Source organism: Pyxicephalus adspersus, chromosome 7 (assembly GCF_032062135.1).
Source record: "Pyxicephalus adspersus chromosome 7, UCB_Pads_2.0, whole genome shotgun sequence".
Lineage (NCBI taxonomy): Eukaryota > Metazoa > Chordata > Amphibia > Anura > Pyxicephalidae > Pyxicephalus > Pyxicephalus adspersus.
In genome coordinates this window covers 24740676-24812541 of record NC_092864.1, presented here as the reverse complement: position 1 = coordinate 24812541, position 71866 = coordinate 24740676, and the positions used below count along the sequence as shown (strand labels likewise).

At 38.5% G+C, this 71866-nt stretch overlaps 4 protein-coding genes across 6 annotated transcripts in view; all 4 read left to right on the top strand.

Moving 5' to 3' along the window:
- Positions 1-11156: 11156 nt before the first annotated feature.
- Positions 11157-20765, top strand: LOC140335305 (CD48 antigen-like). 3 transcript variants are annotated; one of them, XM_072417841.1, is made up of 8 exons: positions 11157-11300; positions 11553-11571; positions 12495-12588; positions 13345-13424; positions 14880-15200; positions 15519-15827; positions 17978-18052; positions 19214-20765. In XM_072417841.1, the coding sequence occupies exons 2-8, from the start codon at positions 11562-11564 to the stop codon at positions 19291-19293; spliced, it is 969 nt and encodes a 322-aa protein (XP_072273942.1). In that variant the 5' UTR covers positions 11157-11300; positions 11553-11561; the 3' UTR covers positions 19294-20765. The 3 variants fall into 3 exon arrangements, with proteins under 3 accessions (XP_072273942.1, XP_072273941.1, XP_072273943.1); XM_072417840.1 differs by lacking the exon at positions 11157-11300 and having other exon boundaries at positions 11346-11571; XM_072417842.1 differs by lacking the exons at positions 11157-11300; positions 13345-13424 and having other exon boundaries at positions 11418-11571.
- Positions 20766-25350: 4585 nt separating this feature from the next.
- On the top strand, positions 25351-44628 carry LOC140335304 (uncharacterized). Its single transcript, XM_072417839.1, has 6 exons — positions 25351-25572; positions 33190-33516; positions 35158-35238; positions 37092-37220; positions 38748-38830; positions 41226-44628. The coding sequence occupies exons 1-5, from the start codon at positions 25512-25514 to the stop codon at positions 38819-38821; spliced, it is 672 nt and encodes a 223-aa protein (XP_072273940.1). The 5' UTR covers positions 25351-25511; the 3' UTR covers positions 38822-38830; positions 41226-44628.
- Positions 44629-52299: 7671 nt separating this feature from the next.
- On the top strand, positions 52300-60313 carry LOC140334522 (uncharacterized). Its single transcript, XM_072416792.1, has 6 exons — positions 52300-52374; positions 53385-53723; positions 54892-55176; positions 56567-56671; positions 57820-57857; positions 59158-60313. Exons 1-6 carry the CDS (start codon positions 52341-52343, stop codon positions 59212-59214), a joined length of 858 nt encoding a protein of 285 aa, XP_072272893.1. The 5' UTR covers positions 52300-52340; the 3' UTR covers positions 59215-60313.
- Positions 60314-71554: 11241 nt separating this feature from the next.
- Positions 71555-71866, top strand: part of LOC140334521 (uncharacterized) — a 12342-nt gene continuing 12030 nt past the window's right edge. The window contains exon 1 of the mRNA XM_072416791.1: positions 71555-71622. Within this exon, the coding sequence (XP_072272892.1) occupies positions 71580-71622 (43 nt within the window). The 5' untranslated portion in view covers positions 71555-71579. The remainder of the gene's footprint in view (positions 71623-71866) is intronic.

Genomic DNA, 71866 nt, shown 5'->3' with positions numbered 1-71866 from the left:
TTGATCGTCCATGGTCTGAGCATGCGTGATGAACGAACGTTCCTGCGGTGCACGTAACTTCCTGTATCGTTCAAACGATCGCATCTATTGTGTGTACAATATCTAGGAACGCAGATATCGTGCAGGATCGTTCGTCGTTCGTTTACCAACGATAATAATTGGAAGTGTGTACGTAGCTTAAGTTGTGTTATGTCAGTAGATTTCTCATCAGTGTCCTCCCTAGCTTCGCTCTTTTGGGACTCCTGTTGTAGTGGAGCCAGTAGGGGCCATAGTCTGTATGATATGATTGTATGATTCTGACTCACTCCATTCTTGATAAGTTTAGGGTGAGGTTTGTGGTACTCCTTTAAATACAGAAACAACCTATTAGCCTTTTTAGCCTTTTGAAAATACCTCCTATATATTTACTGGACATTTTACCATTTGTTAAGTAATTTGGTAAACTGTGGCCTGATGACATTGTGGTTCCAGCTGTGGCTTAACTTTACAGTCCACAGTGGTGGTAATAATGTTCCTGTATTAATGACCTCTTTCCCACTTTTTCTGACATTTGATCTCAAAAGTTGGATTGTAGGTCTTATGGTTGATTTTTTTCTTTGCCCTAACTATCCCAGGGGTTGGTGCTTTGTCAGCCTGGAAAGTCTTCTGCTCCGGAACTGTGCTTGTGTCTCTACTTTGCTAGAGGATGGTAAGAATAGACCTAAGAGGTCCATTACAGGGTCCATTTTGGGGTGTTTTTCCTCTTCCTAGGCCCCATCACTAGTAGTTTTTGCAATATTCTATTTCATAAAGGTTTTTTGGTAGATTCACTTCTGCCACTTCTATGTTTGATCTGCCAGTCATCTAATACAGAGCATGTTTATATTTGCTTGTTCTTCTTGTCCATCCTTATGCTTAGTTTGCTTAGTTAGTTCTAACATTCCACACTACTTGGTACATATTTTGACCTCTTTTGATGCTAGATTTGGATCATGCATGCAGCCTGTGTATAGTGAAATAAATAAAAAAGATCAAAATCTGAATTATTCCCTATTTAATATCCTACAAGAGTGGGCTTTATATCAATGCCAAAAAGTTACAGAAGTTGCATACAGACCAAACAAAGACAAACATGACAGAAAGCCCCCTCCCTCTTCTATCCTAGTCATCTTCTGCACCCAAGGATCAGAGGGGAAATAGGGGGGATTACCACAATCAGCATTCAGTCCCTATGAATATGGTCAATTGTTGAACTTCCAACTTTATACTGAACTGTCTGTCATCTCCCTTCAATCAGATTTGACAGCAGTGTGTATCCTATTTCAGTTTCCGTTAGTACATTTGCGCCAATATTGGGAAGTAATAAAACACTGATGGCTGTTGGTTCTTATCCTATATTTCAGACATATTCCATCATTAGGAGGAACATGGGCATAGTGAAAGGAGAGTAAAAGGATGAGGGTAGTAGTGATGGGGGTAAAAGTAATTGGGTAATAATAATGGGGAGTAGCAGTAGGTAACAAGCAGAACTGGTTTCTGAATCATCACAGAGTGCAAAAGTACAGAAATTTTCCTTGTCTTTACAACCAAAAACACTGAGGATTTTATACAGTAAATGACCCAGCAAGGTTTATTTCGCCATCTCCTTTTTGAGCTAAAGCTATCATTTTGTAGGACGACCCCTCAATGACTACCTGAGTGCTATGCGGCCTAATTGTCAGATTATTCAAGTCACCGATTGCCTGAGCTCAAAGGTTTGATATAACAATACACAAAAGCTAACGGGAATTTGTTGTGACCTAGAAAGCTATTTGTTCTCTGCAAAGACATGAAAATGCCAATCAAGAGGGATAAATCTTTACATTTTAGGTACAGTGACACAAATCGTCATATGAAGTCTATTCTAGCTTGATCTTCTTTCTAACTTCTGAGCCGTAACTGACCCCTTATTTTTCTGTAATACTATAAGCTATAAATTGATAGATTTGCATCTTTTCCATGATCTTGAGACATCGGAAAACAGCTCTGGAAGCACGGAGATAAATCCGAGCAACACCTTTCCCTCCTATTGAATCCAGGGCTGAACAATTTAGCAATCATTTTGTAGTTACTTATGATGCTGGTGTATTGCATATAAGGTTTGTCCAAAATGATTTATTAGTAAAAGTCCTTAAATGTATGTGAAGAACTAACAAGGGCCATTTGGCTTCAGGTGCAGCAGCTTCTCCTATTTTAGGGTGACAACAAAAGCTGGAGGAATGCTGACTACAATGGCAGCCAATAATATTGTCGTTGTGACTCCTCGCACGGCCTCTCTGAATGTTTGCAGTAAGGCAGCAGGCGGCTCTGACAGACACAAATCAAATTTCACCTACAATTAGACCTAATCATTCCATGGTCTGATTTGAACTATCGGCGCGCCTTGATAATAAACATTGTGCTTTTCCGTGAAGCAAATCATAGTTCAGCTGGTGAATGTCTCAGCTGAAAATGAACAGCAAAAGTAATACTCCAGTGAAAGCTTTTCTGTTAGTCACTTTAAATGTATTAATAAAACCCAGACCATAATATCAATCTTTTACTATGTCAGCCTAATTCCTAGATGTGTTATCTCTAGATCATAAGCAGAGAATATAGATGAAGTCAAAACCAAATGTAGATGGGAGAAAATCACACCTTTTAAAAAGGTCACTGAGACAGTCCCGAGACTGAGACAGAGGAGCTGACACTCTAATGTCCCCCCCACAGTCACACACTATTATTATACATTTATATAGATTTGACATATACTTCAGTGCTGTACAGAGAACATTGATCCATTCCTACCAGTCTCTGTACAGAGGAGGTGACACTCTAATGACCCCTAATATTGTACATTTATATAGCTGTGACATATACCAAAGTGCTTTACAGAGAACACTGAGCTAGTCCTATCAGTCTTTGTACAGAAGCCGATACTCTGATGTCCCCACACAGTCACACCCTATTACCATACGTTTATATAGCTGTGACATATACAGCAGTGCTGTACAGAGAACACCAAGCCAGTCCCATCAGTTTCTGCACAGGGGAAGGTGTGAGTTCTGGAGGAAAGATTGAAGTTCCCAGCCCAGGAGAAATGGAGGTGCTGGGGAAGGCTCAGCTGATGGCTCCCATGCTTTGAGCTTGGTTTCAGTGGATCCAAGTGCAGCAGGTGAAGGCCCTCAGGATAAACCACTGATCACCCAATCTGCTTTATCATCAGTTACGTCTTGTTATATTCGTGTTGAAGATGATATTTGTCATGTGGGGGGAGTTTCATGCGAATGAGGACAGGGCATAGAAAATTGTGTTATGTGCTCAGAAAAACCAAAGGCAAATAAAAAGTGACATTCTTCTGGTTGGCAGAGTTGTTTGCTATACACATGATGTCCAGGTGCCAGGACTTTCACTGTGATGACATCTGGATTGTGTTATCAGTATTATTATAAAGCTGATAGGTAAGTCTTCATGTCTGCATTTACAGATATAGAACACTGCTAAGGATTTTTTGTGGAGTAATGATCAATCATATTACACCCTACCTTGGTTCTCTTCTTTAATTCAGCCATTACAGATGGCACGAAAACAGACTCTGCAATAAGATAAAAAAGCTTTTATTGGCCAACAAAAAAAGAATGAATAAATCAACAGATCATTTTAAATATACATTTTTGTGTGTGACTGATACATACTTATGTTAGCAGTTTTATAAAGTGTTAAAGAATATTATGTGAGCATCATCAGCACTAGAATTAAAGTGGAAGGAAAAAAAAAAAAAAAAACTCACTCTCTTTTACTTCTGTAGATCTCTCGATCCCTGCATAGGTTTCCTTGATTGGGTCCCGCATCGTCCAGTTATTCACCTTTGTCGTGGCATGGAGGAAGCGGCAGGCGCTGCCACCTTCTTTATTGTCTTTCGGCTTCTGCCTACATCACCTGATCTATGAGATCGGGTACCTGCTGTAAATGGGAAAAAAGTGCTGACCGTACTGCGCAGGTGTGAGATCGGAATTTTTTTCTTCCCATTAAAGAAAAAGCAGCCAGAGGCCTCCTGGGATGCTTGCGTGGGTATCCCAGGAGGCTCTGCTTTCCCATTACCCCTGTTGTAAAGTACAAATTTTTTGGCATGGTGTGACAGATTTGGTCTCACATGTATCTTTATTTTCGATTACTCCTATAATCCATGTGTGTTTGATGGGCCTGGTTGAGTAAATGATGACTACTGTGGTGGCGAGAACTCTATTGTCAATTTCGTTTTATTATGCTAGGTTGCTTGTTATCCTCCTTTAGAAGATCTTCTTTCCCTCTGACCCTGTTTTCCTGGAAGCCTTTAATTACCTTTTCTTGGCACTTGTATAAGGCAATGTAAGGTTCTGGTTCAGCATTTCAGTAGAAATGCAGTAGTTCAGTACTCACCAGGCACCAATTCCCCATTTTACCTCTTCACCTATAGCAACCCTACGCTCAGCCCTGAGAGGACAGGTGCGCCATACCAGCACATGGTTACCTCAAGGAATTTGGTTTGCAAAGATTGGCATCTGGGGAGAACTAACAGAGGACCTGGGCCCACAAGAGCAGAACAAGGGAAACAGGAAGGTGTTCCACAGATACGGGTACCGGAGAATCCAGCAGAGGCAATGCCAGAGACAGAATCAAGGGTTATACACAAGTAGTCAGTCCACCCAACAAGGTATCCAAGGGATAAGAAGTCCAGCCAGCAAACAATCACAGGTCCAGAAAACAAGGCAAGGTCAGCAACAGGTAGTCAAACAGAATATCACACAACCAGCATATTAGAATAGCTAAACACTACAATGGTTGGCTAGTGCCTGAGAGCTGATGGTTTGACATGTTTGGCATCTCTTTGCTCTGACAGTCATATCTTTTTAAAACTTAAACTATTTCTAAGCTTTATTAAAAAAAGATTTTTGTGTGCAATAAAATTATTTGAACTAATTCATTTAAACGGAGTGTCTTTTTTTCACTGAAACTAAAGGTAAATAATCTGCTATACAAATATTATGAGACATATCAATATTTTCATTTGGAAATTTGTATTTCAAAAATGAAAGACATCACTTCAGGAAAGTTAATGAATACAGAGCCCTATACAATTGTTTTTATATAGCACCCTAGAGTTCAGTTTGAATAAATAAGACAATACACAAGAATGCATTTGTATGCACTTTATTGTTTGATATGTAGCCTATTTCACGTCATGTGTCATAACTGACAAATAGTCCTTTAGTTTAATCATCTGGCCAAAAATGAAAGTCAGTGGAGCAAAATGTCTCCCATTCTGTGCCACACTTTCAGCCAAACGATTACAAGCCTGCCCACCACGACAAGGTGTACTCTTCAGGGGCAGGGCCAACTCTAATCTACACTCCGCTACCCTACTCGATGCTAGTCATCGCTCTTCTTATGTTGTATGTGCGTCTGTATTATACCTTATCTAATAACTAGGTGTGTGTGTATGTATGTATGTAGTTGTGTTTGTGTGTGTATGAGTGTATAGACATGCATGTATGTGTATATATGGCTATATTGTAATGTCATATCACAGTGTGCCATGCAGAGCCAATGGTGTTTGGCTGATCCATGCTGACAGCTTCAGTACTGACCAATGATGGCAAGGATAAGCCATTCCCCACTGGTTTCTACCTGCTAACAGCCCATACTGCTAGAGACAATGAACCTGATTTATTAAAGCTCTCCAAGGCTGGAGAGAATACACTTTCATCAGTGAAGCTGGGTGATCCAGCAAATCTGAATTGGATCTGCTCCAGGATTGAAAACATTTGCTAACGAATAGCAAATGACAAACCTATTCCCGGTTTGCTGGATCACAAAATCACGGATCATGAAAGTCTATATCCTCTCCAGCCTTGGGAGAGCTGTATTAAATCAGGTCCAATGCCTTCTATGGCTATATATTGCACGGTCCGTCATGCAGAGCCATGAATATTGTTCATTGAGATGCAAGCAGAGCCAATCAGGTATCACTGATTGCTGAAATCATTGGTTAATTGTTTTTTACAGAGAATAGCCTTTGCTGCCAACAAATAGTTGTTGATTGTATAGTGCCACCTTGGGATGGCCTTAATATAAGATCACTTACAATGCTAAGGATATTGAGTGGTTTCTGTTGTATTTTTGAGAAGCAATTTTCACCTAATACTAAAATCTTGTATCCTATTAAGACCCCGCTGCTTTGTGTTTTTTCACTTACATTTTTTTATCTACTTTTTTTTATTATTTAGATTTTTTAAAGGCTGCTATTTACCCCCATACACCCTACGTGTTTTGCTCATCGGAGCAGAGGCAGAGACTACTGGGGTTCACGGAAGCTTAACATCAAGTGGAAAGGAACACTAAACTTGCTGACCAATCAGTGCAATGAGAGTGTTTTATAACCACTCACACTGCCCTGATTGGTTACAAGTTTATTGAGTTTTTTCTCTTCCCCTGTCATATGATGACGTTACTCTCCATCACCATCACTGTCTGTTTATAAAAAGTGAGGAGGTCAGCACAGCTCCAGATCTCACACGTGAATGGGGTCATTGGGCTCCACAGAGTGGCAACACAGATTAAGTTAAAGAGGTGCCAACACAGATGAGGGTGAAAACTGGCTCTACGGGATGAGGAGGATGTTGATTATACTGCCCAGGGGTGTGATATTGTGGTGGAGTGTGAGGGTCTAATCTGTGCCTTGTGAAGGGGGCCTGATGTGTAGTAACATCTCTAACATCAGCAGCTTCCAATCACAGAAGACAGCACACTCACTAATTAATTAGGTAGTTGTTGGTGGAGAAGAAAGCCAAGGGTGGATGCTAAGGCAATATGCCACACACAAGATGGCTGCTTCCATACATATAATGAATGTTTTATATTTTATGGATGTAAGCAGACACAGCCTATTGCAGTTATGTGAGAATAGATATCTAATAATAAGTGTTGGAGTTTAAGTCTGCTTGAAGCTAAGTCTACTGTTATGAACGAAGGTGTGGACCCACTGTGCCGCTGGCCAGGTAAACTCTAGAGGGGCGTAACTAAGCAGCCACCCGGTCTTCACTAGAGCCTCTGATGGTGAGGATAGGCTTGGGCTGCAGGGTAGCTACCAGGTGCCACTCCAGAACAATCCCCAGGCCAGTGGCAGCTGACCACAGGAGTCAAGACCAGGGTGCAGACAAGCAGAGTCCAAAAACGTAGTCCGAGATCAGGGTCAGGCAGCAAACAAGCAAGGTCCAAAAGCGTAGTCCGAGATCAGGGTCAGGCAGCAAACAAGCAAGGTCCAAAAGCGTAGTCCGAGGTCAGGGTCAGGCAGCAAACAAGCAAGGTCCAAAAACGTAGCAAGGTCCGGTACACAGGAAAGCAGTCAGATAAATCACTAAACACAGGGTAATGCTGGTAAGCCAGAGATTGCTCAGGCAACTTCCTGTAATAGGAGGTGCCTTTAAATCCCTGCAGGGCATCAGCCATAGGCTGTGGAAAACAGAGAGCGTGTGTGTGTTACCTCAGAGACACACCCACGCCAGCTCACAAACAGAGCAAGTCTCAGCATGGAGGAAACACTGATATGGAACATAGGTAGTGTTACCTGAGAGATAGAACCCGGCGCCCATGCCTGCGATTAGGAGCAGCGGCGCCGGCACGACCTGCAGTGCTAACATCTACATTGTAATATATATGGTATGCAGGCAATGTATGTGGCAGACAAGAGGTAGATTAGGAAATAAAACCCTTAATAAGCCCAAGAATGCCCCCAAAAAACTCATAAATGCTTCAAAACCGCCACAAATGCCTATACAGGTTGTCCCCGAGTTAAGGAGATCCAACATACGGACGCCTCCTAAATACGAATGGCAGATCGGAGGCTTGAAGGGGGGAGAGGGTGATTTGCATGACTTGCAGAAGAAATCTTTTGCTAACACAGCTGAGGTTGTTGTGATCTTAGGGGGGTGAGCTTTCTGCAGCCTCTTGTAACCCTTTAATGACCAAAACAAACTCTCCGAGTGAGGATTTTATACATTAACTGACACCACGCTGCCTAATAATCTGTTGAGACAAACATCTTTCCTAATTGCATTTAATAAAATAATGTACCTGTTCCAACTTACATACAAAATCAACTTGAAAACAAACCTACAGTCCCTATCTCGTATGTAACCCGGGGACTACCTGTAAATGCCCTATTCATTTAAATGTGATAATTTGAATCAATTCTAGGTATTGTCAAGCATTTTTTGGGCATGTCAGAACATATTAACTTTTTCCAAATGCTGCAGAATGTGTTTTCCTTAAAGCTTATCAAATTAAAGCTCTAGTGTCAACTGGCTAATTAGAATAAATGGGAATTTCAAACTTGGCCATTAAACATTGTGTTCAAATGCCGGAGAAATAGTCAGTGTAGTCTAAACATTCTTTTGTTGTTCAATTGGCACATTATCATTATTGTATGTTCTTCTTTCTATGTTTGATTTGGTATTTAGTGATTTGTCTGTATCTATGAAATATAATTTATACAAGACAGCATACATGTAACACAGCCTATCACAAGATTCAGATGACTTGCTTTACCAGACCAGAACATGAAATATTACTAGATAGAGGTTTAGTACGGCACAACCAGGGACCCTAGGACATGAACGTATATGGAATTCCTCCCATAGGATGGTGACTGCATAGTGCCAGGGCCAGCACCACTTAGTAGAGCTAGTTGTATGAAACCAGGCAGGTAACATTCTGTCTAATTTACTAATGTATGGTGGTAAGAACTGGCAACCAAGGCAAATAGCCCGATTATAACAGTGGTTCCCTAAAAAGAGTTTTAAGGCCCTTAGGGGAAAAAATAGAGAAATGTTTGAATAGGATATAAATGATGATTGCTGTGATGGGTTTGGCATTGAATATGGACAAGGAGAAGGTCTTAATACACACCTGGAATGACAAAGCCCCTTTGACATCAACACAGCAAGGTAAGTCTCCCATTCATTCTGTACATTGCATATGCTTATATAAGTTTTCCGGGGCTGAGAAATAACATTAAACTAAGAAGAAACCCCTAAACCTAATACAGGCTCCACACATACACAAGGCCCTGGCTGAATTTGAACCTCTGTTATTACAATGCTTCTAATAAATAAAGGTTATACAGTATGTCTGTTATCAGAGGCAGCTTGTCACCCTATTTCTCTCTAACCTTTCTTTTTTTTCTCATTACAGATTGTACGTGTACGCTATGCAGTTCCTCCATTCAAGGGGCCACATTTATCTGTAAGCGTACATTTGAATGTATTTACTGCTCTTCATTTTATTCATTTGGTTAGTCTTAGTGGTGGGATTTTTTTTGTGCCTATTAGGAGGACAATGTCAGAGGCAGGGGACATGTGAAAAGTGTTGTAACCATTTCCAACATGTCCTTGCAATGACAGGTTGTACATTGTTATCTACCTTATTTAATTAGCTGATAAGTGTTTAGTTAGCTAATAATATTGAAATAGTTCATTGCTGGTCATAGCAATGCAAGTTTTCATTTCAGACATCTGGCCCTTCCTTAATTTTCAAATACTTGTAGAAATGGGTCTGAGCAATGTGACCTTTTTTACAGATATGACCTATGCATGCTATGGATGGTTTCATCTTACTTATAGCAAGTGTCTGCATGATCTGATTTTATCTCTGTGTTTTTGTTTCTACATCTCTCTGATCTTTAAGGAATAGCATTATTTATGAAGCCTAGAAATCATAAAAAGTGTGAGATGTATAAGCTGGACAAATCTCCAAATAAATATTAAAGTGGACTTGTCACTAAATTTTTTACAATATATATATATTTATTTATATAAAAACTGAATGGGAAACCTGCAGCCTGGCATACATATGTCAAATATATCAGGAGGTTGCGGGTCTCTCCTAATCACCTAACTCAATCTAATACTAAATCTTGAATAGATTTAGAAAAGCTTTTCAGATCACATTAAATCAGTTCACATTTGGATCACTCATACACAGCACACAGTCAGATCACATTTGTGTAGTGTGCAGATATCACACAGACATCTTTACTGAAAACTTTGCATGGTATATAAATAAATATGAATGAAAATATAAGGGCCTGTTCAGACGTGCGGTAAAATTTTTAACGCATTTTTAACGCTACAAAACATCTGTAAAAAAAAGATTAGAACGAATGAGTTTGTTCATTGTGCAGGTGGCAGGAGGCGGCAGCGTTATTATGCGGTGGTCCAGACTCTCCTTGTAGCTTCTGTGAGCGGCGAAAGAGGTTACAACTGCTTAAAAATGTCTGTACAGATGTTCTAGAGCAGTTTCCAGACGTTTTTGACGCCTATAAAGTGACAGGGTTTTAAAAAAAAATTCCATGCCCCATTTTTGTGCTTTAGGTAGCCCATTCAAACAAATGCTCCTTCGGCCACACAAATGTGAATCCAGCTTTACACATTCTGTATACACTCTTACTTGTATATGGAAATATAATCATTCCTTTTTATACAGTTGTGCATTAATATGTGACTAAATATTATGCTGTACCCACAACACTCATCTGCTGATTTATTCACATACACTAAATATCTATTATGTACACTATTTGATGTATTAGCTATTCCTACAGTATCTTGAAATGACTGTATAATTTACCATTCATTTATTGTTTAATAGTCTGTAAAATATAGTTGTGTTCCACTTAATTTATCAATATGTATGCTCTCATTTACGCTTGATGTTAACTTTGGAATACATGTTAAGTTATCTCAAATATACAGACCACACAGTCCGTATACAATAATGCACCCATGAAGAAGCCTAATCGTGGCGAAACGCGTTGGGACATATACGAATAATACGCTTACTCTCCTCTCTCTTTTGTTAGAGTATCATTGTATAGTATCTGATATCCCAGTTCTGTGAAATTTAATAAAACTAGGGATGATTCAATTGATGTATACAGATAATTATGTATGAACTGTAAGCACATCAATACATAATTAATTTCAAACAACCTTAAAGCCTCAAAATTCTTTCTTTCTCTATTGTGTTTTAACATACTATTCCTTTAAGAGGTTGGCTCCTACTTAGAAATACCTTAGGCAAGAGAAGACCCATTTATTTATTTATTGAGCAAGAGTTAAGTCAAAGGACGTATATTAGAGCCTCTGGTGCAAAGAGACGCACCTTAGCTAATATCCAAGCAACCATTACAGTACACCTGAAGAGGAAAGAAGCTATTGTTTTGTTTTTCCTACAGCTGCTCATGTTTATTCATCTGTATTTATCTGGTAAATTACTTTTTGTTCGTTTTTACTGCATAGCAGAGTATACCAATGTACAATTATTCAGTTGTCTAGAACTGAAAAGCTTGCTAGCCAAGCCTCATTTTTATCTCTAGCGAAACAAGCCTAGACAAGTTTTCATCTTCTGTTTTTTCACTTTCACTTTTATTCCTTTTGTTTCTGGTGGCATATCCGCATGTTGGTATTCTGTCTGGGATTAACTTTGTTTTTCCCTTCTATATCCGTATTACATCTTAGCCTGACAGTATGTGGACGTGTAAGTACCTTTTGGCACTTTATTTGTCTTTATTTATGCACAGCCACTTTTTTAACAGCCTCATTATTGTTATTTGTTTTTTTTTTTTTTGGGGGGGGGGGGTATAATGTCCAGTTTTTAGCCCTTCTCTGACTGCCTCTCACATTTACACGGAAATTACGCTGATCTGCTGCATTTATGCACCATATTGTACCCTAAACATATCTTCTTCATGAAAGACTGCATTTTATCACATTAACTATAACGCAGTATTTATATAGCACTGACATATAATTAAGCACTGTACAAAGTCTATAGTCATGTCACTAGCTGTCCCTCAGAGAGGCTCACAATCTAATGTCTCTACCTAAATCACATGTCTTTAGTACAAACTAAGGGGAAGCCAATTAACCTAACTGCATGTTTGGGAGGAAACCGGAGTACCCGGAAGAAACCCACACAAACACAGGGAGAATCTGCAAACTCCATGCGGACAGTGTCCTGGCCGAGACTTCAACCTGGGACCTAGTGCTGCAAAGGCAACCATGCAGCCCATTCACTATGCCTAATTTGTCCATACATAGCAACTTATTATGTTTATTATTATTTGTATGTTACATACTGATGATGGGTTGTTATATTACATTTTTAAATAGGTTGTTTATGCTCTTTCTATGAACACCCTTTATTGCAAAATGTGTACAAGATAATTTATAATATCATTGGAACATTTTGTTTGAATTGCTCATTGATGTACAAATGAATTGGTGGTTCATTGTTAAGAGCACATGGATTACTATGTGCTAGCAAATAAAGCTTTTGTTTTTAATGGATTTTATTGGATCATGATATAATAAAATAATTTTTTATATATTTTTTTGGATATGGATTTTCTTTCAAGTACTAATATAGTTCTGATCATTTTTGTATATATTAATTTACAGCTGGTCATGTTTGTTACAAGCTATTTGCTAAAGAACATTATGTGGACTCTGCAAGTGATGACTGTGTTCTTGCTGCTTTTCTACATTGCTTCAGGTGAGTTAAACCTGTGTAAATAATCTTCATATGTCTGTTTTATATGAAATAGAATTTTGGAATTTTCTTCCATTTTAAGAAAATCTAAAGCGCATTTATAGGCAACTAGACTGTGTTCCTTTCTTGAAAATACACCATGATTGTTGATGTTTCATCAAATTCCTATTGTGTGTTTCCTCCCCCACCTACTAGATTGTAAGCTCCTCAGGGCAGGGTCTTCTCCTCCTCCTGGGTCACTGTCTCTATCTGTCTGTCATTTGCAACCACTATTTAATGTACAGCACTGCGTAATATATTAGCGCTATATATTAATAATATTAAAAATTATTACAATTTGTTGACCTAGCTCCCAATTATCCCTGATTTGGAGGAAGTGTCCTCCTTTTTGGAGGGATTTATACTTTTTAATATACTGTTTAACCATTATAAATGTATTTTTTTTCTTTTAAACCGTGTTATTCTTTTGCATTGACTCTTTCAGTCAGCCTCTAAATTATACGTTTTGTTATTTCAGGCTAATTTACTTGTTGGAATACTTGTTGGTTTGGCCAATCATTTTTATTCATTTTTAACGGTCCATAAAATGGGGGCATGGCAGCAGTCATTTGCATATCTTGAGTTAAAAAGAGTCCCTCTTCTATATATCAAAAAGTCAAGTGAGCATTGTTGGTCTACATGTTGTATTACTTTCCATAACTTTTAGAACCCACTCAATTTCCTGCTTTGTATGCTTGATGTCCATTTGTTCTGATAAAGACAGGCATTGAAGGAAGCGAGGAGAGGAGCAGAGGGGAAAGACCTGCATGGCTTGGGGGACAAGGAGCAGCCAGGAAAAGGTATAGGGGTTGTTTTGGGGGGATAGAACAGTCAGGCCTGGGATTGGTAGGTGGGCAGAGGTGGGGGTGTGGTTAAGGTGTTTTAAGGTTCAGGAGGGCAGGGTGTGGCAATTCACTTTTTTGAAATTTTAGAGGAAAAGTTCCCACCCCCCCAAGGTACTTGGTGTGGCAGTTGGGGTCCTTGAGGGGTAGTTACATTTGTTGGTGGTGTTATCAATGGGTTTGAGGAGATTCACCTTTGGTGTGGAGTTTCCAGAATAATGAGAAGAGGAGTTGAGGTGAATTGAAGTTGGAGTTGGGCTGTGAGCAATGCTGATATCATTCCCGAGCTGGGTTTTAAGTCATCTGGGAGCAAAATATCCATGTGACACATGTCCCAAGGGGTAGTGTGGGCCTTCAAGGACTGGCAACCAGAGAAGTGTTACTGGTATTGCTTTGGGCATTATAAAAGGAGTTTATGGTCGGCGGCCTACTAGGGCTGGGAGAAGGACAACGCTGGAGGGGCGCACCAGCCTAAACCGCGGACCACGTCTCCCTAGGACATCTCAGGCTCAGGGCAATGGGCGGGTTGTCTCTGGAAACCACCCACCCTCTCTCCCATGGCAGGTTCTCCTCTCTCCCATGGCAGGCTCAGACCTGCGATGGTAGAGTGAGCTGGTTCTGGTATCATGATGTCACCCTGGGGGAAGTTTCTTCCTCTTTGAGTGACACACGACTCCCTGCACATGCGCGGTCCGGAGTCTGTGCATTGCACAGGTCCCCAGCGTGCAAAACTTACTACACTTTGGTACCATTACTGAACTGCTCAAAGCCCAGAATAATATTGAAACATATACTAACAATTGAAATTCAATGCCTTATTCACATGTATGTGTAATCACAGTAAGTGCAGTTGAGTTGGAGTTTTCAGAACATGGAAGTGAGTCTGCCACTTCCATAGACTTGCAACCATATTAGCAATCATTTAAAACAAGTAGAAAGTGTTCTAAAGACAGAAGATGATCCATAATCCTTTATGACAAGGAACAAAAACACTGCAGCAGCTTACCGAAGCATTTCAGCATATGCTTATGCAGTGCTCAACCCAGAATTTTTTTTATCCCGGGTGGGAAGAAATTGTAGGCGGGTGGCAGCCCCTGTATTGTGACCAAACTCTTTAGTAACCACCCAAAAACAGCCGGGTGGGTGCTGAAAAGTGCCGGGTGGTGTGCCCAGCTAAAAGGGCCTGGGGAGAACCCTGCTTATGAATAAATGTCATTACCTCCTAACTACTTTCAGGGGCAAATGGGTTAAAACTGGGCAACCAGGAGCAGTTAACCACAAGATTGTCAGGTGCCAATGTTTAAGTGATGACTCCTATAGCCTGGTTATTTATATTCCTGAATTTACTGTAAACTGTAAGAAAATTGTTCCATGTTATAATAAAGATGCACAATGTTAATCTTTATTTATTAGGTATTGCAGGTAAACATCAGACACTTACCGGCCTTACGGAACACCACATTGAAATGTCTATTCAACAGAAGTGGTCATTGCCAATGTCAAGCGTTGTTTGGCATTTGAAAACCAACAGGAAAAAAATTAAGATAGTGGAATATGAAAATAATACATTGACTTTTCATCATCCACAATTTAAAAACCGTCTTCAGCTATCCAACAATGCAACACAATTGCATATCAGAAAGCTAAGGATGGAGGACAGTGGTAACTACATGTGCACAGTTACACTGAAGAACCATGAAATGCACGAGACATCTTTTAAACTTGTGGTATATGGTACGTACTCTTATTAGCTTATAGTTTTAAATGTTCATTGTTTTTTAATTCCTACTCCAAACTTAAATAAGGATTTTCATCAGTCAGTACACTGAACAAAAAAAGATTTCTCTATAAAGTGTCATGGAAGCCCCCTGTAATAATGTTTATTTGTTTTAAATAAAATATTATATAATATATATATGTAACTTTAGCTTTTAGTATTAACTTTATGTCTTGGATACTGCACTGCAAGGAAACACCCATAAAATAAACTTTTAATGATTTAAAAATACATAAAATTCTATACATTTCAATTCAATACATCTTTTTTTTCAGATCCTGTTCCTGTCCCAACTCTAATAACTGAATTGAGTAAAGGAACCAGTGACCGGTATTTTGTGACTCTTCGTTGCTCTGTCCCAACCAACCTACCACCGGTGTTGTATATGTGGAAATACGGATACAAAGATTCAGATTATCAGTTATCTTCAAACACTGAAGACACAATCCAGGTATCGCTTCAGCCAGAGTCCGGGGACATGGAGGTCATCTGTATAGTACATAACCCTGCTGACCAGAAAAACAGCTCTGTATATCTGCACCATGATGGCTTGTTTAATGAACATTCCATATCTTTTAAGACAGGTAAGACATATCATAGGGAAGTGGTTCAAGGGCTTCTAACCCTGAAGGAAAAACATTGTGCAAAATACTTACCATTGACAGGCAATATAATTATGTGGGTAAAAAATCCAACATCAGTATAAATATATATGACGTGTAGATTTAGAGCAGTGTTTCCCTAGGGTTCCTCCAGAGGTTGCTTCAGAAATTAACAATTTGTGCCTCTCATGTCATTTTAAGTGGCACCAGTGATCTTTTTTTGTTGTGTGGGTAACATTCTTCCTACTGGCCAGCAAAGTAAGAGGAATGCTTTCTAGTGACCACCATACTGTGTGCTATGAATATAGTAATTATAGAAGGGGTTCCCTGAAGACCTCTAAATTACTTCAAGGGTTCCCCCATGGTTGAGAAAAACTGATTTAGAATGACAGCATGGCTACCAGTGTTGTATTGATGAGGTTAATAATATCAGTTGTTCTTTTTTCTTTTATTTTAAATAGTAGTAGATTATATTTTATTATTTTTATTATAGTAATATTGTCATTTTATATTCCCCATCCCTCAATAAAAGTGGAAATACATTTTGATGTCTGCATGCTTTCTTGAGTCAGATGTAATGTATAATTCTGCCCCTGGGGTGCAGGGTCATTGCCAAATCTCTGCGTGTAGACCACTGCTTCCGCACAGCAAGCAAAGGTCCTTGTTGGACTTAGTAAAAAAAGTGATTTGTATAAAACATAAGGGTAATCTTTGTTGCACAGGCAGTTGTTGGTCCTCTGTGTCACCAGCCCACTTGACTGGGACAGTTACAGGGTGCAGAGTCTAGAGAAGTTATCGCCAACTGGTGGTCTGCGAGAAAATTTTGGTGGTCTGCTGCTCTGACCGGTGCTCCCCCCAGCGCAGTCAGAGGAACCACCCCACTGGGAGGGCGCACTGGCCAGAGCTGCAGACCATGTCTCCCGTACGGATTGCAGGCTCAGGGCAGTGAGCGGCTTGTGTCTCTGGACAGGCTTAGACTTGCGATGAGAGAGTGGGTGGGTTCTAACATCATGACGTCACTATGGGGGAAGTGTCTTCCCCTTTGAGTGACACATGGCCCCCCACGCATGTGCGGGCTGGAGCCCGTAAGTTTAGTCCGTAGGTTTGAAAAGGTTGGCGACCACTGGTCTAGAGCACTAGCCTCCGGTTTCACCAGCATACCCCACAAAGGGTGATGGACATTAGGGAGTGATGCCCAGGTTGTAGCCCCTATATGCACACTGTTAGCTTCTGACTGGGTAGTACCAATGCACAGTACAACAGCAAAATTCAGAAGAGTAGTCAGACAAGCCAAGGTCAGAGCAGGTAGCAATCAAGAGTAGTCAGGTCAGAGCCAGGGTCAGGTTCAGGTAATGCACCCATCTGACTAGCAGGTGATAGACCCCACCAACAGAGGGAGTGCTGAAGCTGATGCAGCTCAGGTGATGTCCTCACTTCTGCCAATAGATTGATCGCATCCGCTGAATATCCTGGTTCTCTGGGATAAAGGAGCAGCTGTCGGGGTATCACATGGTTCCAGCCAGGAAGCAAACAGTGAATGGGCAACATTGCTGCTGGCTGGAGAGGAGTGAAAGGTGGGTGACACAGAGGAGGGCACAGATTCCATGGTTCTGCAGCCATCTGTAACACTTTGTCTCATGAAATCAGCCATCAAAGGCTCGCTGAGCAGTGCTAAAGATTGATCCTCCATGAGTGGATGCCTGAAGATTTTTAACACAAAGGTCAGTTTGGCCATCTGGTAGTATTTCCTGCCCAAACCTGTTTAGTTTTTCTGCAGTCCCCCTGGAGGGTGCAGAGATCCATGATAACAATCCCAAGCCTGGGAAAATCATGGACTTCACAAATGATGGATCAGCAATGTAATTTGCTCTGGGCAAAGTTTAAAGATTGAAAACCCTGGCTTGTGTGGTTGTGAGAGGATGAATGTTTGTGTGATAGTGCTAGACCCCTTTCTTTTCCTTCCCCTTACTATGTCTCCTTTACTATCTTTCCCTTTTTGTATATAAAACATATATATATCCTAACCCTAATAGATTGATCCATTGGTCCTTAAATATATATTAGTAGTAAATATTTTACAATACTAATTAAATAATATTGCTTTCTCCTAATATATTTTCTTTTTTCTTCAGACATGCTTCTGTATATATATATTTCGATTACAAGCATTGGCTTCATGGTGCTAATTGTAATATGCAGATTAAGAGGTAACTATTTATCTCACTTGCAAATAAATGTATTTAGTTGTGTCTGACAATAATACAACCAGAAAATGACTAAGGCAGAATGGGTACCTAGGCCTCCACCATTTTGGAGGCCACCATGGCCACCTTATTAGACACAAGCTACATACAGGCAGGTGCACATCTTTGACCAGTTGCATTTTCCACCCAGTTTACTGCAAGAGCCTAAAGAATATAGCTGTGCCCCTTGGGGATCCTCTGGACTACAGTCTACAGCCTAGGTTTTGTTGATGAACTGGTTCTGCAAACATTTCTTGCAGTATTCTGCCATAATGCTTTTTAGGTTTGAGCATTTACATTATAAAACAAAGATTAAAGAGTACAAATAAGTATAGAGCTGCTCAGTTTGGTCCAGTTCTCATGTGCTAAATACTTCCTTAGACTCAAGACCAGATTTCCCTATAGGCCTAGGCTGGTTCACAATTGGCCACACATTGTGCTACTGGAAGTCAGTAATACAAGTTCCCAACTTATTGCTTTTGCCCACAGTTTGCCCACAACTTTATTATTGCCTCCTCCACATCAGGGGTGTCCATCTCCAGTCCTCAGGGGTTGCACATGAGAGAATTTTCATAACCAAAGTCAGTTATTGAGTCCTCTACCTTATCATACTAAAAATGTGTGGGGATCCTGGGTCTTGAGAACTGGAGATGAACACTTCTCCCCTACATCACATTAGACTGTCTTATGTTTTTTATATATCAGAAAAGTTTAATGAAAGAAAAAACATAAAGAATACAGTTACAAGTAAAAGTTACAAGTTGTTCAGTCCTTAAAGAGACGAGAAAGGGGATAAGAAAGGTGCAAAATGTTTATTAAATATTATATGATGTAAGTATTCTGTGTTTTATTGAGATATCTCTATACGTTAGCATAGCTTTCAGAATAGATCTGGTTTCTAAGCAATACCTGAGTATAATTCTGTACAGTTCAGTTTGAAAGCCCCAACTTAAGCCAAACGCAATCTAACACTGAAGATATACAGCTATAAGGCTGCCCATCCTTCCATTAATTAAGACCAGGGGTGGATGAGAGAGGCTTTTTAACATCACGGGTAATTGGCACACTTACTGTTTCTTGGTCTTCAACTAATCCATGTATACTGAATTGTTTTTTCACACACAGCACTGACTCAAGTGGTGCAGAACATTAAGAACTTTTCCCAAAAAGAAAAAAAGAGGAAACAGTCAGACACAGTGGTTTAAGAAGTGGAGAAGACAGAATTGGGAATGATTTTATATTGTGTAGCTGCAACTTTCTACACTTAATTATGGTGAATTTCTCTTCATCATTTGACTCTATCAAATCTCCTGTAAGTCACAGAAAAAACAAATTACCACTTTGCCAGCCCACAATGAGCAGCAGCTATGTTGATCAACTAAAATATGCAGAATGTTGAAACAGATTTTAGTTGTTTCTGTTAAGTTTAACTGCAACCACAGAAGACCACATAAGACCACATAAGAGTTACAGAGGCCCAGTCATAATAAAGAGATGCTCGTGTAAAAAGAAAAAAAAACTATGGCTGCAAACAAACTAAAATAGGTTCAAAAAGAACCAATATTGGGTAGGTTTTCCATTTGCTCTCAAAACAGCCATAATTCTTCATGGCCTGGATTCTTCTTTCCACTAACATTTTATATGGATATGACTACATAACAAAATTATTCAATTTTTTCAGCTGTACATTAATGCTGTTAATCTACCACAACCCAAAGATGTTCTATTGGGTTTAGATCCACTGACTGGCCCACTATCAATGCACATCTGCAGAAATCAACAAGCATCAGACCAGACTACATTTATCCAGGACATCCAAGAGGATTCTCCTCTCAAAGATCCTATAAGTGTGCCAATAAATGTAAAAACGATATAATAATGAACTTAGGCAAAAAAAACTGAGCAGAGGATAAAAAGAACCCCACTAATGATGCATCAAGATTTGTCTTGTTGATCATAAAGCTATGGAACCTCCCAAAGTCCTTCTGCAAAAGGCTTCAGACAAAGAAAATCCCAAGATAACTATGTACATACACTTTATACACGTAGGCTGTCTGTACCTCTAATTGTAGGATTGGTTGTCCTCATTTCTATAGTTTAAAAAAAATAGGAGTATGTACAACCTAGGGGCTTATTCAATGTATTGAACCTCTTATGGGAAGACACTTTAATTTGACCATATGGCAACAATGTTTTTATTCCAATGATCTGTTCTATCTAAATGTTTTTCCCTGTTGCGTTATTTTATATTTAACTTCATAAATATGTACTTTTTGTACAATTCAAAATGTTGGTATTCCATATTATCTTACTGGGTGTCTTTTTGAATATATGTGTATATATAGCACATGTCTATTTTTACTTATTTTGATATAAAATACGTTTTTATAAATGTGAGACCATAAAATATGCTTGATGGACATAAAAATATTTAGAATTGAAAAAAACTAGTAGTGCCTTTTTTTTTGGAGATCAACGTGAACCCAAGTTGAATTGTCATACATAATATAGACCCTAATATAAACCATTCTCTGGGTGTCTCAGACAACTTGAGCTCTTTTCTAAAGCTTTTATATCTCTTCACTCTCCTGAGGTCACCTGTGTAGAGTTTAGAATTTGACATCTGACCATTAAGAGGCACCACCTATTTGGAGATAAATAAAAGTCATATTACCATTTTTGTTATAAAGATTCATAAATTTTGATATAATTTTTATATACTATAGTATACATACATATATAGTATATATATATATAGTATAAGTGTTTTGACACCTACTTTTTTTATTTCCATTTTTGTGAGATCATCAAACTAGATAAGGCTAACCAAGAGATCAAGAGTAACAAAGGGTACGCAGAGTTTGGATTCCTCTTTTGGTCAGTTATTGTGTTTATGTTAACCCCTTCACAGGGATAAAAGTAGAACCCCTGAAGTTGCCATATGGCAAAAAGCAATGAATTACAAATTTATTTAATATATATTTAGTTATAGTAAATTAAATGAAATGTCAAAGTGTATCTATTTTAAATAAAGTAGTAGTCAGTAATAGTCAGACAGTTTAAAAAGTCCTTGCCCCCGTTTTTCTAGGTGACTATTGTGTTCTCTAACAATTTCCTGCACACGTGGACGTACGAGTTCAGGGGCACAATAAAACACATGTGGTGGTCATGTCCAAAAGAGCAAAGCTTCTGGTCGTAAATATTTAAAATGATTTCCACAGTACTGCAGATTGACATACCCGAGTTCACCTGAGGGGGCTTTGTTTAGTAAATTAGATCTAGTCCTACCCAAACCAGCCCAGAAAATGTCTAACCTTATCCTATTGTCCGCTCGTATAACACCTGCCAAGACATGGAAATCGAATGTAATCTTCCTAGATCCACTTTTTGCAAAACTGGATTGGGTTATGGTGAACAACAGGTTAACGCATACTCAACAACACCCTAGATAAATTTGACTGAATCTGTGAACCTGGATGACTTATAGGTCCTCATGGGTGGAAAACTCATCTCATTACCGACAACTTGTGGTGTGAATTTCCTCCCCTCCATTCTGTGTCCCTTAGTCCTATCCTAATATTAATGACACTAGGCCTGTAGGGTCCAAACACTTACTGCATAGCAATCTGTGGTGATTTCCGATATGGCCCCAGAAGTTTGAAACAGGATATAACTGTCATTTAATGGAGTTTGTATGGTCAATGTTTTACAAAATGTCAACTATCTTTTTGTTCTTTTCCATTGAAAAGAAGATTGTAAGCCAAATGAGGTCTGGTTATATGACAAACAATTGTACTGTGAAATGTTTCTTATGTTAAAAACGTTTGAAACACATAATAAATGTTGGAATGCAAATCCAAAGCTAATTTTAAAGGCCATGTCTCATTGGTCACTTGATTTTTGATGACACCTTGCCAAATTTAGAATGATCAACCTCAGTGTTGCAGAACTTTGATAATTGGCAAAGAAGCAACAACAGATCACCAATCTGCTCAACACAAGAACTTCATAGGAGCAGGTAAAAAATAATATTAACTTGCTGGTCTGACATGGGCGTAAGTGCTTAAATGGGTACCCCATGTGACCAGGTGAATTGTTTCCCAAAACACATTCATTTTAGTTATTCTGCTGATTACATGGGAATCATTATGGCAACTGCCATTCAAACCATTCAAATTATCCTTCTCATAGGATCAATTGGGATCTTTTACAACACACACAAATATAGGACAAAAATTGATTAAAACTACAATTTTTTTTTGTATACATAATATGACAATGATGTCATAAACATACATACAGATTGACAATCAAAAATCCAGCTATCAATAAACCAGTTTTCAGGCATAAATTTCCTATCGCATTTTCAATACAGGGACTGCAGGACACTGTTTGGCAACTAATGTTTTTATGGCGCTGTTCTGCAGAAACAGCTGTTAGGTCTTGCTTGCTAAACTAAATACACGTTGAGACGTCCCTGCTGCCTGCTGCCTGGAACTGTGCCAGATGTCTGCGGTGCTGCGAGAGGAAGGCTGGCCTGTGTGCGGAGGTAAGTATAACTTTCAAAAAAATCCAGACTTTTTAAAAATCTGGCACTCCTGATGTCCGGAGGTTGCTGGATTTTTGATTGTCAAATTGTAATACAATTTTGAACATATAACACATGTATGTATCATATCAAACTCTCCCTCAGGCTATGGGTAATTATTTAGTATTAACTCCTTATAACACAAATTGTATCCACTCTTTTTCTTTTCCCAAAGCCTGAAAAGATATTTATTCGATGCAATTCACAGTATCAAAAGACTGTTTTTTCAAGGAAGTATAGCAGCAACCAGCATTTCTTTATCAAAAAGATACATTAAATGAGACATAAAAAAAATAATAAAAAATATTTTATCTTACTATAATGTATCAAGGCTTATGCAATATGGTCTACTTACAAATAACTTTTTTAATAATGTGCCAATAACAATGTACAGCCATCATAATGTTGTAATTAAATTGAAGCATTTTATACTCGCTTTGTTAGGGAAAAATTTTTGCTTGCACTTGGGGATCTTCCTATGGGACATTTTGTAGAGCAGTGGTTGGTCAAACTATGACCTTTATATAAAATAAAAAAATCAATCAATCAAAGGTGATCATTTCAAATATTGTCTTAATTTAAACTCAGTTGTGTGCCTGCCAAAAGAAATAATTCATTCTCTCATGTAGATGACACTTTATCAATGAACTGAGTATATTATTAAACCATTTCTATGGGTATTCGCAACATTACCAACTCCTTCCATCACCTACAATCAAACTTAATTTAACAATTTGAATGGTATTAAATTAGATATTGGGATTGGAAACACTATTTAAATGATGATAGGTACAACTATTTATTGGAATCTGCAAATTTCAGCAAAGGTTTACTAGGAACTACCCGGTAACTCATCGAGTGCAATCGATGCAAGGAGTGCACACCGGCCGGGGGAGGAAAGAAGACGGGCATCGCAGAGAAGGACGCCGGCGGATCAGGTAAGTCTCGATTTACTAAGGTTTTCCATAGGTTTAGCTACCCCGAGTGTGGGAGGTTACAGCTTCCAGCATCTTTTTCTACCCTGAGTCACACTCGGGGTTACTGCTCAGGGGGTTGAAGAAGCAGTCAGGGCATGTTTTATTTCCAATGTTTGAATTATAGTAGCTTTGTAACTGTTTTTTACTGTTCCGTAGCAAGATAGCTCTCCAATATAATCTCCATAGTTTTTTATTTTAATCACCATGGAGTTTTGAAGTGTCACATTTACCTCTTCCTCGCTAAAGTGCAGGCGCCTCCCTCCTGCGCATATGGGCAGTTTTTGCTCTTCCATGTTTTATCAGTTTCGCCTGCACGCTGGTCAATCACGAAATAGCCTCTTAATCATCCCTTACTATTTAGCTAGCTCAGTAACTGCACTCTGCGTTTGTCCAACGTGTCTCCACTAGTCTGTCTGTGGTGTCCCCGGACTCCCTGGTGTCTATTTCCTGGATCCCTGGTATTTGACTCCTGGCTTGTGGCCTGACCTCTCTTGCTTGCTGCCTACCCTGTCCCTGGCCTTCCACCTAGTGATTGGGTACTGTGCATCATCCTGCCCACCCTGTTGTGCCCAAGGACCACAATCTAGCCGTAACCAGCAGTGTAACATCCTCACCACTAGAAGCTCTGGAGAAGACCTGGTTGCTGCTTAGATTCTGAGCCTTGGCCCTTTTAATAACTCACACCACTTTTGTGCAAGTTGTAGAGTCTCCCTAGAGTCTCCATTTCCCTAGGCGTAAGATGAAGCATTACAGTCTTCGAGAATGATGGCATTCCAAAACAATTGTCATTGAATGGGTGACTGTATTCTTTTAAATTAGGTGCAGATTAGATAAAGCTGCTGGGTAAAATTCTAAAGGAAATCTTTCCATAGGAAATATAAAGCCTGCAATTGCTAGACTCAAAACTTGATCAAACTGAAAACAGAAGGAGCCCTTTCATCAATAGGGAAAAAAACTCTTAAAGATCAGCAAGTTTACTCCCAATCTATGTCACCCGATCCCATGCCTGCACAGTGCCAGATCAGGTGATGTAGGAAAAAGAACAGGGAATAAGAGAGGAGAACATTCCGGCACCTGACGCTCCCTCTGAGCCGACCAGAAAGCGTATATTGGGACGGCGCGGGACCTGATCGAAGAAACCTACCGACGGACAGACTGATCTGTAGGATTGAAGGTAAGTGTGATATTTTTTGTTTTGGGTTACTACTGCTTTAAGTTTCTTTTGTATGTCTATTAAGCAAAATATAAATAGGAAACTAATGACTATTAAAGTGGGGCATGAGAGATTATAGCCTGGATATCCATTGTTTAAGGTCATCAATGACTCTAGATTCCTGAAGCTTCACTGTTTAATTGACCTTTTAATTACTTTTCTGTACCACCTACTTTACTTTCTATAAATAACACCATCTTTTCTGAATAAATCAGAACAGCAACTGTATAGATCAAATGGTGTCTGTTCTCTTACAACCGTAATATTAACAGCTGATGTTTCTTTAAGAAATAGATAACTTTTTTCCTTAACAGTCTATTACACAATACCTTTAAAGAACACCGCAGCCTAGACCTGCACTCACTTCATTACATCACATTCTGTGACGGAGGATAACCCAGCCTAAACCTTACTGTACAAGGTGTGGCTTGGCTGGTGACTATAAAGGGTGTTTCCGTTCCCATGATTAAGAGCTGACACCCCTGCCATCTCCTGGCTCTGATTGGTGCACCAAGGCACCTGAGTCCATTCACAGAATCTGGTTGGTGAACATGGACAGTAGGTTGTTGGGTCCCAGTGTACAGCTTGGCTGCCAACTTTTGGTGGGAATAAAGGACCTGCTAATTTTTGTGGAATTCAGACAATATGAGAAAACTTGTCCGATCCTGGGTTGTTGCATTCATTTTGTTTTTGGGCATTGCTGGAGGTGAGCGTTTTACTTTCTACTCGTATAACATTTGTGTAGTTTAAGCCATGATGTCCTCAGAAATCACGCGCAGGAACTTGGAATACTGCCTGTGCTGTAGCATAAACAAATCAGGTCAGATTGCATATCAGGGTCAGACTGTGGGAGGATTTTCCTGTTCCTCTTCTTATGCTTAGTTATTTCACTTCTCAACATGTTTTGTTTATGTGAGAGCATGTAGACCTAAAGGCATGATAGCGTAGTAGCTAAATATCGATAATGATCCTCAAAAAACAGATATCAACCATCGTTAGGGATTGAATGTAGTGTGGACTGGTTTATAGCTCTTTAATGTCCTAATATTTGCTATTGTTGTATAGTATCTCAGCAGTTTATTCATATGTCTTCATTTGCCAATACAGTGGGCATGATTGAATAAAGCTCTCCAAGGCTGGAGAGGATATACTTTCATCGGTGAAGCTGGGTGATCCAGCAAACCTGGAATGGATCTAGTCCAGGCTTCAAAACATTTGACTTCAAATGACTTTGAAGAAATCCATTCCAGGTTTGCTGGATCACTCAGTGTTGCAAGTGTAGAAAAAAAATAACCCTCATGTACCTAATATCCAGCTACATATAATATTATATAGTATTTATATAGCACCAACATATTATGCAGCACTTTACAAAGTCCATAGTCATGTCACTAGCTGTCCCTGAAAGCGGCTCACAATCTAATGATATTGTTTAGCTCTGACAACCCAATGTTTGCCACACTGAAATCCCAAGTAGTGTTTTCCAGAAATCCAGTGAGCTTCAAATATCATTTTTAGCTCTTACAGAACGCTGCTTCTTCTACTATGAAAACCCAAGCAATGTTGGCAACCCTTTCTAATCGTCTTTTTTTGGACGATGGCACTGATTGGTATTTGAGTTGAATTGTCAGCTCACACAGGAAGTTAGGAGGCCACTGGAGTGAGCATAACTGAGATGTACAATTTCCCATGCTTTCTTGTTTTAAAAAGGCTACAAATACAGAAAACACTTGTTATTCCAAAATCCAGTCCCCACCTAAAGACCTGTTTTAGCTAAAAAAAATCTGCTTATGCTGCACTAAAACCTCAAACAGTGTTGTCAGTCATACCTGATCTGTCTCCTGCTTGACTACAGACCACCTTCCTTGTATGGAGAGATGAAACTGAGATGTTCTGTAGTCTTTCAGAGGACAACTCGGGTAGGTCTGACAACAGTGCTTGGGATTTCAGAGCAGCAGAGGCATTGTATGCTCAAACTGGTGGTTACGTGACTTCCAATGGATTAACAAGTGTTTTCTTGTAGCACTTTTTAAAGAAAGAAAGCATGGGGAATTTTGTGTGGTTATGTTCACTCCAGTGATCTAGCTGTATGAGCTGACAATTCTGCTATATTCAGAGCTCACTGCATTTCTGAGAACAGTTAATTGAATATAATTGATGTGCTACTGAAATGCGGATCATTTTTGCACCCACATGGGCCTTTCTGGATTCTTGACATACAGACAGTCTTTTGATCTGCTCTTATTGAAATCCACAAATGCCATATATTTGCTGTTCAGGGTATTTTTTTTAGAACCTGATGCCTTCCTGGATTTTCGTAATGACTAGAGGTACCCATTTTTTGAAACTTGCCTACCCATGTTCCTCTGTTTATTGCAATCATGACTACTTCCCACCACTACATATTTACCCTCCTATTGTGTGTTAATTCCCCCACCTACTAAATTGTAAGCTTATTGGGGCAGGGTCCTCTCCTCCTGTGTCAGTCAGTATTCCTTGGTCAGTTGCAATCCCTATTTATTTATTGTACAGCGCTGCGTAATATGTTGGTGCTATATAAATCCTGTTTATTATTATTATTATTAATAATAATAATAATAATAATAATATTATTAATAATATCATAAATCTTAGTTTAGCTTCATTTTGGATTCAAGTATTTATTGAGGTGTTGATATGGCATGAACAATCACTGCAGCAGTTTAGGGTCATTTAGACTTTCCAGCTACATCTTGTATTTATATATCTCTAATGTATTACACAGTGCATGTCACTGTCTCTCACAGGGGCTCACATCCAATGTCCTGACCATAGTCATTTGTCATTGACACAGTTCAAGGTCAGTTTTATTAGAGGGGCTAATGCCAGCTACCCCAACTGCATGTTTTTGTTATGTGGGAGGAAACCTGTGCAGAAAATACAAACTCCATGCATATGGTGTACTAGCTGGGACCCTAGTACTGCAAAAGCAGAAATTCTAGCCATACACTAAACACTTATTTTGTATGCCAGGCGCAGTAAGGATTGAAAAAGAAACCTGCAGCTTCCTGGAATATTTACGTCCCATACCCCCGGAGGTTACTCTTTCTGTGCATGCCTGAAATTGGGCACCAGGGAGTTATCAGGGACTTTCCTCAAAGGTAAAAGCACTCAATTTCAAACACTCACAGAATTATTTTATTATTATTAAACAGGATTTATATAGCGCCAACATATTACGCAGAGCTGTACATAAGTTAGGGGCAGAAAATGACAGACAGTTACAGACAGTGACACAGGCGGAGAAGAGGACCCTGCCCCGAGCTTACAATCTAGGTGGTGGGGGAAGTCTCACTCAATAGGAGGGGAGATATGGAGTGATGGGTAGTGGTTAGTGTTTTAAGAGACAGAAGAAGACAGATAGACAAGTCTGAAAAAGTGTGTTTTGAGTGCTCTTTTAAATGAGTGGAACATAGGAGCAAGCTGAATGGGACGAGGAAGACCATTCCAGAGAGTTGGGACCGCTCTGGAAAAGTCTTGGAGCCTTGCGTGTGATGAGGTTATGTGAGGGAATGTCATTAGTAGGTCATTGGAGGAGCGAAGAGAGCAGCTAGGGGAGTATTTTTCTATCAGGTCCAGAAAGGTAGGTTGGACACGAGCTGTGTAGGGATTTGAAGGCAAAGCACAGGAGCTTGAATTTTTTTTATGGATGAAATGGAAGCCAATGAAGGGAACTACAAAGAGATGCAACAGAAGAGGAGCGGAGGGAAGGATGGATGAGTCTGGCTGTAGCATTCATAATAGATTGTAGAGGAGAGAGTCAGGTTAGTGGAATACAAGAGAGGAGGAGGTTACAGTAGTCCAGACGAGCGATGATAAGAGCCTGTACAAGGAGTTTGGTGGTCTCTGGGGACAGGTTGGGGCAGATTTTGGAGATGTTGCGCAGGTGAAAGTAACAGGACCTGGAAATGTTCTGAATATGGGGGGTAAATGGGAGGGCAGACTCAAAGGTGACACCAAGACAACGTGTCTGGGACGAATACCAGTGTTGTTAACTGTTAGGAATATGTCAGGGGGAGATTTAGAATTGGGGGGGTGATGATGATGAGTTATGTTTTATCCAGATTGAGTTTCAGAAATGTATCAGACATCATGATGAGATGGCTGGCAGGCAGCATGAGACCTTTTCCAGGACTGGGGGAGACAGGTCAGGGGTGGATAGATAAATTTGAGTGTCATCAGCATACAGATGGTACTGTAAGCCAAAGGAGGATATGAGACTACCGAGAGAGGAGGTGTACAGAGAAAAGAGAACCGGTCCAAGGACTGACCCTTGGGGAACACCAACAGGGAGGAGAGTGGTAGAGAAAGAATTACCATTGAAAGAAACTTGAAAGGAGCGTTGAGATAGATAGGAAGCAAACCAAGAGAGAGCAGTGTCACAGATACCAATGGAGCGCATGATTTGTATTAGAAGGGAGTGATCAACAGTGTCAAAAGCAGAGGAAAGATTAAGGAGAAGAAGCAGGGAAAAGTTGCTTTGAGACTTAGCTCTGATGAGGTCATTGGCCACTTTAGTAAAAGCTGTGTCGGTGCAATAGGCAGCTCGGAAATCAGACTGGAGGGGGTCAAGGAGAGAGTTGGTGCTCAGGTAATGGGTGAGTCTTTTGTAGACAAGGCGCTCAAGATGTTTGGAAACAAATGGGAGAAGTGAGATGAGGCAGTAGCTCGAAGGTAACGAGGGGTCTAGTGAGGGTTTCTTCAGGATAGGAGAATTATGGCATGTTTAAAAGCAGAGGGGTATTTACCTGTAGAAAGGGAGAGGTAGAATAGTTCGGTTAAGGCGGGGGCCAGGGTGGAGGAGAGGGCACAGAGAAGATCAGAGGGAATTGGGTCAAGTGGACAGGTAGTAGATAGAGATGATGAGAGAAGAGTTAAGCCTTTGTCCATGGTAACAGGGCTAAGGGAGGCCAGTGATGATTTACAGGTGGAAGGGGTGGATATGGTTGGGGTGGCCCGGTGAGCAGAGACATCATGTCTGATTTTGTCAATCTTATCTCTAAAGTAAGTGGCAATGTCTTAGGCAGTGAAGGTTGTTGTGGGGGGAGCAGGTGTGGGGTTTAGGAGGGAGTTAATTGTTGAGAAGGGGCTGCATGGGTTAGAAGCTTGGGAGGAAATGACAGCAGAGAAATAATTTTGCTTGGTGACAGTTAGCTCAGTGTTAAAGTGATATAGTCTGGCTTTGTAGTCCATGAAGTCAGCGCTGAGGCCAGATTTCCTCCACTGGCGCTCAGCTGCACGAACAGCCTTTGTATCTGTTTTGCGTTACTGTTGTGCCAGGGATGGGGGTTGTCAGGGCGGGGGTAGCGGAAGGTAGCAGGGGCAAATTTATCCAGAGCCAAGGAGAAAGAGTGGTTTAACTGGGTGGCAGCTTCGTCTGGGGAGGTGATTTTGGAGAGAGTAGGGGAGAGGGACATAAGGCAGTCGGAGAAGAGGTTGTGGTCAAGGTTGCAGATATCTGTCTGCCATTGACCAGGTCTGGGCTGTGGTGGAGGGGGGCAGGAGTTAGATAGGTTGAAGGTGATAAGGTTATGATCAGTAAGGGGGAAATGGTGAGTTGTCAAGGTGGAAAAGATTGCAGAGTATGGAAAATACCAGGTCTAAACTGTGTCCAGCAATATGTATGGGGCCGTTGATGTTCTGAGTGAGTCCGAAGGAGGAGGTAATGGAGAGCAGTTTGGCTGAGGAAGGATGATTGGGGTCATCCATTGCAACATTAAAGTCACCAAGGATTAGGGTGGGCAGGTCATGGGAAAAAATATGTGGGAGCCAAAGTTGTCCAGAAATCGTGAGACTTGGCCAGGGGGGCAGTGGACAAGAGCAACAATGAGGGGCAGGGGGCAGAAAAGACGGACAGAATGGGCTTCAAAAGAGGTGAAAATGAAGGAGGGCGGGGTGGGGGAGACCCACACCACCACCAACTCTGTTGCCAGGTCTGGGGGTATGTGTAAAGTGCAGGCCTCCATAGGAGAGAGCAGCAGCAGATGCAGAATCAGTGAAAGCCAGGAAATTTAGAAATTTAGAGAGGAGAAGGTTGTGTATGGAGGTTAATATATTGCCCACAGATCTGGCATTCCAAAGACTACCGGAGAGAGGGGGTGAGAATTTATAGGTAGTGGGGACAGTAATGAGGTTAGGAGTTGGTGAGAGAGTAGGGAAGAGAAAGGCTGCAAGGGGGACCAGGGTGTGGTGACCACAATATTTCTACTTCATGCATTCAGAGATTCGTCTTACACTTTTAAAAACATGCAGAACATAAACATGTACAGAAAAATTAAGACCAAACAATAGTAACAGTACAAAAAAGACACAACAGTAACACATACTCAAGTCAAGGTTGGTTTGCCTTGGCCCAGGTTGCTTGTTACTAAGTCCAGTTGTCATTAAGAGTCACTGGTCTGTCTTCAGCATTCCATCAGTCATCTTTAACAACTGGAATGTTCTGTGTGAGACTCTATCTGATAGGCTGCCATGGAGTTTTCTAGGCCATTACACAGAGGTTAGCCCGATTAGACCATCCATCATGATAGAAAGGTGTAGGAGGCAGAGAGGGTATGTTCATGTAGGTTGTAAAGCTCTGTAGTGTCTCCTCTCTTATTTCTGCAGGTTAAAGTTATCTGAATTGTCAACCGGCAGCGTAGTCAGACAGACAAGTCCACACTAGGCATGTCTGGGACTTGTGGTTCAACAGGTAACTGTGATGTTCTGGACTTTCTTAGGCTTAGAAGAATGATTTCTGGTCCCGTAACGATTCTTACTTGGTTTTATTCCTGCAATCCACCACTTTGTAATAAAAATATAAAAAGATCTTGTAATATGTGCCTGTAGGGTACAGCTGAGAGGTCATGTGTCACTTCAGTTTACTTATCTGCCATTTTTTATAGTTTCAGGACTCCTGGGGACTCAGAGTTCCCATTTTTACACACCACTGCCATAAAGTAGTTCATCTGGAAAGACTTTCTGGTGTATTATCTGATAAAGGAAAAGGAAATTTCTGATAATACAGATACTATATATCTATTATAGATACAAAAAACATATTCTGGTTTATATAAGATATGTAACCTGTATGGGTATGTGTATATAATATATATTTTATATCTCCATAGCCTATGTTCTTTATATTGGCTATTCATACCTGCCATCCAGCAATTACCTAATTATACATTTTTGTATTTATAACTATTGAGACTGCTCTGTTTTGATTATTATTAATACACAGTATTTATATAGCGCCAAGATATTATGTAGATATTATGTCCATAGTCATGTCACTAGCTGTCCCTCAAAAAGGCTCACAATCCAATGTCTCTACCATAGCTATGTCATTAATACAGTTAAGGTAAATTTTTTTGGGGAAGCTACCGTAATTGACCTAATTGCATGTTTTTAGAATGTGGGAGGAAACCGGAGTACCCAAAGGAAACCCACACAAACACGGAGAGAACCTCCAAACTCCATGCAGATAGTGTTCAGATTTGAACCTGGGACCCAGCGCAGCAAAGTCCAGAGTGCTAACCTCTGAGTCATTGTGCTGCCCATGTTTTTATGTATTTATTATCTATATACTGTTGTCAACCATTGGAGGCAATCCCAAAGCAGCAGAAGATCCATTCCAACTAGGAAATGTCTTAATTTGTCTCCTCTGCATATGTATACTGTCATTGTTACTTGATCTTAGAATATTTGTCACTCGTGTGCAGAAAATGTTTTCCTATGAGTGACTTTTTATGTAATTATGTGCAAGTTATGCAAATGATTATTTGTCTTTGCCTATGTACGGATTCATTGCTCCTTCTTTTTAGATAATTTGTGTACCCGTGTGCAGAATATGTCTTTTCTATGAATGTGTCAGTGTGCAAGTATTGCATAAACTTATAATTTCATTTTTTATATTAATTTTTTTTGTAAATAAAGGTATTTGCATTTTTACCTATTTTTAGTTCTATATATTGTTTTTTTGGAATTGATGCCATTGAAAATCACTTCCTTTATGAACCAGTTTCCTGTTCAGTTTACAAATTTATCCTGATAATGAAGAATTATGCTCATGTGTCCATACTTTTGGAAAAAGGCCTTAATAAGAAGCTCTATCATCTATTGTTGTATCTCTAAGGAGCAATATGACATTAGTACTATCGCCATTGTCACGTGATAGTTATGCTCCTGATTCAAATTCATTATAAAAGCCGCATTACCTGCTTTTCAAAAATGAAAAAAAACTTCAAAGCCATGGTAACATCAGGGTGATTCTCTGCTTTTAACCTGTTCTGTTTTCCTAAAGGTGGAATTTATTCCCACGAAAAGCATGGATTTGTTGGGGAGGATATTGTTTTGGAAATCCAGCAAAGCCTCCCACATCCTGTTAAAGAAGTAATCTGGAAAATTGGTAATGGAGGTCAAACTTTCAAAACTTTCAAAATAGCAGAGTATAAAGAAAAGAAGCTAAAGATTCATTATCCCCAATTTCAAAACCGTCTGAAAACGTCCAATGGTGGAAAACAATTAAAAATTACAAATGGTACAATTAAGGACAGTGGTAATTATTTAGCCAAGATAACCCTTGAAAACAATGAAGTACTCGACGAGTCTATCAGAGTCACTGTTTTTAGTAAGTGTTCAAATTTTAATTTTGCTATGAAGAACGTTTATTTTGAAAAACCTAACCCTGGTGTTGAAACCTGTTGTAGACCAGCCAAGTATAACAGGGGCTGAAGAGGGCTGACTTTTTTTAACTTCTGAACAGAGGGTAAAGTAACAGGATATTTGTTAATTGCAAAAATATGGTTCCTGTTTATCCTCACAACCATTGTGAAGCAATGAAATGTAGTAACTGGTGTATGTAGAATCTAAATATATCAACAAATCAAACATCAAACTTTAAAGGCAGACAGAATCACCAAAAATATAGTAAAACAAATCATATAATTTATTATAATCTAAAACAAAAATTAATTGATTAAAAAACTCCTATAACACTCTAGTAAATGTACATATCTCAAGTCTTTCTCGACGCGTTTCACAGACAAAAGCTGCTTCCTCAGGAGATTGATTGAGATATGTTACAGATCAATATTATATCTTAACAGACTCCTGCAAGGTCCTGGTTAGCACCATTTCTCACCAGACACCAGTCCCCCAATCTAACACCGCAGTCTTCACCTATAGCAGCCCCCGCTCAGCCTCGGGAGACTGGTTGTGTCACCAAGCACTCGGTTGTCTTGGAATGGGCTAGCAGCAAGCCAGGAGCCCACAGATAATGCAGTACCAAGATTCCAACAGAGCAAAGCCCAGAATACAGAGCAGAGGTCATACACAGAATATCTGTCCACCAAACAAAGTAGACAAGTCTGGGTCACAGGCAAAGGTCAGTCCAGGCAGCATAAACTCGCAGGGTCAGCAACAGTAAATCAGATGAAAACACTCTCCAGCACAGATTAGCCCAGCTATACGCTACAACAGGCAATAGAATCCCCTTCAGCTGTGTACAGCCTAACAATGGATGCTGGAGATGTCATGAAATACATCAGGCTGCATGACTAAAGGGAAGCAGGGGCTGCTGCTATCTTAGTTCTCCTGACTGCAGCAAATGAAATCGCTGGACAGAATAAACAGTGTTTTATACTGCAATGGAGCAAAGCACAGAGTCGCCAGACAGATGAGCATCTCTTAACACCTTAAAACTTCCTGGAGTTGACCTAAAAACGGGCCAATGAAAGCAGACTTCCAGATCCACCAGAATTAATTACTATAAATACTTGCAATTCATACTCATATATACAACGCATCTTGGGGTTTAATCTTACTTTTTATCAATAAATAAACCTCATCCAAAATACAAGCCAGATGTACTTTTCTAGTAGTTGCAATACTCCTGCTTCCATGTGCAGGAAAGGTCATTTCCCTGTGTGCCTTTAAAGGCCCAGTTTGATGTTGTTTGGTTTGTTGGTGTGTTAATTAGGGATGTGGCAGTACATTTTGCGTTGGACATTCAATATTTTGTAGAAACTAAATATAGTTATCACCTTGTACATATATAAATAAAAACTATTGGTAAAATTAGCTGGTCTATTGCATGTATAATTAAGAATGCAAAATTGCAATACATTGTCCTTAGGATTGAAATTTTTTTTTTTCTTTATTGAGCTCAATGGCTGTGCTTCTTTGGCTAGTAATGGGAGTTTACCAGATAACTTGACTTTGTTTTCTCTTTCTAAAATTGCTGCTTAACAGTTATCTATCTCAACTACAGAGAAAGAAGATATGGAGAAAGACTTTACCGGATCTAATGTTACTCATCCAGGTGATGCAGGACGGCTGAATTCCAAGACAGGTCTGAACCTACCGTAACTGTATTTTAAAATGAATTGTCCAAATAGCAGGACATTACAATATAATTTAGGCTCCCAGGGAGTATGTTGCTCCCCTTCGAGCTGTATCATTCTGCCACTTGGAAGGTCTGGCAATGCCCCCTGGTGACCATGCCACCCTAGGCCTGGATGGCCTTTTCAGAAATGCAGTCCTGGTAAAAAAACAGAATTACATATGAGTTGCCATTTCATAACAGGAAGTTCCTGAAAAAGGACCTTTATGATAAGATCACCAGGTATGCCTAAAAACAACTTTTAATATTACAATAAAATGCATGTCAATTCCACCTTTATTTTAAAATAAACATCAAAAGAAAATTGGGACTTTTAAGGCAGTACCAACAATTGGCATTATGAGTATATATTCAAAATATATTCATTTATTTATTTAAAGTCAGATCAAACATTAAAACAATAACATTTAATAATTTCATCTCTAAAAATCACATAAAATCTTCACCAAAAATGGTGTACAGTTTCAGATAGAAATATTTTATATGGAATTAATAAATGTTTGTTTTGTATGTTTATCTGAAATGGATTATTAAGTGGCAATTGTAAAGGTATTAACCAGGGGGAAGACCAAATGTTCTTATTTTAAAATAGTAGGTTTTACCTTCCCCATTCTATCAGGTTGTTTTTGCTGTCTGTGTCCCACTGAGTGAATTTCCTTGTCACTCTACTTTATGTCCTGGAGACTAAACTGGAAAGAGATTTTTGTTTGTCACCATGACAAATAAAGAAATCATTTTTCCAGTAGGGACACGGACAGCAAAAATCCCCTGACAAATGGACTAACCATTCCCAACTTCATCAAAAGATAAAAAAAAAAAGCCTGTGCCATGTCATAGTTTATAGCAGTTTATAGTAATTAGATTTTTTAGAACAATTGACTACACATAACTGCATATATACATCTTGTATTGCTTGTTATGAGGGTTTGGTATCAAATAATTTTTTTTTTGGATATGCAGGTACGGGAACCTTGCAAGAACTAGGGCGGGTGTGAAGGACATCTTCCTATATTTGTTATTTCATCGTACAACAGCTTTCTCATAGTGAAGTTAAAGGACTTTTAAGGAACCAAATACAATCACCTCTAAGACCTTTTATTAAAATATTAAAGCCAAAGTACAGTGGATACAATATTTGGACATATTTTACATGTATAAATAATCATATATTTGCTAGAAGACCGTCTGAGTTGGATGCTGATGCTTGGGTCAGTTTTTCTGTTCTCTTTTTGGGCTTACCAGCAAATGCATAAATTTGTATGAAATGGTTTTACAGATTGGCAGTGGATATAGTCTGTATACAAAGAAACATTAATTCATTTATAATTGTTTGGGTTGCACTGATGAGTTATTTTGTTGTTTTAGAACTATGGAATATTCTGTCCTGAAATTTCCTGAGGAAGCAGAATGAATTCTGTGAAATGTATCGAATGAGAAGGAAGCATATAAATATTTATACATGCCAAATTTGTTAAAAAGATTGCATCCACTGTACTTTGGATTCAATATTTTAAAAAAAGTGTATTAGAGGATCACAAGTTGATTGTATTATTGCCTTTAAGATCCTTTAACTTCAATAAAGCTGCGGTGATATGATTTATGGTATGTGGCACATGGAGATTGTAACTCTGACAGTGCTGTAAAGAGAGATTTATTATATACCATTCTACTGTGATCCTACTGTAATATGTACATACTAATTGTGGAGATAGATTTTGCATTTTGCAATGTCAGTAACCTGCAGTGCTAAATATTCTTTATTTAATATTACAAATGACCGTTTTTCTCTTTGTTCTTCACAGGACCTTACAGGAATCGCTGGCTAATAGTCATCTCACTAGTGCTTGTTGTATCACTGGCATTTGGCATTATAATATGTTATAAGAAGGAGGAACTCAAACAAAGTATTCCAGAAACAATACCTTTGAGTTGTAAGTACATCTTGCCCTAATATGCCAATTTTATGTAACTAGAAACCTAAAACGTTCAGTTTTCTTAAAACCAAAGAATTCATTTATGGCTGTCTTAACTACGCACTTGACTGCTATGTGTTTTGGAGTCTAAGGCTGCATACATATGTCTGACGTGTTAAACGGTCTCCCAATATTTATTAATCCATCGCTGTGGATCAATGAATGACCGATCGGAAATGACCACAGTGCATTGCAATGGAGGAAAACAAAGCAGGATGTCGCTCACTTGTCCTCCCCCCTCCCCTCCTCATTGAATAGAGTCGTGCTGTGTCTACTTTCCAGTCTCCTTCCTAATCTTAACTAAACTTTGAAAAATTCAACAGACACTTTGGGCCTGATTTTCTTAATGTTCTCCAAGATTAGAGAAGATAGACTATCATGAGAGAACATGAGTGATCCAGTAAATCTGGAATGGATCTGGTCCAAGATTGAAAATATTTGCTAATCGCAAACAATTTTTAAGCAATCTATTCCAGATTTGCTGTATCACCCAGGTTCACCCATGATAGTCTCTGGTCTTTGAGAGCTTTTATAAATCATACCTTTTGCCTTTGGAGTTGCTAGGACCTCAATGCTCCACTGTCACTAGCCAGGTAGATATTTGAATCATATGTGCAAAGTTTAATAATGTAACCCATTTCTACAATCCAGGGCCAACGTCCTTACCCCTACTTCAGTATATAGTGAACACTGAATATGATTCAAAGCAGCGGTTCCCAAGTATTTTTGAGCAGTTGATTTCCAGACCACATTCCTAATGCAGCCATAAATCCACATACAAATATTGTCATACAGGCAAACTTTAGAAGTAGATGTTTATTAGTCCCCCCATGTCTTCTTTTATGAAAACAGTTTGGACTTTTTGGATCAAAAAAGCTTTAACATTAGTGTTATTTAAGTGCTCCCTTCTTTCTGATGTTTGTGCAGTATTTACCCACTAACCCTTAATTTCTCCCTCACCCCCAAGGGAGTGGTACCACCTACTTTGGGTACACTGATCTAGAGAGCAAGATAATGCCAGACACAGTACCTGGACCAGTTCTCAGTTCATCAGAAGACATAATCCTGCCCATGTACAAAGCATTGGTCAGACCACATCTGCAATATGCAGTCCAGTTTTGGGCACCAGTTCACATAGGACATTGCGGAATTGAAGAGAGTGCAGAGAAGGGCAACTAAACTAATAAAAGGAATGGAGGAGCTCAGCTATGAGGAGAGATTAGCTGAACTGAACCTATTCTCCCTTGAGAAGAGACGTATAAGGGGGATATGATCACCATATTATATCAATCTACTTTTCTAGTTCTTAGATCTATTAGTTCCCAGTTTCCCAGTTTTTTTTGCTCATACCTCGTTTTTCCCAACCACGACCATGCTGGCTAACATGATGCTTTCTGTAAATGTTGTATAAAATCTGAGCTTTTGTAAAGTTTGTATGTAACTCTGAAATTATTAAAAAAGTGTTAATCTTTTTTATATACTTAGACCCAACAGAAGAGGAGCTATTTTATGTCTCTGAGAAAGCTATAAAATATCCTGAATTTATCTCAATTCATTAAGGAAATCCGGTAAGTGGGTATAGCTCTAATAACTGTAAAAATGACAGTAATATATAAAGTCAGATTTTGTGCAAGTTGTTTTTGTTTGTACTGTAAGCTGCAGAAGGGGAAATTGGTCATAACAGGATTTAGTGAACATGCAAATGTCCATTTTTGTGGTGAACTAATTTAAATGTGTATAAATGCTGGATGGATCAACATTCACCTTGCATGGATTTTTCCATTGTTGCACAGTGTGTCACCCGACTATGCTTCTCCATGTTCCAACACAACTCTGCTTTTTATTGGTAATCCTTTCCTTTCTTTCCATCTCATAAATTGTTCTGATTGTGCATTGTCACAATATCTACAGACTTTAAGAAAAAGTATATAAACAATCATTTAAAACTTTGTACTCATTTTTCCCTTATCCCTTTTCTCTATATTTTTTGGTTTTGTGTTACATTGACTTCTATTGAAACAACACATAAGGGCATAGGGGTTGGGTCCCCAGTACAGTCCCCCAAACTAACCAGCAAAAACCCCCCCAAAAATAACAAATCAGAATAAACTACTTGGTTATACTTGGGTATATAGGTATCCCCCTATATATACTCTTTGCATTATAGGCCCTCTTTACAGATCCGTTCAAAAAAAGTAAGTGTAAGTAGGCAAAAAAGCAAGAATAGGGTTTTTTTTATTTATCCCGAAGCTCTGTAAAAGAATAGGATATTGATGTCACAGGTGGAAAAAGACTTTCCCTCTCCAAGGCCCTGACATAGACAGTAAAAGTCTACAGGGCTCAACCTCTGTTGGGTACATTTCTATTTAATATGATATATGTCTTACCAAAATACATATATGCCTTGCTAACATACATTTTAAGTCGAAAATTGCAGTTTCTGAGCTAAAACTTGGAACTAAATTGTACTGCAGCTGCTCTCCCTGATGGCTACTGTACAATGTGCAATTAGGAAAAAAATTGACAACTCGCTTTCTGCTGTAAAAAAGTGGAGGAGTGGAGGATGCAGATTCTTCCTGTTAAGGTGAAGTCAAGGAGAATGGATGGCCCCTAACCCTGGAGAGATGGATCACCCATTGACGGACATGACACATTGCTGAACCTTAGAAAAGTAAATGTTAGTTAAAAAAGAAAAAGAACAATAAACTACTTTATCCTAAGGTGTGGAAAATGAATACTATGTACCCCTGTATTTATTCCCCAGGGTGTGGGGGCAGATATCTGGAGGCCCCATTACCAAAAGGGGCTTTCAGTTACCAAAAAAGTTCCCCACCCACAGACCCCCCACGACAAGGGGCAGCGTTGTGGGAAAAAGGCTCTCTTCCCCAAGGGTGGCCCATGTTACCTTTGGGACTGGTGTTTACAAAAGTGAAGTGGGGCTACACACTTTTGCCCCTTACTATTTAAGAAGACCAGATTCTAGGGGACCCTTTTATTTAGAAAAGGTCACATACACGCTGGCTGCCCCTTTAGGAAACTCCTCTCCTTTTCAGACATTAGACTGGGAAGATCTCTCACACAACCACTCTGGTAAAGGGATCCAGGCAATGCAGCCGAGCAGAGGAACAATTTTCCCATGCTTTGCTTCTGCTCTATGACAATGCAGTGCAGGTGCAAGTAAGACATCTGCATGTGCAGGATGACAGTTCTGTCAATGCATCCTACCTGTCTAGATGTCCTGCTTATTGCTGTGCTCCTGTGTAAAGGGTTTTTAAGAGTCATGTACACACCAGGGGATTCTTGGACTAGACAGGCAGCAAGGTGCATGGTTCACCAAGCAAGCAACAAAGGCAGCCAGGTCCACAAGGATAGGATATAACATGCACCTGGCTACCTCTGACCCTTGTTGGGTGGACAGTGTACCTAGCTCCCTGGCTGGACTAGCTACGTATCTGGTGGCTGCCTTGCTGAGAAAACTGTCTACCTGGGTGCCTTGATGGGCATAGCATTCACCTAGCTGCATTGATGAACATATTGTCCACCTATGTTTATGATGGATATAGTGTCTTATTAGAAATAATGTCTACCTGGCTGTAAGATGGATGTAGTGTCTGCTTAGCTGTCTTTATGGACAAAGCATCAACCTGGCTGTTTTGTATGGACATAATGTCCACCTGGCTGCCTTGATGGACTGTAACTGGGGAACTGGGGGTCTGTCAGTGATAATCTGGTAGGTGGGGTCGGCCTGAGGGTCTGCACTGTGGTCATAAATTTTGGTTGTTAGGGTTTAGTTTTACTTTAATACAAAAAAGGGGATAGTGACAGTACAAACTTATGCAATTCAATTAGGGTCAAAATTATAGATAAAACCAGTAAACCAGACAAAGTAAGAATCAAGATGAAGATGATAAACTAGTACTTACAGATGGTGATGTTAATCCTATAAAATTTTTATTCCCATAGGTTGTTTCTAATTAAAGTAGAAGAAAGTGGTGGCTCTTCTGGATGTCACTATGACCTGTGGTGGATTTTGATTATCATCTTCTACTAGACACTCTTGAGAGTAAACTACTGTATATGCATCACAGCTATGCTGATCCAATGAAAAATATTGGATTGTTGGATATGCATCTATAGCCCCACAAAACTATGCGATTATTTGCCGTTCCAATTCCACCAGAAGAAGTTTTATTTATGGAGGCTTCACATTGGAACAATTCATTTACACAGTTATGGAACTGCTAATTGTTTCTCAGGGGCTGGAGGGTGGATTGCAGTTATATTGTAAAACTTCTGTAAATTGTAAGTAAAATGTATATACTGTGAATGTGTAGATTTAAGTATGCTTTGCTATTCTAAAACAAGTCTATCCCTTCAACAGCTAAAGTTCTGCCTCCAGAGTACACAGGTCCCACCATACTCTGGACCTGAGGGAACTGCCTAATAGCCACATTTTGTTAAGTTGAGCGGGACAAACTGGACATCTAAAAGTAGCAAAATAGATACAAACTTTATATGAAGCTGCTGTAGCCTAAGCGATTCCCGTCTTGGTCCAAAGTAATGTGAGCCACCAATACTTTGTTTAATGAGCATGCATCTCTATTAGAAAATTATCTTTTACACCCCCATGTTACAATACTCCTGATGAAACAGACCGGTTCTGTGAAATGCGTTGAGTTTGCGCCCTAGTGCCCAATACAATCTTGTAACCTTGGTATTGGAGTTTACATAAGAATTACCATCACTAATTATACATTGATAGTAGAGATACTCGACATAGTATCTTAAATCATGTGCATTGATGTTTTTATTTGTGTTGAATTTTATTATTTGTTAAATAAATGACATTTTAACCTCCCTAGAGGTAACCCTGAGTGTGACTCGGGGTAGAAAAAACTTGCTAAAAGTGGTAACCCCAAGTTACACTTGGGGTAGGTAATCCTATGGGAGATAATAGTTAACAGAGCCTTACCTGATTTACCGGCGTCCCGCGTCGTCCATCGCTGCAATCTCCGTCTTCTTCTGGCCGGCTTCTGCATCCGATGACTCACTGGGGGAGTTCCCGGTGAGATCGGTGCGTGTGTACGTTGCCGGCGGGGTGGGAAATTCAAAATCCATTTGTATTGCAATAATTGTATTGAATGCAATACAATTGATTTATGTGTAAAAGCAGTACATTGTTTTCAAGAATTTTACATTTATTTTACAGTATATATTTTATTATGAGTATAATATTCAATTAAAAAAATAAAATAAATAAATATTATTATTTTTTTTTAAATATATAGATTTTTTAATTCATGCAATTTTTTATTTTTACATTATTTTGTGTTTCAAACTTTATTATACTCATACTAATATAATATACTGTAAAATAAATTTTCATGAAAAACAATGTACTGCTTTTAGACATAAAAAACCGTAAAGAAATGAACCGCTAGGGAGGTTAATATATATCATCTTTACAGTAATTTGTAGTAGTACCTTAAATGTCCTGCTATCTCCATACATCACTCCATCTTGGAGTTGAAACTTTTTTGTTCATTTGAATTTTGGGATGTGGTACATACAGTATTTGCTGTTTTTGTAAATATGGCTGATTCAAAATTAGAAAATGGACTTTCACAGTTTTTGCAAAAGATTTAGGATTTATTCACTACTATTACTGTGTCTCCTGTGAGACTTGCTATAATAGAGCATTATCCTTCAAAATTCTGTCTAAATGAATGAAGTCCTAATGTTTAATGTGTCTCAGTGTTCAAGATGATAATCATGTAGCTTGGTCACTGATTAACTTGTTAAAATAGAACTGTAGTGGGAAGAAGATTTGAACATAAAGATATTCTATTGTACTTTGGTTATAAGGCAGCGATCAGTAATAAATATGAGGAAATAATTTATAAGCTACTGACCCGATGGTACAGAACACCGATTAAGCTTGCAACAGTTTATCCTCACCTTGATAACAAATGCTGGAGATGTAAATCAGCTCTGGGGATATATAACTTTTATATATATATATCTATCTATAAATCTTTTGGGACTGCCTTAAGCTGTCAAATTTTTGGGCAAATGTGGCAGATATTACTCGCAAACTCACGTGTACAAATATTTCTGGTAGCCGAACTAGGGCTACTCCATGTTTCTAGCATGTGTAAGAAAGGTTATAAACACTCTCTCCTACTCCATTTGCTTAATGCTGCGAAAGCATGCATACCGGCATGCTGGAAGCAAGACAGCCCTTCAACCACTGGACAATGGTTGCCAAGAGTAAAAGATATTGATGACCATGGGAACTGCGAAAGCTGAAAAATTTACCCAAATTTGGTTCCCCTGGATCCAATACTGCACTACAACACATTTTTTACACATTGCTACCTCAATCTCAAGCTAATGTTCTACACTAATGGAGGTTATTGGTTGGATACTTTGCAGATGTTGTTAAAGCACATGGTTTGTGTGACATTGTGTTACTGATGAACTGCCTTACCCACCTATCACCTCCTACCCCCCATCTCTTCTCGCTTTTTTTTTATATTTCTTCCATTTATTTTCTTAATCTGTTATTTTTTGTTTGGTTTTCTAAGAATTAAATTGGGAACTGAGTTGCTCAGGTTATGGAACATACAATGATCTGTATTTGCCCAATATGTATGTACTGAATACTTGTTTTGTTTGTTCAATATGGTTATTGCAATTATTGTTTTGTTTTTCATGACAGCCGGGGATCACTAATGATGATTGCTGAGAGGTGAGCACACAGGATGCTTTTTCAAAAAATGTGTAGGATTATTTAAAAAGGGGCACTAGAAGTTTTACCCAGATGGTTGAACAATTTATTCTGATGCTTTGTAAGGTCACTTGTGATGGACAAATTCAAAGTGGGTAATAGGTTTTGGCTACAAACAAATTGTATTTGTCATTCTCCTTAGGTAGGCAAGAATGAAAATTTCTCCTGGTAATGAAAAAAGCCTCACTTTGCCTATTTCTCTCTTTAAGAAAGACAGAGTAAAACAAAAAGATGGTGGTGTATGTGAGAGGTAATCTGAGAGTGAATGTGAAAGAATGGGATGCTCTTGATGAGTTTGAGACATTGGGCCACCATCATAGGTGTATTTCTGCTAGCTGCCACTAGATGGTGCCATTAACCACATAATGTGTTCATTAATTAATAAATAAACCATGCTGACCTCAGCACTTCTCATTTTATTCACCTGGTGGTCCTTGTGTATAGACCAATGATCCATCCATCCAGCAATGTATGAACCAGTATGTTCACTGTTCAATGTGGGCGTGTATACACATTGCTGGATTATGCAAAAGTATTAAAAAAATAAAATAAATAAATATTTATTTTCTTTTCATACATAGTGTGATATTATTTCTAGGCCTGTTTTACCCCTTTTTGAATACCCTGTACTCATTCCCCATGTTGTAGGGGCAGATATCTGGAGTTCCCCTTATTAAAGGGGCTTCCAGATTAAAAAAGGCTGCATACCAAACAACATAGGAGGCCTGTTGTATAAGAATCCATTTCTTCCAACAATCGGACTTGCCACCATTAGTGGCAGGTAGGTTTTTTTTCCTGGGGTTTTTTTTTTGAATGAGCACAACAACTTTGCTACCCAATTTCCTATTCAGGTAGGTCCAATCCTATTGAAAGGACTGTTTTTTGATGCAGTGTTTTTGCCTGAAATCACTCCGGGTGCCTAGTTATGGACAGTAGGTGCTCAGGAGCAATAGATGCCATTTTTTTTTTAGCACTCGTCCAGTGGTTTAAGCTCTGTTTATATAACATAGGATCTGACATTCCCTTAAACATGCCCTGGTGGGAATCAGTTACTGCCATTGAAACACAAGGACCAGGAAGATTCCCACCAGGGAATGTGTAAGGGAATGTCCCATTCAATGTTTTATAAATAGAGCCCTAGGCATTATTGTAGTTCCCTGAATGGACTCTGTGTTTTTGCTTTACTTAATGATGTACACTTTTGTTACTAACTTTCTTGCTAAGAAAACTTCTGTAGATTTTGGTAGTTTGATGAGCCTATTCAAAGAATCAAGAGACGGGGGAATGGCTGATGGGATACAGAAAAGCCAAGATTAAATCAGAACAAAAGACAGGAATAAAGGGGATGTTAAACCTAAACTGAAAAATACAAAATGAAAACATTACTATGTGTTTCAATGGCAGTATTTGTATCCCATGCGGGAATATTTGTGGGAATGTGATATTGCCTGTTTTATACATAGAGTCCCTAGAGATTTTTTCTTTTACAATATTAACCCTCAAAATGACCCTGCTTTGGCTTGTTGGGGTTTTCCATGTGTTGCTTTAGACATATACGGCTGAACAGACATAAAAAGCCTAAATAGGGTTAAAACCACTCTCCATTTTACAGAAAACAAAAAAACAATATAGTCTTTGGATAAACTTTGCGATGACCATTCAGAATTAAAATATTACAAACATGAATAAGTGGACCCATTAAAAAAAAAAAGATCTTGTGGTTTTTAAAATAAAGATTTTTATAGTTATGTATATTGCAAAATGTGTTTAGCTATAGAACTGCAGGGTAACTTCTACCCATCATCATAACAGGAAATAACATTACTGACCACAACACTTGCAAGCAAACACACAGCTATTACCTACCCTATAAAATGTACTGTACTTTTAGTTTGAATTGAAATGTGTTTAATTTTACCTTTATAGAAAACTTTTTTTTTAGTGTAGTTTTTTATTGAAGAATTTTAATATACTAAAAGAGAATAAAGTACAAAAAAATATAAATAAGATTTACTACCCTTACAATGTAATGAACCATACATTTAGCAGGTCTATATATTTTTTTGAAAAGCTGTAAAGCTGTAAAACTGAACACTAGTCCCAAAGAAGACAGTATATAATATTATGATAAAAGTAAAAGATTGTATGATATCTCATAAAGAAGAATACACATATGTAGAAGGAAAATATTGCAATATAAAATGTTCCCTATGATATAATTGATACAATAAGGTTGTAAAAAAAGCTTTTTTGTGAGGAAGATGTGGGTAAGACCTCCTGATGGACAGTGACTGTCTTTGTAAGAATGTTAACGCTTTTAAAAATGTGCCTACGTCTAAAAATAATGTGTTTTTTTATATCAGTAAGGATAAGTTCACAATAGTGGTAAAAAGAAATTAGACATTAGGAATTTTTTTTGCGAAAATTTGAAACGCCTAGCAAAGTTCTTTTTTTTTTTGTTTGTTTAAATTGAAACTCCTGTAAAAAAAACCTTTCATATGCCTAAAAACATTTGCCAGTTTAGTCAGTCCATGCAGTACTATTGTAAGCATGCCCTAAAGCTTTTCAAAGCAAATTTTTACAGGTACTTGGAGGTTTTAAAAACCCAAATTCTTGTTCAAGCCTGAAAATTACATTAGTTGGGAATTTGTATTGGGCTACAAGTCTGGACAGTGTTATTGGAGGTGGTTACTCAGTACTGTACTCAGTGGATAGGAGTTCACCATTCACCAGGCTCACGCCATAACTTTGGCTTTATATTGGCCTCTGCACAGTTGATGTTGATATATCCAAACAGAGGCAAATTCAAGCAACACTATGAATGAATTTGTGTGTGTGTATATATATATATATTTTTTTGTATTATGCAAATTACATTTATTTCATCTTGCTACAATATATATAAATATACAAATATATATCATAATTGGGGCAAAGCTTTAGTCATAGGGAATTCCTTGAGAACAAAATGGGCTCTTCACGGCCACCCAAATGTCAATAAAGCTATGTGATTTAGAAAACTTGAAGGTGAAATCCAAAGAGACATGAGACCAGGCCTTTCTAAAGTTGGAAGAGTGCCAGCTGAAGGGTCTTGTTTAATGCACACAGTGGGCAAGATTTAATTTATGCTCTGGCTTGTCTGGAAAGGAAAGGCAAGCAAACCAATCAGCAGAAGGATTTTCTTCTCACCTGGGTTTCTGGCATTGTGGAGCCATGTAACTGCTGGAATACCTCTAATAAGTGTCATGGAGTTTGCCAGGCAAGCAATCAGACTGATGAGAACACAACTGGGTCAATGTGGTCAAGAGAAGCTGATGTATGGGGAGGACAGCAACCACAAAGAAAGATGTGCGGGCAAGATAGGGTCCACAACATGGTCAGGACAGGACTAGGCCTCAAAAAATATTTAATCATACTGCTGGCATTGGTGTTTCTGGAGCCCAGGTTATAGGTAATAAGGAAATTAAATCAGGAAAAAAACAAGCCCCACCAAGCCTAACATAAGTGAAGATAATTAGCCCACTCAATGTGCTCAAAGGTATTATGGTTACCATTGTAGGGTGCAACATCCTCTACAACCAGTGTTTTCATTCTTCTAATGCCAACTTGATGCCCAAAAGTTTCTGGTTACCAATATCATAGTAGTGTTTTGCATAGGAAAACTTTAGAGAAAAGAATGCACCCAAACACTTGGGTATGCTAGAATGCTAAGAACTGCCTCCACGCCAAGATCAGTATTCACTTCCAAAAAGAAAGGTCGTTGAACATCTGAATGCACCAGAAACAGAAGGAAAAAGCCAGTAAGTAAGAATAAACTCATTCAGAGGGGACACAATGGAGGAGAAGTTTCTGATAAACCTTTATAAAAGTTGATGAAATCCAGAAGGCTCAGTAATTCCTTTAGTGGGTTGGGGCTAGTTTAATAATGTGGAAACCTTGGCTGGATTAATTGAATGTGATGGATCCCAAAAATGAATATGTTCAACCTCAAATTCACACTTTTCTACCTTGGTATAGAGTGCCTGTAACACCAATCTTGTAAGCGAGAACAGCCGAATTCACTGCGTGATCGAGTTTTAAAAACTCGCTCGCTCATCCCTATTTGTAAACAAAGTTGCAGCTTCATTGTCTTCTTTTTAAGGCTCTTTTTACATGTTTTTATCCCAACAAGACTACTTTAACATTACTATATTTCTTTTTTTTTAAATAAGCCTAAGCCACTAGTTAGGGGGATAGCACTTTGATAAAAAGAATAAAAATGGGCCAATACTTTCCTACATCCCTAAGAATCCTCAAGTTGAAGCGGAAATGATGTAGGGTACAGGAGGTTTGTATTAGCTATTAGCAGAAAATGCCCCCCTTCATATTTAGAAGTCCTACACCCCACATTGTACAATATTACTCGACTTAGCAGTTTGGTGAATAGGGTCTTTATGCCAACCAGGGAGGAAATCAAACAAAAAAAAGTAGGAACCACCCCAATACACTAAGTATGTCCCACCATGTACTCCAAAAAGAACACTATACCATATACAATAAAGCTTTACATAAAAACAGATACATAGCTTTTTAGGTATCTATCATCCTAAACATATTAAATATAAAATGCCAGGGAAACTTTATTAGTTTTCAATATACAGTACATAGAATTATTAATAGAAACACAGACTAAAAACTACCTCACATCATGAAATCAGTATGACAACACTCTACGACCTCAATTAACATCAATGGACAGGAGATTTTCCAGAAGTCACCCCTAGCCAGATTTTACTAAATTTCCGCAGAGCTTGGCAAACTATTACTTCCTCAATGTACAGGGAGATGATGGTAAAACTTTTCCACTTTGCATATATTTCACCACTACGTTACCATCAGATGGGACTAGGCTCTTCCTTACAATGTTTGGAATGTGGAAACCCTGAGGCAGATCTATACCATTTGTTGTGGAATTACCCCAAAATTAAGTATTTTTGGAGGATGGCGGTAATGTGTTCACTTGGAAGTTTGATGAACTATCTACCATTAACTCCCGAATGGGCTATATTTGGGGAAGTACACCTTAAAGGTTTCAGCAAACATCTCTTAATACATTCAATGGTTGCTAAAAAAGACCCATCTGTATAATTGGATTCTATCGAACCCACCCTCACTCAAATTATTTCTTGAAAAGTTATGGTTTGTATTCCAAATGGAATGGATAGAGGCATCCTTATCTAAGGAATCTCGGGTTGGGGGTTTCTTTGAAGTCTGGGAATCATATATAGTTACCCTACCAAATGACATACGAAGAGTTCTTTCTACTTTTGAAATGGCTGCCTGGTACGCCTATGGCCTTTTGAGCAACGCTCCCCCAATCCTTTGTTAGTATCATATTGTTCCATGGCCAATTTGAGCCAATAAGAGTCCACTGTGATACACAGTTTAGAAGATTTATGTTTATTGAATCACCACATTTTCTACAGTAAAAGTGATTTCTTTTTGTTTCTTACTCTGGACTGGAGGGGGGAGGATTGCTGTTGAACACATTCTGTAACTGTACTATACTATGTTGTACTATACTGGGCGCATTGCGTTATTCATTTTGATCCCAATGATTCTCTGTTATTTTGAATACTGTTATTTTCTTTATTACCGCTATTTTGTGTCCAATTCATTATTTTCTGTTACAATGTTGTTACAAGAATTTTTCCTTTGAAGAACTAATACAAATATTTAAAAAAATAAATAAATAAATAAAAAACAGAATTCCAGTAAAGCAATGAAAAAATAGCTAACCTTGTGGCCATCAAATAATTCTAAATTTTGACTGTGGCTAGACAATGACTGGAAACTCATTTTACTAATAAACAACATCCTGTTAAATGTTTCATCATGGTATTAGTTGAAATTGTAAACATGCTTAAGATGGAAACTGCTTCGCATAAGGTTTGTCACCTGATTTATAACCCCAACCTCATCCTGGTGACAGGGCACACACTACAAATAAAGATCGAACTAAAAGGTCAAGTTTCATGGTCAGATCAAACTTTTTTTCAGTTTGTAAAACTGATTATTTTTTTTTATTTAAAACTTTGAATTTTTATCAATGTAAATTGAGTAAAATTGGTTACTGTGTAAGTTTCAGCTTGAGGTATTGAACTCTGTGCACAGATGGCTCATTTTTAGACAAGCAGTTAAGCATAAGAAAACTAAAGGTAACCCCAGAGCTGTGCCATCTAGTGGGAAATAAGTATAATAAATTTTATATGTAATTTTATAGAATATATATTGGATCAAAACAAATAGAAGAAAGAGGAAAGAAGGCTCTTTTTGAGGTACCTAGGTAAAGGACTACCATTTTATTGTATCACAAACATTAAAAAACTATATCAATAATAGGGGGGATCCAATTGCAACTTAAAAAAATAAATCCCAAAAATTAATAAAAATAAACATTTACAGATTTAAGGCATTCAAACCACACTATGTTAATGATTTGTGAATTAACTTGTCATATTTACCCTTACTATACAGTATATTAGAATTTTCAATTTGACATTTGTACATTTTTGAAATTGTTGAATTCAGGAAATTGCAAAATCAACCTAAATATAGGACATTTAGCTAATTCAGATAATTCATCTGAATGATCTGGTTTTTCGATAGCTTGGGTTAGTTTGCCCTCAGTATACAGCAGGTGTTTTCTGGCCTTGTCCTTCATTGCAATGTTTTTTGGAGCTGTCTGTGTATCCACTATAGATGACATGCAAAAGACAATGGTTAAAAGTCTCCAGGAAGATAAACAACTGTTGGACTCCTGCAAGCATCCACTGCATCCCTACAGTTCACTTACTAAAATTACCTAGAAATGTGGAGGTGAATATGGAAAAAAGGAAAATGTGTCCCCACTTAAGCAGATTTTGAGGTTTCATGCTGTTCTCTCAAACTGTGCCACAACTTTTTTTCCCAAATACAGTCCTGCAAAGAGAACCTGGAAGACTCAAGTTTGGATGTCGGGGTCTAGCAAAAAAAAAAAACTCCTTTTGTACTAATTTAGCCTGAAGTGATTAGATGTCATAAAGGAAAGATTCTAAAGAAAATAGGAAATGGTATTAGTCACCTCTACCAACAAGAACCCTACCCTCCTACAGGAACACTCATACCTCCCCTAGCCCTAGATACCCTCCTTCAGCCTGGGGCAGAAGCGCGCACAACCCAGCTGACTTGTCACAAGGCTATCTTGACCTCATCTGATCCTAATTATTTTGGACCCCTGATTGGCCACTACCTGTATGAATGTGGCATCTTAGCCACATGGACCGTACTAGCTTAATGTTGTACCAACTATCATGATGTTTTTTTGATTCTGAAAATCCTTTGCCAACCTTGCTACTGTTTGACCATCCCTTGCATAATCTCTGACTCCTTGGATCATCCACCTAGCTGACTGATCTCCTATGCATGACCTCTGGCTTTGCCATAACTTTTTGTAACAGTAGTTTGTTTTAATTCAGAAGTAATTTTTTTTTTTTTTAAATTGTTACCTAATGAGCCTGAGGGCCAACAATACAAAACCCCTGCTTTACAATTAGCTGCAGTGTTGTCAGTTTATCATGAAAACTCTTTCAGTGGGCTGTTGCGCTACCTATCCAAAAGAATCCAATAAGCTGCCTAATGGTCAACAGAAGAAGTGAAGTGGCAGACTTACAACCCTACTGTTTAATGTGAGGACGTTGGTTAGCTTTGTCAATGTGCAACACTCACCTCTGTGACCCTTTTGTTCCCCCATCCCATCCCAGAACCCCCTACTCTGCCCTTTATCTGTATTTTTTCACCTTTATTATCATAGGATGTTTTGATTTTGTATTTCTTTATTTTTTTTTAGAAATTGTTGTTTATACAGGTCTTCTAACATTCTACTAAAGTTCAAAAGCTTTGTGTATGTCAATACCGTACGGACCAGAGAAGAAATGGGGGTAGAACCCACATACGCTTGCCCTCCAATTGTAATTGTTGGTGCAAATAAGCAGTAGTAGTTATTAGTAATAGTAGTATAGTAGTACTTTAGTATACAAATCACACATTTGTAAAACCTTGTATAAAACAAGTTCTTTAATAGTAAAAAAATGTTTTTAGCATGGCACTGCAATAGTTTACTGAGCTTCAAGTAAGAACGGAATGTTTTCAGCAGTGTATGTAATAAAAAAGGAGGGGTGTAACAGAAGGTGGACTTTCCGAGAAATAAGTATTATTGTAACAGAACAAACCAAAGATCAGTATACAACTACCATCACTGGCAAATAACAATGAAACTTTTCCATTTACTCCTAATTTCTGAAGGTAAGAAAACTATTTTCTCAGAACAGGGTTTTTTTATATGACAATGTAAATATAAAATAGAACCAGTTTCATTTTAAAGAAGAACATAATTAACTTGCTAGGAGAATAATCAACAGGCTTGATTTTGGAATTTGATTGCAACCATGCCCAGCAAAGTAGAGCAAATCTGGTAAATTGCAGTGAACCTGCAAAACTTTAGACAGTGGAAAAGGAAAGGCTTTATTACAAGGACTTATGCTTTTTTGCTGTCATCATGTCTAATAACAAAAAGAGCATCTGTCCTCAAAAGTCAATTTTTATTATGTAAATGGTGAAAAATTGGTTACAAATTGATAAGTGTAAAAAAGGGAACAAAATATACATGCTTTAACACATGATGAAAAACAAACCTAAAAAGTCGTATTTGAAATCTACCAAAAAAGATGAAATGACAGCTATTGGACCCTTTAAAAGACCTCTCTGTGGGGTCAAAATACTAAGTTATTTCAACTAAAGAATTGTTTTACTTTATATAGGTATATATTTTTTCATCTAATAATTTATTTCACTTTAAATCACTTATTTCTCAATAAACACCCCACAGATCTTCACGATTATCTCCAATCAGAATCCAGAGATATTTTTTGTAATGATAACTGTGCTATTCTCAGTTAGTTGGTAACTTGGTTTAGAATATATATATATATATATATAAAAAAATTGCTATTTAAGATGGTAAACTTGGTGAATATTTGTCTTTTTTATTTAACTGTCACCTGTGCCTTTTCTCCTCCAATGAACAATATCGTGATGATAAAATACTGAAAAGTTGGCAGATTTAAATTGTAAAAGATAGCGATAAAAGTGGCATGTTACCTTTCAGTTTCTGAAAACTACTTTGGCATAGTGTTAGCACCAGAAATGTGGATACAAATTGAAATGTGGATAAATTGCCAACCCAGAGAGAGAGAGAGAGAGAGAGAGCGAGGGAGAGGTATTTTATAATAATTACTGAATGATCTTCTTTACAGCGATCGCTGCCCGGATGGTTCTGTATCAGCCCCAGGATTTTGTATCAGTTGATGTTGGGGCCACTGCAGTCCTCAGTTGCATGTCTAATGAAGCTATGGAAATTGGAGATATGATGTTCTGGTTCAGAAAGGATTATAAACCTGCAGAAAGTCCTATACGGGTTAAGGCCTGTAATAACAAGACTGATGTACATAAATATGGATGTACTGGAAACTCTAAAAATATGATAAACCTGGAGATTTATAATATACAGATAAGCGATTCTGGAATTTATTACTGTTCAATGCATTATGTGAATCAGCAAAAATATAGCAATGGGACAATGTTAATTGTAAGAGGTAAGTTATTTGTTTTCAATACATTTTATTGTTTTTTTTTTAACAAACATATCCAAATACAAATAACAGGTACAGTATAGTGGGAAAAAAAGGGGGAAGGACACCATTAACAAACAATCATAGAACATAAAAGCCTGGCACATAACCATATTATTAATTAAACAACAACATTGAGGTAATTAGTAGCTACACTTCACCTGTTTAGGATAACCAAGGAAATAAGTTATTATATTTGTAGTAAGGTAACCGTTTCTTAAGTGTCTGGTAAACTAAATTATGTCACAGTTATGTATATTTACTCCAATATTTCATCCACTTACTATGGTTGCTATCAGGACTAATGGCTGGCACATTATGATATTGTTATTATTATTTTTTATTTATAAAATGGCAACATATTATGCAGCGCTGTACAATAAATAAGGGTTGCAGAAGAGCAAACCTGCACCAATAACAATATATACATGGAGAAGCAGACCCCGTTAAGCTTATGTGATTGGCTGACCACACATATCCATCCCTGTCACAGTAAAGAATGCTGTAGCTGACAAGGTCAACTGTGGCCCAGTTTGACAAAGTTAGGTCCCGATATTGATCCTTGGCCCAGTGATTGGGGACACCTTCTCTAGTTCATATACTAATTACTATTTACACCTCATACTATGCATTCTCTGGTACCTTACTGTATATTTTGTACCTCTATACCACTTCTGCCATCTCTGCTTACAAAACCAAATATTATCCATAATAACATATTCAAGTGAATATAGAGTTACATGTAGGGGTATTCATGTTTCAAGCAGGATTACTGTGACATGCCCATAACATAAGTCAAAATTACTATGACAAATATTTTGGTGCTGAAAGTTAATGTATCATGAAGGTTGACAGTTCAGGTCTAAAGGTCACTACAAATTTAGGTGTCACATATTTCACCATAGTAATTTAGTTACTACATCTACTACAGAGGAACCTGCACATAGATGGACTTTCCTGAACCCAATCTTGCACAGCCAGTACATTAGGTTTACTTTCTGGAAGAGTATAAGTAATAAGTATACTTAAATTTAATTTTAAAGACAGACTGTTATTATACATGTTGTTGTGTTTAGCCTATTATTAGACTCATTATAGTGTATGTATATATATATTTATTTTTTATCTTCAGACAATTCCACACTGAACAGCTCCATCTATCTCCTGACTACTCTGAATGCTACTAATCAACTGGCATGTGTAGTTAATACTCCTTTACATACAGTTTACATGCTCTTGGCTGTCACTGGAACACAGCACAAGAGTAGAATGATATCTAGCAAAATATTTGGAGGTAACTGGTTTTTTCAAGACCTCCTTCTTCCAAGAAACCTCGAAGACTATGGAAATCACGTGACCTGTGAAGTCTGGCTCTGTTCCTCTACTGTCCACATACACTGGACAAAAAAAGAAATAGGTAATATTATATTGCTGTAGGGTATGCTTTTAAAATTATATATAAAAATTACATTAAGCATAATTTACAAATTTTAACAACAGTATAAAAATTCAAATACATTTATAAGCATTATGTTTATTATATGACCAGGTGATGTCTAACCAATTATGACAGCTTTCAGAATAATAACTTCTATACTTTAATATTGTGTAGTAGTTTTTTAAAAACATTTTGCTGTTTCTTTTCATGATAATACAGCAAACTGATGAAGTGACAGACATGAATTATAAGTAAATCTAGGTAGTATAATGCAGCAGTTGCCAACTGAGGGAAAATTTTTGGTGGTCTGCGCACTGGCCAGAGTCTCCCATACGAATTCTAGGTTCAGAGCAGCGGGTGAGCTATGTCTCTGGACCCAAGCTGGCATCATGACGTCACTTTGGGGAAGTTTCTTTCCTTTTGAGTGACACAAGGCTCCCCAAGCATGCACGGTCTGGAGTCCCTGCAATTAGTGGTCCGTAGGTCTAAAAAGGTTGGTGACCACTGGTATAGTGAACCAAGTCTTCCTATCAGATCTTATATCTTTTTGTGACTCCAGGGCAAAGTTTTCTGTGGAAAACTCCTTGCTCTTTTTATATCTATCTGGCAGTTTTGAATTTTTCTAACCACTGTGTGGTGTCCCTAATTCTTGCATTTCATGCACCAAAGTAGAATGTTAGTAATCCATCATGGGGATGTTTTTTTTTTGGCAGACCTGGAAATTATTGCTTAGCAATTTCCACCACTGATATCTCCAGGAGATGTGAGTCAATATTAGGTGGGTATACTTTTAACATCACCCAAAATCTACATTTTTATTTCAGCTCCAAAATTGGCTAGGTACCCCCCTCTTAAAAAAAAGTAAAAACAATTGAGTAATTGAACTGTTTCTATTTCCAGACTTGTAACACAACCAGTGATTTATTGGTTTCCCAAAACAGTTAAATTCAAGGCATGACTCAAGGTTAGTGTGCTTATGTCAGCATGCAACAAAACTTTCAAGCTTTCAAATGGTTGGTGTCACCACCACACATGCAGACTAATGGCAAGTGCAAATTTTTACAGACAGCCCAATCCTTATCCATAAAGAATGTGATGGTTTAATTTATCTTTAAGTACACAGTTTAGTATGTTGCCAACAACCCAAACAGGATTTGCTTTCATAGAAATTCATGCAATCTGTTCTGCTGCTTTGGATTTGCATTACTATGGTATGTGCACCAGGAAGAAAAGTGATAGGAAAAAAAAACATCCAAAATCTAAAAAGGTTGGGAAAACACCTTTGCATGTAAATGTTAAATTATAAAAACCTATGCAATCCTTTATAATTATATTTTGTTTTACACATTATTTTGTTTTTATCCTATAGATACGTCCAAAGACTTTACCATGGCATGTAAAATCTTCCTTGGATTTGTTTTCCTTCTGCCCTTTGGTTTGGTAGGTCATCTCATTTGGACATACAAGCAAAGAGGTAATTGTTTACATTGATTCAAAGACTTCTAACTTAAGAGTGTTTTAATTTTAGATTAGTGACTAAAAATAAGAATCTTTATGCAGTTTCATTGCTATTTGCTGGCTGGAGTGATTTAAAACCTATAATAATATGAAATGTAAAACTGTACAGTTATTGCTTGATATAGTATTTTAGAGGGAATTGGCCATCTGCAAAGTCAAAATCAACCCTGACTAAAACCAACTACCCATAATAAAACATGCTGCACATGAGTCCGTTTTAACAGCCATAGCAGATCTGTATTGGAAATAAGCCATTATAAAGAATATTTAAATAATATTTAAACAACAGGTCACATGTTTAGAAAAAATCATTACAATAATACATTTGCTCACAGATGGTTAAAAGTACCAGAAAATAAACCAAGCACTCTATCTGTGGTCTAAAATCTGCACTTAAAAAGGCCCGCAGCAGCAGCATAGCTCCCTGGGAACAGAAAACCCATCACAGAACAGGGGACACCACAACTGGATCAGTCATTACTATACTTTTAATGTTTATTTTAACTACTTTCTGATACACTTAAAGCTTGCAAAACCCTGAACTTGAGATGCTTATTGAGTTGCAAAAAGAAAAAAAAGGACAGTTGTGTGCAAAAAACACTGATCTAAAATTGCATTGATTATACTTTGTAGCTCTGTAGCTGTAACCCATTTTCAGTGGAACGTGAATGGTAGAAAGCTGTTTTTTAGCAATAATCACATGTATTAGTATATAACAAGTTCATACAATTCACTTTGCATAGGTAAATAAAAAGAATGGTGTAAAGGATCATCCCCATGAAGCATTCATGAGGAAAATGACCGATTATCTATACAAAGGTTGATCTGACAGGTCACCCTTATTAAGTATTTATGGGGAAAGTGACTATTTTCCTATACAGAAATGATCCCTAAGTCAATTTTAAATAGCAAAAACGGTCATATAGCATAACGGTCGTATACAGTCATTTTCCCCTACGCAAAGGTTACATTTAAATTCCTGCTGCTGCAATTGCTTGTAAATTATAGTATTTTTCACATTTATTATTTAGGTTTATTAAAAACAAAAATATCAGAGATCCTATTTTTTTATAAATCTACATACACATGATTTTTTTATTTCAGATAAACAAACTCAAGATGCCAATTGCCAGGACACTTCGGTAAGATTTTAATTTCATGTAAATACACCTACAAATATTTGTACAGTTGTTGAACATAATATTATAAAATAAAACGCCGGTAATAAACATGGCTCCCAGACACCAGGAAAATTTGGTACAGGGGGAAGGAAATGAGTCAAAAGCCAGTCTGTTGTTGAAAATGTCTCTCCAATATTGCTTTATACACAATCAGACACATATTTTAGACTTGACATAATCTTATATTAAAGCAAACCTGTCATATGTACCCAACCTTCCACCGTGTGCGAAGTGAAAACTTATCTTTAGCCCAATACAAGTTATTGCCAATTGAAGACTCCTTGCTATATGCATGGCATGGTAACCAAATAATCCCTAGGAAGCCTCAAGCATTGCATTGTTATTGGGCAGGAAGAGTGGATATACCTTCTCCTATACCTGGAGGACTTTGGCAAAGGGAAGGTATGCGGAGAGGGGTGGTTTGACTTAGGTCTGTAGAAGGTGTCTATCATAGTGTTGGTTTGAATTTTATTTGATATTTGAAGTTTGGTTTCCATTAATTCAATCTTACATTTGTTGCTAAAGGATTGGAAAATGATTTTTATCAAAACAGGATAATAGCAAGTATTTTGTTTTCAATGTAAGTGGGTGGCAATGCCCCTAACAATCACCAAATAAAGGAGGTGCTGCCCACGCTGCCTTCTAAATGGTTGCAGCAGAAATCCCATGGCGAGAGGTAACATCTCTAACAACCACAATATAATGGGAATACTGACTACTCCGCACATATTAGGTAGTATTAACATAGGCTGGTTGTTAGGAAGAGTAAGACCAGCAAGCGTTAATGTTGCCCACTACATACAATAGCAACTTGGATTGTATGAGTTACCAACTATATGGTGGGCAGCATTCAGATTGCATTGCAGCAAATGTATTTGCATGAAAACAATGTTTTTTATCCTTGCTAAGTTCACTCATTGCTACACAAATTTTTCTAGTCTAAAACATTCATAATCTATGACCCTGTTAGGAAACTTTCCCTTCACTTTCTTTAGAATCATCAAAAGAAGTGAGCAGAATGTTTCCAAATAGGGCACAAACAAAAATAAAAGCAAAGTTGTTTAGCAGAGCTGAGAAAAGGTTTTTTTTTTTGCTGTTTTTTGGTTTGTTTTTCATCTTCTCGCTTTGTATCAGGCAGATTTCCTTTAAGCTGTGTGTGGTTCCCAATATGGGAAATGTGGGACAGCAACACAACAAAAATGCAAAAAACACAACTTACCCACTGAACATCAACTAAATGTATTTTTTATATTTTTTTTAGGATGGGATTGTTTATGCACATCTGAATATGAACCAGCTCAACCAAAGGAGAATGTAGCTGAGTTATGAAGATTCTGCAATTATTATTATTATTATTAATAATAATAAACAGGATTTATATAGCGCCAACATATTACGCAGCGCTGTATATTAAATAAGGATTGCAAATGACAGACTAATACAGACAGTGATACAGGAGGAGAGAACCCTGCCCCGAAGAGCTTACAATCTAGAAGATGGGGGAATTTCAATATAAAAAGAACTTATATTACATTACTAAGGGTTATATATATAAAGCAGGGAATCAGACATTCTCCCAAACATTCCCTGATGGTAGAATCTTCCAGGTCTATGTGCTTTAATGGCAGTAATTGATCCTCCACTAGGGAATGTCTGATTCCCTTTATAAATAGATCTCCAAGCTTTCTTCAGTTTGAATCAGCTAAATACATTCCAGTAGCATCAACACTCAAGGTGTACAATTTACTGTTGGTGTAGGCATTCACATCCGGAATAAAAAAAGACATCACAATGAAACCCTTACTCTCTGCGTGGAAGTATGATCTATCTGCTGAGGTCCAATATTCACCCACTTGCAGAATTCTAGCCCTGAGTTGGTGTGTTTGTCAGTCTTTCCTTTCCAGGCCATGGCTGCTTTCTAAAGAAGGGTAAATGTAAGACTTTTCTTTTGATGTAACTGGAATTTATACAGGGCTTCCAAAGTTATCTGTGTTGGTACTTTGCATCACTGTATTTTACTCTGCTTTGTTGAATTTTTATGTATTTTACTGTATTTTTCGCCGTATAAGACACAAAACTTGGGGGGGAAAGTGGGTGCGTCTTATACGGCAAAGGCCGTTTAAAAAAATAATTAAAACAACATACTCACCTGATCCTGCGTACGTCTCCTCTTCTCTCCTCTCCTCGATGCTGGCTGCAGCGCGTGTCTCCTCCTTCCTGCAGAGCACAGCGAGAAGAAGCTGGCACACGCGCCCCCGCAAAGCACGGAACCCGTAAGCAAGCTGATCCCTGCCCTAACAGAGTTCGTTGGCGGAGAAAAAGGTAAGTAATCAGAAGGCACAGGGTGATCAGAAGGAGAATTTAAATTGGCACAGGGTGATCAGAAGGCGAATTTAAATTGGCACAGGGTGATCAGAAGGGGAGAAAACACATGGAGACATTTCAGCCAAACTTGCTATACATATGACTGAGACTCATGTGAGTGCACCAGTCATCTTTGTACAGCGCTGTGCTATATGTCAGAGCTATATTTGGATGTATGTAAGTGTGTATGTCATCACTGCAAAACGCATCGACACATTTCAACCAAACTTGCTGGACATATGACTCAGATTTAGTGAGACCCGAGTACAGGAAATGAGAGAAAGAGCAGATGGTCATTCATCCCATGGCTCACAAGAAAGCACTCGAGGCCCTGACAACCTGATGGGAGGACCTCCGGTACTCCTCTGTAAAGACTTTCGTCAAACTCTGCCCGTCATCCCAAAGTCAATAGCGGCTGATGAGATCCACGCATGTTTAAAACATTCATCTTTTTGGGGACATATGGAACAGATAACTTTAAAGCAAAACATGAGAGTACATCTGGGGGATGAAAGTGCTCTCATTTTCTCTAAAAAACAACTCGAAATCATAGAAAGTAGGTTACCGGTTGAGTTTTCTGGCAAGATAAAATTCCTGTTCGATTTCTGTAATCTGGTGTTGTCCATTGCAGAGCTAATACATGCAGTCTATCCAGCAGTTTTACAAAATTATCACAATTTTAACTGGTTGTGAGAGAGGGCCATTTTTGCTGCAAAAAATGTCCATGAAATAATCAATCAAATACTTGCCATGTTACCAGGCATAGTCACTGAATACAAGTCTATCATTACCGTTGTAGATGCCGATTAGGTCATCAGTTTCCCAACAGAATTCCTAAACTCACTTGACTTGGCTGGATTACCACCACATCTTATTTTACTTAAAGCTGGCTCTCCAAATATTTTACTACGCAACCTTGACCCACCAAAACTTTGCAACGTCACAAGGCTTTGTGTTAAGTAGCTGCTGGCCAATGTAATTGAAGCCACTATCTTCTAGTTTTTATCCCAGGGATACCACTCATTCCTACGAATCTCCCTTTTCAATTTAAGAGATTACAAATTCCAGTAAGACTTGTGTTCTCTATCACAATCAACAAGTCACTGGGGCAGACTATTATGTACTGTGGAGTGGATTTGAGATCGCCCTGTTTCTCCCATGGACAACTTTATGTTGCTCAAGGGTGGGTTCGCCCAAGAATTTATTTATTCTTGTTCCTGGAGGTGAAACTAAAAATGTTGTTTATAATCAAGTTTTGTGTTAAATTTTTGTGTAATATTATCCAAGAATTTATTTATTCTTGTTCCTGGAGGTGAAACTAAAAATGTTGTTTATAATCAAGTTTTGTGTTAAATTTTTGTGTAATATTATATTATAGTAATATTATATTATTATATTATGTGTAATTTTTGTGTAATATTATAGTCAATTTGTCAAAGATTTTATATTATAACTTGTGTATTGTACTTATACTTTTAAAACCTATAAAAAAAAACATTTCTTAGTGTTAAAACATCTGTTTTAACACTATACCTTTATTTGATTCCTTTTTCTGTATAATATAAGATTGCAATAAATAAATACCCAGGCAACGCCGGGTAATCAGCAAGGTAATTATAAATGTGAACATGATCTTTAGAAAACGAGACTAAAGATATTCAACACAAAGCCGGAAGATTCTGGAATCTATTACTGCACATATTCTCATACATACAGTTGACCTTCTAAATTCCGGCAACCTCTGGACCTGAGGTGTGCCGGATTTTCAAAAATTCCAGATTTTTGGATAAGTTATACTTACCTCCACACACAGGCCAGCCTTCCTCTTGCAGCACCGCAGACATCTAGCACAGTTCCAGGGTGCAGGCAGCAGGGACGTCTCAACGTGTATTAGTATAGCAAGCAAGACCCAACAGCTGTTTCTGCAGAACAGCGCCATCAAAACATCAGTGGACAAACAGTGTGTTACAGTCCCTGTATTGAAAATGCAATCCGAAATTCATGCCAGAAAACTGGAATTATCCAGTTTTACCAGATTATCGGTGGCCGGATTTTTGATTGTCAATCGTATTTATATTTGCTATATTGTTGTTGTATTAATTATGTTTTTAAGAGCTTTTCTTTGTTCTTTATATTCTGTACAATACACAGCTCTTGGTTGTTTTTTAATTAAAATATAGTAAAAATAACATCTTGTCAGACTAATACTAATCAGAAATGTTCCCAGTGTTAGCGATCGCAGAAAGGGATAGGCAGATGAGTATTGTAAAATATGCACATTGCTAGAACATTAACACTGAATGACCTTCAGTATAATAATTGACTTGTTTATTGCCAATGATTTAAGTATTTAAGCATTATTACAATTTTTTTTTAAAAAATATTTTTTTATTGAGACACAACAAGTTTCATACAATGATACATAACAGCTCATATTAGCACAATGTAAATTTTAAATAACAAAGGGTACATATGTTTACAGTGCAAAATAACAAAAGCAATAAGCAAGGCAAAAAAAACCCAGCATCTCTGTTTTTTTTACAAATATTACAAAAGGGGGTAATGAATAATTAGGAAAGGAGAGAGGGAAGGGGGAAGGGGGGGGGACCAAAATTAACGGACTGGTCCTACCATAATACACAAATCGGTCCTTAATTCTTATTACAGCTATTAAACCTTGCAAGGGTATGCATGCAGGGTCAGATTAAAATTGTTCAACCACCCTAGAATATTCGATAGAGGTGGTGAATTGCATCCAGTGGAACCATGTTTGTGTAAATTTGGCTGTAGTTTTGGAGTCAGTAGTAATCATGTCTTCCATACGATGCTGGGATCCATACGATCCAACAAGCTGGGATGCATGCTATGGCCGCATTATGTCGCAGAAGGGAGCGTTTATACACCTTTCTCCATAAATCAGACACATGGCATAGAGCCAAGGCTTACCTCTAATATCAACATCCGTAAAGTTCAGGGTAATGTCTGCCACTGCGGACCAAAATGATTGTAATCTAGGGCATTCCCAGAAGATGTGTAGGAGTGTGCCTCGTGCCTCCCCGCACCTCCAACAGGAATTAGCTATATCAGGGAAAAATCTGGTGAGTTTAGAGGGCGTCCTATACCAGAGGGTAGACAATTTGTAGTTGGTTTCCTGGTAATTATTGCATATGGAGTCCTTATGACTGCAACATCACCTTCTGCTCTTCAGTGTATTTCATATGCAAATCTGCTTCCCACCTGGCTACAAAATTAGGCGATTGTGGACTATATATATATATATATATATATATATATATATACTCAGGATTGTTTGGTAGGTGTAAGACAATGTACCTCTCAATGACTGATTGGAGACACAAAGTGATTCTAGTGGCAGCAGGGTATGACTGAAATTGGAGGGCTGTGGTAGTGATCTGAACACATAGGAAAGCTGGATGGAGCGCCATGGGGATAGTGAAGGAAATTCCCTATCAGACTGCAAAGTGGGCAAGGGGATCCATTCTACATTCTGAAGGAAGTGTATTGCTCTGTGTATACCTTGTTTACGCCAGAGATGGAAAACCGGATCTGAAAGCCCAGAGGGAAACTCCAGATTTCCCAGAATAGGCAATAGAAGCGACTAGTAAGTAGTTACTTTCGGATGGTTGAAAATTTTGGAAACTACTTTTAGGGTCGCACCAGTCAGTAGATATCTCAGTAGTGGGGCTTTAATCACATCTGGGGCCCCTAAAGAATCGATTGGGGTTTGGGAACAGGCATTATTACTAATTTAAGTTCTTTTACAGCTTACTGTTTTAATTTTTTTTATAATATATTAAAAATATGTCTATTCTATGCCAAGCATAGCAAATGTAATGAAACAATGAGGTAGACACTGTGTCACACAAACAGTTATCAGAAAAATTTATAGACCTAAAACATGCATGCACCAGAAGAAAGTCAGTGGCAAGTCACATTTCCTTATCTTAATGCTTGCTCTGGGTCAGTGACCAAAAATACTGAAATCTAAGTATCCACAATCCCTGGGTTCCTATGTAGGTATTACATGGAGACTAGTTAGCCATTACATTTGTTTAACCTTACCTACCTAAGTTTAGGATTAGACTTTAACAAAAAAAAGTAAACTACCAGGTAATGGCCAGAAAAAACAAATTTGCAGCAAGTTTGTGTTGCAATGTACAAACAAAGATGTCATCAACCCAATAACAGCGTCAGCAGTATAAGTACAGGTATCAACCGGCAGCATCCCAATATGATTCAAAATAGCTGTCCATGAAATGAAAAAAACCTCTTAGTAAAGAACAATCCAAAGTGCAGCCTAAGCAGGTAATGCTTCAGCATTTATCCACAGCTGACCGGCATTATCGGGTTAGTAGTTAACAGGGCAACCATCGGGTATTCTACCTTGTTAAGTCATTTATCCCCTGAAAAGGCAGTTTTATCCACAAAATACGTCAGGCACAAATAATAAATATATAAATAAAATACAGAAATATAAAATACACTGAAATGTGAAGGCTCTCACACATAAAATCACAAGCTGTAGTAATAGTGTGAAATATAAATCCTTCACTAATCATAGCAATATTAGTAGATTAGGGCCGACGTCTACACTCAATACGTATACACAAACATAGAGGGAATGGGAGAGGACAATAAGATGACTAGCATCATTTAGAGCAGGTTAGTGATAGTGTAGTGGAGGTCCTGCCCTAAAAGAGTCTACCTTGGCATGGCGACTGGCTTACAATCTTTTGGCCAACAATGTTTTATGAGTTGGGGCACCTAAAAGTAATCTAGAATCCCTTACATGATAAAGAGAACATTTATTTTTTGTTATTGGACTCATTGTTGCCCAATAGAGTAAACCAAAGTACTCTTTGTTTAATCTTAGTATAATAAAACTGAATCAAGGGGTACAAAGAGGCCCAAAGGTATTTTTGTAATTTTTTATGGGTTTAGGAAGTAGATTATTAACAAATACAGAACAAAGATCCCTCCTTGAAGCCACCACTACTGGAATATATATACTTATTTATTTGCGTGTGTATAAACTTGTATATGTTACAAGGTCTGCTCCTGCTAGAAAAGGCTGTCATTGACTGTTCACTATTAGACTAGTAAAATGAAATTATACTTTGATATATTCTCTTCTGTACACTGACTATATTCAGAGAGCAAACTCTATTTTTGAGTGTATCTTTAGATAAAATGTTAAAACAGTCTCCCAATGACCAAGTTAGACTCTTAAAACAATAAAACATTTTGTCAGGAATGTGTAATGTATCATTGTGTATAGATAGTATTGGTCAGAAGTATGTAGCAGTGCCCTTCCATTACTAGCTAGTAAATACAACATGAAAGAGAATGTCAGAGCAAGTCCTGTCATTGTCAGTGAATGCAATATTTATCCCAGTTTTGGTACATATATATATATTAATATATTTTGAAGTTAGGGGGATCAGCTGATCGCAGGACACTGTAGTGCTTCAGAAAAGTCCACTTATTTAGACTCAGGCATAAATTAAAATAGCTTGCATTCAGAACTAAATGGACACAAAATGGCTTAGTCTAGTAGAACACACAGTCCCACAGTCCCACAGATAAGTATATGCTACGCTACGCCAGGTGGTTGCCTGGTACACACTTTTTTCAGCTCTAGGACCTAAAAAACATGGGTTCCTCAGTCAACATGCTCCCTTCAGCATTACAGCTTGCAGAGACTGACATACTCATCGGGGTATTGGTCCCATGGGTCTAAACTTTGGGAGGCTTCCTAGGCTCACACAGCCTCGCCACCTAGTCTCAGGCTATACCTTCCCTCCCTCACCTCCAAATGTCAAGGACAGGTTCATTTTTTTAGCATCAGCCAGGGGCTTCTCAGCAATCCTTAATTCCAGAACTGGAAGCAGCATGGAGTACCTGGCCCACCCATTCCTTCCAGGACACTCTGGGCCTTGATATTCAAATAAAAAGCCATAATTCTACAACAATACAAATACTGAAAGCCTCATCCAGGCTCTTAAATCCCGTTTTGGGAAAGATGATGCCAAATACCCTGCAAATCCTGCATCATATATTTCATCCAGTTACTATATATAGTATTATAAGAATATAATTTTTTTTTATGTCAGTGGACAGAAAACCCATTACCCAAGCAATTGAATCAGTGAACAAAATATTCCCAAACATTGGTTTTAATGAGTACAATATTAACCCCCAGAACTGGAGGCTCAATAAAAAAAAAACAGTAATAGTGCCAGTGGACAAAAAAATAACTTCTGGCATTGGTGTCAGTGGTTGCACAGTGTCTCCGAGGGACAGTGATCCAGTGTTGCACAGTACTAAAAAAGCCCTTGCCCTTGGCTAAAAAATGTTGCCTCATACTACAGTAGGGGTACACAGTGCAGAGATCTGCAGGACTGGTGAGATGGCCGATGTCTATGTACATCTGCAGCTGTCTCTATTCCTATTACCAAGAAACAGTTGCCAACGGGAGTATTTACATAGAACTACAGTGCTCCACTTGTATATGTAGCGGCATAACATAATGAAGAGTTTGGGAACCTGAATCTACCGCTGGATTGAAATGAAGGGAATCACTAGGGCTAGAATTGGAAATTCTAGGATTACTATCCAGTGCATGGAGCCTGAGAATGCATACCCCTAGCATTGCTGACAGAGACCACATTTAAAACAACAAGCAATGTGGTTAGGGACTTCACTAAATACCTGAAGGACTGCACCAGCAATGGTTTCAGTGGACAAAAAATTTCCCCCAGCAATAAAGCCGGATGATATCTGAATTGTCTGGTGTCTTCTTCTGTAAATGCACTGGTCTGCTCAGATTGCCCAATTTACAGTGGGGGGGTACAGAAAGGGGGCTGGGCAAAGCTGATGGGAGCATACTGTACAGACTAAAACACAGGACATAGGACAATAGAGGGAAGGCAAACATGGGAATTGAAGTTCCTGACTTCAAACTAAGTAGCAAACACCCATTCATTTTCCAGATGACCCTATTCTACTGACTCCGCTGGGGGGTGCACTGGCCAGAGCTGCGGACCACCCCTGGTCTCCTTGCTCTCAGATGGCAACGGCCCAAAAATCATTGCATGAACAGCATGGATCAGTTCCCAGAGGATTCTCCTGCACAAGCTTATAAAATAAAGCATGCAAAGTGAAATTTTAAAACACACAGAGAGAGAGTTGTGGAATGGGGAGGTAGTCTGTCACTAAAGAGAGGTCTGCACTGAGGGGGCCTGTTACTGGTTCTGAGTGAATCCCTCACTGAGGGGAATATGCACTGAGGGGGCCTGTTACTGGTTCTGAGTGAATCCCTCACTGGGGGGATTATGCACTGAGGGGGCCTGTACTGGTTCTGAGTGAATCCCTCACTGAAGGGAATATGCACTGAGGGGGGTTGAACTGAAAGGGGACTGGGGGTCTGCACTAAGGTGGGCCTGTCATTATTCAGGTCTGTCACTGAAGGTTCTAACGTGTAAATGGTATCTAGAGTTGCAGCAGAAAGTGTGGTTGCTGGATCCATATTTTACATAAACATATTTCGGGACCCATAGGTCTGTAGCAACAACACTGTCCAAAAATTTCATCTCCCAATTGCGCTTTCCTTATACACAATGTATGGGCAAAGTTTCGGGAGTCAGGGAAGCAGCACTGTTTTGCTGGAGAGGAAATCAGTAGAGAGGGACAGAGTGGGGTGTTAAATACATTTTATAATGAATTGTATAATGATTAGATGAGCAGCTTCTTGGTTATTGCAATTTAGTGCCAGTTTTAGTGTAATCACAAGCAGTGTGATTTTCAGCTATGGAAATACTGGATGCTAAGTATGCAGTTTCTTGTTTGTAGAGAAAAGGGCCAAAAAAACGTAAACATGCTCCTAAAATAGAAGACCCGTGGTTAAAATTTCATCAAGTGTACAGCAAGACCTCAGCCACTTGACACCGTTTTCAGACAGAATCATTATTCTGTTTCATTAATAGAAGATAAAATTTGTCAGTCTGGTACAGGACAATTGTCTAAACTGTATTGTGTATGCTCTAGCATTAACAGTGCTCTTCACTGGAGACAACTGAACTCAGGATTGACTCCAAAACTGAGATAAATGGTGATTGTTTATATTTATCTACAAATAATTGTATTGACCTATTTTTCTGCATAATCAAGCTAAAAAATGGTCAAAAGTGTCAGTCATTCTGTTTCCTGTTACTGAGTTGGAGGAAACCAAATGGCACTTGATTTGGTATACCAAAGTTTTTTTTATAACTGGACCTGGTGTAATGAATTGTTCTATTCTTATTACCCACAAACTCCACTGGCAAAAAATATCACATATAGGTTTTATAGTGATCTCCTCACTGGGGTGTAGTCGTAAAAAAAGAAGAGGGGGCACGGTACCCACACCACTTCACCCCTGCCTATGTGTCACTCATAGGGGAAGAAACTCCCCCCAGAGTGACATCATGATACCAGAACCTGCCCACTCTCCCATCGCAGGTCTGAGCCTGAGCTCACGGGTTGTGTTCAGAGAGACAACCTGCCCACCGCTCTGAGCCTGCAAATCTATACCGGAGACATGGTCTGCAGCTCTGGCCACCACACGTGCCCATTCTCGAAAAAGTGAGGGCACAGCGCTCCCACCCACTCCCACCCGTGCCTGCCCCACTACACCCCTGGTCTGGTTCCGAATGGTCTAACTCCTGTGCATGATCATAGAAGACAATTCATTCCAGCACCAACCTATGCATATGTAACACTAAGCTTCATAGGAGTGGCTGGTTTGTGACGTGTTCTCATCTGAGATGGGGCGGAATCAACACACAGTTAATATCTGGGGGGTTTATTGATAAACACAATTAACAGGAGCGAGGAACAGGGGTTCAGAGTTTCAGGATAACAACTCACAATCTGGTGAACAGTCAAAAGTCTCTCTATATCCTCAACCCTAGGCTAAGGGACTAACAGGCTTTTGTAACAGATCCACACCTGTGGACAATAATCCCTAATGAGCTCTGGGCTAAGGTAGATAACCCATTTCATGACAGTCTGTATTTCTTCAGCACTTGTGGTTTCCTATCCTATACTGAATCCTATCGTGGGTTCCCTTTCCCAACATGGGAACTTACTGAACTCTAAAGTGTATCATGCCACAAGAAGCTTTTTCTCTCTTCTCTGCCTACCTGGGTTCCCAAGTAGAATGGGCCAAGGCCCCCTAGATTGTCTGGCCTCACAGACTCCTCAAAAAACCCCAATGGCAGGATCTCCCTACCTCCTGATTCTCCTGGTATTTATTCCGTATGAAACATACATCTCAATGGGTGCAAAACCCTGTTAATGGACACAGGAACAACACTTGTCATTGACAATTGGTTCCCCTTTCTACGGTGATAAGAAAACCGGTTTATAAGACCCAACAGTTGTAGCTAATCTACAAACCTCTACATGAAACACAATAACAAATATGAAAAATAAATGAATATAACTTCTTTAAATGACAAAGTCATAAATAATTATGATTATTATCACATATGACTTATTAATCTGTTCTATGTCCATGCAGGGCAAAGAAAAAGCTATTCCTTTAAACAGAACTAAACTTAGCTGCCTGCACCCAAGAGTTTGCCTTTTTTTACTCATTGTGGCACACTTACCTGAGAAAGTGCCCCCTCCAGCGCTGTGATGGCTGAAATATCTCTTAGCATCTGTCATCCTCTGGTATGTTTTTCTGGTACTTTTCTTTTTGGTTTGGTTTCTTCAGCCATTTTTATTTGCCAAGTCAGGAGGGCATAATTCCAATGCATGAACATAGGAGCTACTTCATCTGGGCACAGAATTGTGCTGATAATATACACTGAGCTGTGATGTGCAACTCAGTAAATGGATGTTAAAAGGAGTTTAAATATAGTTTCCCAGACGCACATACTCCTTTCGCACACCTTTTACAGGGCTAGACCAATCACAAAGCTCACTCTGTAGCCCTGTGTAAAAGAAGGCTTGATTAGCTTATAGATTATCCAGTAAGGCTAAGAAAGTTGCAGGAACATTACTGGACAAAGCCCAGATCACAATATCAAATTAATTTTAAAAAATCCAGTCTAGGTTTTTGGGTCACCCAGGTTCTCCCATGAATGTCTATCATCTCCATTTAGGAGATCTTTAATAAATCAGGCTCAGCTAGAGCAAGTCTGACAGACCTCATTTCTTGGCTAGTTCTTTCCTACCCAGCCAAAATGTCTCTGGCCCTCCCCTTCCATTCATTTGATTTATGATCTTTAATCATGGAGGCTCAGCATAATACATGACCACAGATTCTAGTTTTCGGTAAATTATGTACAGAAACCGTCTGATCCCTGACAATCATGATCTGCCTGTATTGTAATAAAGCACATGGGGTCCAATGTATGGAAACAGAAAAGTTTTATTTCTTATTAGTTGCAATCTATCTATATAAACAGATATAATAATATTGCTAATGCGAATTGTTGATGTCATCATTTTATGGTGATTTCCCTTCAGGGAGCTTTCCCTATTTACCGCGGCCGTGGAAGTATCAACGCCAGCCGTGGTAAATAGGGAAGCTCCAGCGGCTCCGGTAGTTCCTAACGCCCCCCTGGCAGATCCGGCCAGCAACCCGCCCGCATTAGGCCGGATCGGCCAGGGGGGGTTAGGCCAGAACGAACTACCGGCTAGGCCGTATCTGGCCTAAAGGACGGAGTTTGCCGACCCCTGGCTTAGGGGATACTGATAGCAATACTTGTGACTGCTGAGGACACTGAGAACTATACTGATGACTGCTGGGGTTACTGAGAGCCATCAGTTCGATGGTCAATGCTAGCAACATTTAGGTCTATAATAATCACTGCTGTAATCTGTATTGGTCATTGATTGTAACCTTGATCTATATTTATCATTCCTGAGAACATTGAGATCTGTACCAGATCTGAAACATTGGACAGGAAAGATATTTATACTGCTCAGTTCTAAGGACACTTAGGATTTGTTTCCTAACAATATAACTATAACCAGCATTTATATAACTATATTATGTGTGATCAAACAAATGTTGTGATCTGAAGGTGTGAGATATAATGATTTGAAATAGAATTGGTACTTTGGATTTAAAGGAGGAAACCTAACTAGCCATATTTTCATAGCTGCAAAACTTGAAAATCAGCCCTTCTGATACTAGTAAAGGACAGGATGTTTTACATACAGAATATAAATGTGAGAAGAGCAGGAAGTCACAGATCACACAAATAAATGGTCTAATCTGCTACTGGTAACCTGCAAAAGATCATGACAGCCAAAATTCTGATCGTGTTTTATATTTATCTGCATGGTAGGTAACCTGTTCCTTCATTCAGCGGTGACAATGATATTGTCTCTGAAAATGTTCCCTGCACAAACAAGATATGTATTTAGCTGCATTTGTATGTCAGACACCTTAAGTTATTTGTAATGCTCATTTTATTTTTATTCCTTTCTTTTTTGTCTTTTTTCTGGGCAGGTGAAAGATAGAAAGATTGAGTGATAGATTTTTAAAAACAGAGAGCGATACTGTAGACAAATCAATACAAAAAAAA

Excerpts from the sequence above, each read along its gene's own strand:
- LOC140335304 (XM_072417839.1), top strand. The coding sequence starts at position 25,512 with ATGAGAAAACTTGTCCGATCCTGGGTTGTTGCATTCATTTTGTTTTTG. Across the intron at positions 35,239-37,091 it reads ACGGCTGAATTCCAAGACAG|GACCTTACAGGAATCGCTGG; the intron begins GTCTGAACCTAC and ends TGTTCTTCACAG. Across the intron at positions 37,221-38,747 it reads AGAAACAATACCTTTGAGTT|ACCCAACAGAAGAGGAGCTA; the intron begins GTAAGTACATCT and ends TTATATACTTAG.
- LOC140335305 (XM_072417841.1), top strand. Across the intron at positions 13,425-14,879 it reads CAAGGAGCAGCCAGGAAAAG|GTATTGCAGGTAAACATCAG; the intron begins GTATAGGGGTTG and ends TTTATTTATTAG. Across the intron at positions 18,053-19,213 it reads TGTAATATGCAGATTAAGAG|CACTGACTCAAGTGGTGCAG; the intron begins GTAACTATTTAT and ends TTTCACACACAG.
- LOC140334522 (XM_072416792.1), top strand. The coding sequence starts at position 52,341 with ATGAAACTTTTCCATTTACTCCTAATTTCTGAAG. Across the intron at positions 53,724-54,891 it reads GACAATGTTAATTGTAAGAG|ACAATTCCACACTGAACAGC; the intron begins GTAAGTTATTTG and ends TTTTATCTTCAG. Across the intron at positions 57,858-59,157 it reads CCAATTGCCAGGACACTTCG|GATGGGATTGTTTATGCACA; the intron begins GTAAGATTTTAA and ends TATTTTTTTTAG.